This window comes from Penicillium griseofulvum (genome assembly GCF_001561935.1).
Source record: "Penicillium griseofulvum strain PG3 chromosome Unknown contig_79, whole genome shotgun sequence".
In the NCBI taxonomy this organism is placed as follows: Eukaryota; Fungi; Ascomycota; class Eurotiomycetes; order Eurotiales; family Aspergillaceae; genus Penicillium; species Penicillium griseofulvum.
Genome location: NW_024467420.1, coordinates 1 through 50,908, shown reverse-complemented (window position 1 = coordinate 50,908; position 50,908 = coordinate 1). Strand labels below are relative to the sequence as shown.

Below are 50,908 nucleotides of genomic sequence, written 5' to 3'. Positions count from 1 at the left end.
CGACTCTTGACATAACGGTTGCATACGTTTGAAATTACTATATATACGACGATAGAACTCTCTGCGTCGTATGTAAAGTTCAGAGCTCTCTACATTGAAACATTCGGCTGACTGATTCACTACACTAGGCATGCTATTTATCTCACCTCAAAAAGTATCTCCAATGAGGAGAAAAGGGCAGTATTGGCTATGGAAAATGAGATACTGTTGGCAGTTGTTGAAACAAACAAGTGGCAACATATAATACAGAACAGGCGGCTGGCACTCCAGCGCATCACCCGAGAGGGAGCCGAAGGTCAGGCCATAGGAATACAACAATCTTGAGATGTTTTGGAAGGACTTTTGCCTGAGATCCGTTGGCTACATAATGGACAAGAATCGAACGCAGCTAGTTACCTCAGACCCAAGCGGTCCTCAGGACTAATTCAGACTGTTCATAGGTTACCAAACCGTCGGTATTCCAAGTTTGTCCCTACCCAACTACTCCCTTCGAACAAATCCTAGTGTGACATTATTATGCAGATTTTATCGATGTCGCAGAGGACAATGACAGCTTGCTTATAACCAAAAGCCCAAATGAAAGATTTGAGTGGGCTCCATTCTTGTATAAGGGGTATATTTATCGAAAACCTACGCAGGGGTCCTGTGGTTGACTGGATATAGTGACATGGACTTCCTTGGGATCTGTTACCTCTGATCCGTGCTTAAATCCCTCAGTTTGGCTCCACCTACTAAAATCCACTTATACTTGCATAAGCTCTGTCTTTTCTTCTTCCCAGATGCAGGGAGTATGCTTCAATCGACTGAGACATACCAACAATGGCCCCTCTCACACTATTTTTTCGCCTATAGGCCTCAATAGTATGGCCCCAGAGGATCATCAGCTTGGTCGATATTCCAATATGCACTGGGTATGCCAGGTTAGCATTGGTTGGAGTACATGACAGGCTCAGTAACGGATATTTCTGAACCAGCGGTCAATGTGTGCTGACGTGCCTTCAGCAATATTCACAATCGGAGACGATTCGAATGCTTCTATTATAGTTAAATAGCACCATGTCGGTAATCAGCTTGGCCATAGCTGTTTCAGTTCCGTATTAAATACGCAGACTCAATACTATCATCCGTACGGTAATTACGGCTCCTCTGAATATGCTGCATAGCCACCGTTTAAAGCAGATCAGCCACAGTACTTGTAAGCACAGTAGTTTTTGAGATACAAAAGACAAATACAGGTCCGTAACATACACCATCGTAAAGTTAGTGCTCCTTGCGGACCTTCAATCATACAATCTTGTCGATAACTCTTTTCTTCAGTTCATTATTTACTAATTTTAAGTATCTTATCAGCTCAGTCTTCCCGGCATAACGAGGTAATTTTAGTTGCTTTTTTGAGATTCACCTCTCATAGCTCTTTTTCAGCAACTGGATAGACATGAGATGAGCTTCCTCGCTTGGAGGTAGGTGTAATGACGACGATTGATCCGTAGTACACAGTAATTGTGCAAATACTTTAGAAATATGAGTAAGCTATTCCCAGGAGCTTTGGGGTTTCCTAGCGGTCAATTACTTAAGGGGTGACGGTAATCTCCAAGAGGTTGTTGATAAGGTAAGAAAAATAAGGGAGTAATGAGGAAGGCGGGTGCCTCCCAGGAACCAGTCAGTAAACACAGTCAATAAATCTGACAGCAAGTTTGTTTAGCTCAGGGACATTGAAGAATCTTGGCAGGGTTTGTCTACACTGCGAAGATGGCGTGACGTGGTCTTGTCGAGGCTATACTATTGGCAGTAAGACTGGGAGCTGTATGGTTACGTGTTTTGGGGCGCTCCGCATCGGATTACCCGATATGATGGGAATACCTTCCGCGGTATGAGAGTTATATCCTCTCGCGAGGCTGATTTCATGGGTATAAAGGACACTGGCTGTTCCACCCGAATAGCACTTCGGCACTTCAAACCTGTTCCAACTTCTCCGCTCCCCTTTCCCCCCGATTCCATATCAATTGCAGCTCCATTCCCCCTTCCAGTGTCCCTCTGGCGAATTCGTAATATCTCCACACCCCAACGCCTTCCAAGTTACCCCTAGCACACGATATGTTAAGCGCCAGTTATCGCTTGGAATCTTTCCGGCCTTGGAACCTCCCCCAAGAGAAAGTACAACCTTTACGGGATCGCGGTACTCGGTACCCAAGCCCGGTCTCCATAACTGCGACGCCTTCCCCCTCCAATATTAGCAACCCTATTTCAGGGACTCAGGAGACATGTGCTTCAAGACTTGAGCGGCATCCCCTACCTGTTCGCCCACCGGCAGAGGTTTGCTTCAATGGCAATCCACAACCGAACGCTCAAATCACTCGACACGAGCCAGAGATATTGGAGCCAACATCTCCGACTTATCTGGCCCTAACGCCTTCGATTTTGAAGACACCCTATACCTTAACGATCCTCCAAATGTTGGAGATGGTGTACAATGACAAGCGAACAGATCGTCCCGGATCCTGAGCACCAATCCCTCGGCTTCGACTCAAGTGGCTGGGAGCTCGCTTTCATTCCTGATCAGCACTCTCAATTTGAGGTTCTTGAAAGCCCTCTTGGAAGTTCTATGCAGACCGGACAATTTGCGGAGGATCTGACAATCGATCCGGCAATCCTGGACGATAATCGTTCCCGCGATGTTGAGCAGGCTCAAACAACATCAACTACCACTATCGCCGCAGCCATTCCACGCAGACTCCCAGTTGAACATTCTCGCTCCCCGGTTCGAGACGCCTATCACCACAGCAGGCAACACGATCCTAAAAGGCCGGTGAAAGTCGGTCGGCTGTCTGCCAAAACCAGCAGAGTTTCAGTTGTCGTCGACAATCGCCCCAAAAAAAGGGCCACCCGGTCCACTCCGGAACTCGGCCGCAAGAACGTATCGCTTCCGACTTTTCGTGCTCAATTCTCCGCCCTTCCGGTTGAGGAAAGATTACAGTTCTTGTCCTGGCTGTTCGAGGGTGCCTTGTCTCATTGCCTCCATACGCCTCCGAGAAGGAATACAGTCCCGACGTCTACATCCCAACATACAAGCACAAATGCTCAAGCAATCGATGCGGGACTTACTCCTTCCTCGAGAAAAGGGCTACCATGGTGCGAGGAAGAGGTTCGCTTACTCGTGAAACTCAGAGAGGAAGAAAACCTTGCGTGGTCGGAGGTGACTGAGCGGTTCGGTCAGAAATTTACAGGAAGGAGTCAAGGCTCTATGCAGGTGTACTGGAGCACAAAGCTTAGGAAATGACAGCCAGCCGTCCCCAGCGAAAAATGTATAGAGGTAATAACATCGATTGATTTTATGATGTAATATAGGGACCTGTGAATTACTGTATCCGGTTAGCTTTGCCTCTTTGGGTTTAGCGCCCTAATACGCCGTCACGTAACCTCCCTTCAATGCCCTCTGACATAAAAGACCCGTCCTCGCTGCTCCTCCTCCCTTTCTGTCACTTTTTCATTCTTCTTACCTCTCTATCTTGCACTCATCGCCGCCCCCTTTCTTTTACTCTGGCCCCTACCGACTACTGTACTGCACATTTGCTTTCAGCCCGACGCACTGCCCCTTTCCCTTTAATTTTTACCGGAGATGCCGCTTGATCCGACACCCAGCTTGCAATGCCTGTCACCCAGAAGCGTACTGGGATGATACAGCATCCTGTTCTTTCGTGTCGATGATCCTACTCCTTCCCTAGGGTAGTGACTGAGCACCATGCTACGAAGATATCTAGGTCTCCCTCCGCCAGTGCGCCTTTTCGTCTCTGATTCCGCGGGCCACCCCTCAAATCTGCAAAGTGCCAATATACCCTTGATGCTGCATATGTGCTGCATATCCCCCCCCCCCCCCGGGCGCCCCACCTGAGGTTGCATTGCACAGCCCCGGCTTCATAGAATGGTTCCCGGTTGCCTGGCCAAACGCCCAGTTTTCGTCATCGTCGGTCTCTTCGGTCCCTATCCACCCAGTCTGTGAAAACCCGAAATCACAGCTCGGTCATGTGGGCCAATAGCGAAAATGCCGCACACGCCCTGGACCTTGGTCGATGCTGCATCTTGTGGTCAATGCGAGACTGCAATTGCGGGAATTTTCGACAGTGAACCATACCTTGTTGTGGACTGTGAAACTGGCGTGATCTAGCGTCCTCGACTGCAATGGGTTGGATTGCAGGATCTGGTTGAGATTGTCAACTCTTGGTAGAAGCAGGATTCCATCTTCCGGGCCTCCGTCGTCGTCTATAAAAGAGACTACAATTCCACCAATATGGCAAAACTGGAATTCAAAACACCTTCAAATTCTCCTCTTCGGCTGTTCCCTGTTCTCTGCCAGTTTCTTTGTTTTATGAGTGCCCGCAGTCACCACATTCCAAAGTGTCTTTAGCCGTTCCGGCATACTATCTTCGATGCCGTATGCCCCATCTGAGGTCTGAGGTTACATTTGCACAGCCCCTGATGTCTCCGTTGCCTCGTCGCGAATCCCGTAGCGTCTAGTTGTCGTCATCGTCGGTCTCTCCGCACCCAATCGGGTCGAGATCTTCTACGCTGGGTAGAAGGCGGATTCCGCCTCACGGGCGACCGTCGTCGATCATGACTGCCCTGACCCTGAGCATATCCAAGCAACGGAGAATATCATTAATATCGTAACACATCTGGACGAATGTCCCTCGAATTGCTTTCGCTTCCCGAATCAAGACCAATCTGTCCAACGCAGACGACAAAATGCAAAGGAGACGGCGGATCATGATCGCCAGTCCTCCGAAGTAAAGAAATGTTCACGTACAGGGAAGAGACATGCAAACAATTGTTCCTGTCGGTCCACTAGAGGGCCTGGTCGTGGAAAGAGCGTTTCATTTCCTGCCGTTCGTGCCCAATTCTCGGCCCTTTCAGTTGAAGACCAGCTACAGTTCCTTTCTTGGCTGTGTGAGGGTGCTCTATCACACTGCGTTTCTACGCGTGCCAACACAGATGCCGCCTCTATATCAAGATCCATTCCAAGTCAAGACGTGGACATCTCCTACGACTATCCAAGCTCAAACACCGAATTAGATGATACGCAATCTACCCCTACGAGGTATGGCTTACCGTGGTCCGCGGAAAAAAGTTATTTATAGGTGAAGCTCAGGGAAGAACAGAATCTCGCGTAGGTGACGAAACTTTTTGCACAGAAATTCCCTGGAAGAAGCAAAGGGTCCATACAGGTGTACTGGAGCACGACGCTCAAGAAACAGCGGCGATCTTTGGCGGACGCCACGTAGAAAATGCCATCCTAATCGATACTTAGACTACCCCTTCGTTTTCTCTTGCAACTAAAACCACAACGTATGTAAGCGGCGGACTTGTGAATTGTTGGGACTATCTGGCCGCTACGCAGGTGGCGCCCTCGGGAGAATGGCCGGGCTCTGGATGGAGTCTTATGGACCATGTCAGGTATAGCTAATCGACAGGTTGGTCTGTGCATATAGTGGATATAGTATAGTGGGTTATTATTGGTCAATGACCATGCTTGCGTTGTTTGAGAAGTTTGCAAGACGCCTCGACCTTGGCTCGAGAGACACCGACCTCCTTTGTCTCTAGTTCCTCGTCGCAAAACTCCCTTCGGGCACATCTCCAACATGTTGACGAGCATTTGGAATCACGGTTTCGCCTTTTTCTCTGTTCTGCGATATCATCTGTATCATCTCGTTCTCTTCAAAGTACCTTCGCTCTTTAAACTTCGTCTCCCAAATCATGAGAAGCCAGATGATGTTGAGTGCTGTAGAAGCCCCGTCAATGGAAAACAACCTCCAGATATGGCGGACGATACATACGCAGCATCAGTCACGGAAGAACCAGATGCCATAAACATTGAAAAAGATGACCCGGTCCCGTACGAGCCTCTCGTCGGCGAAATCTTGGGCGAAGGCTCAACTTCCCGTATTGCACGCGTGGCGCCGGGTATCATCATCAAATATCCACGATTCTCTTGGTGGAATTCTAAGACAGTGGCAGATAAATGGTTCGTTCGAGACATGAAGCGGAGTTTTGAGGTGGAAGAACGACTTCTGCAAATCCTAGGACTACATCCAAGAATATTAGAGTCCGTTAGCCCCTAACTTCTTGTGGACAGTGATTGACTTCTTCCTAGGTTCAAGGGCGTCTCAGATGACCCATTTGGATTGTTATTTGTCGAAGCAAGCGATGGAAATCTACAGAACTACATCGACCAGCACTATGCTAGCATCGATATGTCTCTACGAATCAAATGGCGCATACAAGCCGCGGAGGCGATCCAATACATTCATCAGAAAGGTGTGATTCACTCTGATCTTCGGCCTGAGAACTTTTTATTACACACTGTCGCCGGAAACGAACTCGATCTTCTACTCTGTGACTTTGGGGGGTCAACAAATGGAGAAATAGATGGCCGGCATCTCCCCGACGCCGGATTTTTTAATCCTTGCCATCCGCCGGAATCGACGAAAAGCACGGACATTTTCAGTCTCGGGTCCATCTACTATACGATAATGACTGGCCATTGGCCCTACAGGTCCCCAGGCCCATTCAAGTCTCTGGAGGAGATGGAGAAATACCAAGAACTGGTTGACGATCTGTTTGCCTCCAAAAGGTACCCGCCGGTTGACGGACTGGCAGCTGGACCTGTGATACAACGATGCTGGACAGGAGAATACTCTGATCTGGGGGCACTCATTGAAGACCAGCGTTGGCAGTTTGAGAATGACACAATTTCAATGCACTCGTAAAGCATGCGGTTATACTGAGCCAAATACAATGCTATCTGAACTAGCGTGTCATAATCAATGCCCTTTCAATGCCGCTTCGAGATGAGCCCTTGACCCTCCACATATGGCCACTGCGCACAAACTCCTTCTCGTAAACCTCTCTGTCAACTCAAGCTCGAATTCCGATGCTGGTCGTGGGGCTGATCGACTATGGGTTCGGGCAGTCATATCTCTCGCATTTTCCCCTCTGTCTATGTGATGCCAGTGGGTTGGGAATGCGACCTGGGCACTTAGGGGTGCCAATATCCTTGCAAGGTATGAAGTTCATGTCTTCTTTGACCCTGCAACCGCATGTATAAATCTTGGTCGCGACGTTGACTTGGCACATACTTGGAAGCGTGAGCGATTGGCCGATGAATTACCGCTTGAATAACCCACCTTGGTAATTTCAAATAGTGAATTTGTGGGCACCCGAAAGATAGACAAATGGCATGGAGTATAGCAGAAGATGTTGGTTGTCGTACAGGCTCGAGATCAAAGATGTGATAATTGTTGAATGGATGGACAGAAAGACCTACACAAGCGACACAGAGGGAAATAGATCATTATTTGTAGACCCACGGATAGGCCCGACCGTCGACAGCACACACATTTATCTTCTCCTAGAAAGCACCATGCATTTGCTGTAGATGTTACTCAATTCCAATAGCTGGCCATACATAGTAGGCATAAGCCACGCCCCCCACCCGCTCTTGGACATTTCTGGGGGCTTGAACGCTCTTGGGACCCCTTTTCAAAACACTTGTACGCGTGTCCCATAGTAGATTGAATATCACTGCTCAGTCCCCCTGCATTGCATTTCCCGACTTTTAGGCGATGGATATTCGAGCTTGGTGAACGCGCATTGGTTGCAAAGTTTGGCCAGCAAATGCTACGCGCCCGGCCCATGCGCGTGACGAGGGGCAACTGCAGTCAGCCTGCATCGAAGCCTGTCGTTGGGTGCTATGATTTGGGTGGACTTTTGAAAAGTCCCAAGAAACAACCTATTTATAGTTCTCATCACTTACAAAAGCCAATAAATCCCGATGAAAAAGCGGATTTCTTTGCGGTTCTGCTTTGCCTACCTAATCAACAAAATGGGACCCCACCACACCAACGAGCAACCAACATCAGACCTCCAAACTGTCATCACCGGTCGCTTTAATAATTTCGCTTGTGAACTTACCGCAATGATTGAAAGCATTCAATTTGGAAGGCTTCAATTCACAGGTGATGAATACAAGGCTATGGAGACTGCGAGTCGAGATCTTGCGAAAATTGCAAACAACATCGCGGATGAAGTAAAAGCTTTGGGAAAGAGACGGAAAGCTGCTGTTGTTGCAGAAGGGCAAAAGCTGCTTTCTCAAGCAGAGTCTGCCAAGTTGGGAATGATGGCCAGCCAGAAACCGAAAAGTCTGGTCCTCTTCGTCAGAAACATGCAGCTGTTCTTCAACCCACCGGGGGAGTCAAAGCTGGATTCTCCGACAGTTCAAAAAAGAAAGCAATTGACCCGGGAACGCTGTGAAAGACTACGAGGTCTTGCCCCGGACAAAATAATTTTGTGGGCAGCAGCATTTGCTCCCAGCATTTGGGATTCAAATGTACTTCAGAAAAGTACATTTGACTTCGTCGTTGAATTTTTGGAGCCTGGCAATTCACTCTCCTGGCCCCCTCACATATACGGAATTTTGAATACACTAGTTACAGAGCAACCTCTTTGCCAATCGTCTGGTTTCAAAGAGTTTTTGACAGGTCAGTATATCAATCAACCCTTGCAGAGACGGCTGGCAGCTGACATAACCTAGCTGTACAAGAGAGTGTTGAAACAGGCCAAAAAGTCACGGGTTCATGTTCTCAAAAGGCACAGACACAGCAAACTGAGGTTCCCGACGTCGATGGTAACTGATCCTGCAATTTCCTTGATAAAGGGATGCTCATACTCAAACAGAAGGTGCCCAGGAAGTCATTGAAAGAGCATTTCTTGTTCCACCTACCAAATTAGACAAACTCTTGAAGCTCCATCCCCAATCAACAGCCCGCCACAGCATTATCCTCACTATCCCCATTGTCGACCGCGTGGCAACAGTTCTCATTTCTATACCGCGAGAAGATGCTATTCGATTTGGTTGGGAATCGTCGTTACCCGTTATTTTCAACGCAAGCCCCCAACCTACTTTCGTCCAATCAACCTCAGCTCGACTAACATTGCCTCAATTTGATGATTGACGGGTACAAGTCCCATCCACATCCCGGTTTTCCGAAGTGCTTCCCATTCGACTGCGCCTGTCAACCCGTCCTTGACCCTTATACAATCGAAGAATTTGGAGGCCGCCGGTGGGCGGAATAAAATCAAACGCTCTGTTGGCCAGCCGTCGAAGAGGCGTAGGGTATAAGGCGTCCAGCTGCTGTCAAGCTCCATTTTCGATTCATCGAAATCGTTTCCGAACTACGAGAGGAAAAAGGTCAGCTCGCTTTCTAAAGTAATAAAGTTTCAGTGAGAACGGACATGCTTAACAGCTTCCACAGAGAGTTTCATCTTATCGTTCGCGATATCTTCAGATATCGGCACATACGTGGCCGCCATAGCCAGTTGAAGTTGACCTCCTGGTTAAGCAAATGGTGAGTTGATGCCCCTTCACAAAATCGAGATCCAAGTCATTAATTCCAGAGCGAACTCACTTATGCACAGTATTAAAATCGTTTTGGCGTGCCTTTTTCTATCTTTGAGACACGTTTCGTGCTGACACGGTGGTTCCTGATGGCGAGTTTGATCGCTGAGTCGAAAGGGTATCGTAGTGGGTGGGCTGCACTCTTCTGAAATGTCACTGGCACTGACCTAAATGTTTCCTCTTATTCTGAGAGTGCTTCCTTCCATGTCGGGTCTAAGGGCGTAAATTAAAACGCAGCGTAGAGAAACAGGTATAAAAGTGAGGGGTGTCTCTTTAAAACCTCATCATGTGACTATGTGGGGTTTGCTGCGCCCAACGTTGCAGCGCCCAATTCCTGAGTCATGTATAGAACGCCAAAGTCACAGACCCAAAACTCGCCAAGAGATTTGAATAGAAGCGATATGAATTGACACGATATTATATGTGTTATGGCCTATAATACATGGTGGCATTATACATCCGTAATTCTGTCTTAGCATCGTGGGCTCTTGGCCATGGCGAGATCTAGTCATGTGTTTGCTTGTTAGCTTGTCCAAGCATTGCGTATCCATAATAGCACGAGGTTTTGGCAATCACTTCTCAATAAGGGGAAAGGGGAAGAAAAACGGGAAAAAAACCACTTGTTCAAACCACGCAAGTTAGGCGAATTTTCAAATGTACTTGAATTTAATTGTATTAAGCCAAATACTAGAGCCGATCCCAGATTCAATTGTCATGTTCCAGTGGCAGCGATTACGGCTGTATAAATACTAGCCATAAATTAGGTGAATTCACAATATCACCTAACTTTACCAAGCCAATCATAAGCTAATATCCCTTGAGTACAATACCCATTCGGATCTGCCATTTTTTCTTTATGAAATCGACTACAACATGGCAATACACACGTACAATAACAAATATGCGAAGTTGTGATGGGCATTGGAAGGCACGGACATCATATACTAGGTGTTGCTTTGCAAAGTGGCGTGGGGAAAACGCGGTTGTATGGTCACTCAAATCAGTATAGGATCTTCATGAAGTTATTACATGGGTAGATCTAGCCATGCTGGATGAGAGATAATTGGGGAGCTAATGTGGCAATCGCGTCCAGGCTCATGCACAGTACTGCATGAACTAATTTGCATGGAGATGAAGACGGGATGTAATGCCCGAAATGGAGTGAGACAGACATGGATTACCACAATTTAAACATATAAGAAGGCGCAACTCTCAGGCTCTCGTTGACCTTTTGTTTCATCATAGTCATTCCAGTCTTTTGCAATACTTCAAGCATACTACTCTTCATCGTTAAATCGCACAACATGGCATCTAGAAAGGCTTCTCCTCCCTGTCATTGGGGCTTGACGCCGCCCAATAGCCCCACGAATGGTTTGGCTAGGCCTCAAGCTACCGTGGAGGACCTGAAACAGCTCTATGAAGTCCTTGAAAAGGTATTGCACAACCTTGCCAACACGCAAACTGCAAACACTCCTGTCTTCCAGGATCATTCCCAACAAGGCCCGGACGTGGTTCACCTGAAGCAGTTGCTGGTGAAGCTCATCGATGATGAGTGTTGTTCAGCTGAGCCCTTGGCGGCGGCTATGCCTATTCAGTCCTGTTTTGCCAGCAATGAGCAGAAAGAGAACGCTGAGAATGATCTCGAAAGTCCGATCTGTACCACACCGGATGATTTCAAGTCGTTTGAGAAATGGGCATCAAAATCCCAATTCAAAACAGTTATGGAAACGTATGAGCCACCAGCCAACCACCCCTTCCACTTTTTCAGATAGCTGACACTGGTCTAGCTGGGACAAAGAAGCATGTAGATACACGATTGCCGAGCCAACGGAGACTAGCAATGACCTGGACGACTATACTAAGTATGCATTTGTTGTCCGTGAACGTGTCGGTACGTAACACCTTTGCATACCGGACCGAAAACCTACTAATAGTATGATCAGACCGGACGTCCAAGGAGAGAGTGTCATTCATAGACATCAAGTCGGAAGGCCTACGCGACATCCTGCGAGACGTGCTGCACGACATCAAGGCCGTTAGCCTGATGGAGATCAAGCCATCGGTAAATAAGACAGTATTATCATCAAGAAGCACGCTGACGTGGATTTAGATCGAGCAAAATTTCCTTTTCCATTTCCTCCCAGAGCTCGACAGATGTGCGGAGAACATGGATAGCAGTTCGGACCATGAGTCGGCACATGCGGAGCATCTCCTATTGCTCATCGACCACCTCAAGCACGCATATGCTTCTACTTTGCAGCGTCTTGAATCAATGTTGCAGCACGGTCATATTACATATGACCTTCTTTGGGCGCTTTTCAAGCCTGGTTGCCATGTTTATACCACATGCATTGGCACAAAAGAGCCGCGATGTGTCGTATTCGACGGGGGCGAAGAGATGACACAAAACGACGAGACGTGGTTGAATCTCGAGTGCCGATTCCTTGATTATGACGGAGTCAGGTTCGGCGAGGCCGGAATCTTTCTGCGAGTGGCCAAGTTCCGAGGATCAAAGCCGATCGAAACCCTTGAGGCCTTCCCTCTCCACCACCATTCAAATCACGAGCAAGTCCGGAAAGACCTAGTCGAAAGGGGTCAGAAATTTCGGGATTTGGCCGGCTTACACGATCGGCACTGTAAAGGCAGCGCATTCTTTATGAACAAGGGGAAGGCTATCAAAGTCAACATCAACAGTAGAGTGGCAGTGGACGCCGCATTCTTCCATGAAATGCAGCCAAACTACTCTCGACCATCACTCCGCGATATTGGGGTCAAGGATAAGGATGGAATTGCAGTCATTAACATTGGTGCAATGCTCATGGAGGACCGTGAGCGAGAAAAGGAGAAAATGCGAGGAAACGGTGTGGATGCACAAAAGCTGAGCGAGGCCGATTTACTGGTCGCCTGCCCAACAGTTTGCTGTTTCAGTTTCAAGGAGAAGATGTTCTGTATGTGACACGACTGACAATGGTTCGGTGTCCGGCTAACGTGATTCTAGTGGAGTGCGCAGTTAGTGCTCTTAGGGACGTGGATTGGTCACCTGAGTCGTTCGACTGCCTGAAGATCCCTTCAGAGACCAAGACCATCCTCTTGTCATTGGCGAAAACCCGCCTAGGAATGATACCAACGGTACCGTTCGACGACGTAATTGATGGAAAGGGCCAAGGATTCAACATTCTTCTGAAGTATGTCGGCAAAGCGTCTATGCTATCAAGTCTTCCCAACCTAACTTGTGCTAGTGGCCCACCGGGAGTCGGAAAGACTTTCACGGTCGAGGCAACCTCGGAGTATTTCAAGCTCCCCCTCTATTCGGTATGAACCATCCAGCTCGGCTGATTTTGGCGTCACTGATTTTTCCAGATATCTGCAGGCGAACTTGTTGTCAACCACGGAGATTCCAATGCGCTTGAGCAACAACTTGAAACAGTATTCAAAATCGCCAAACACTTTAATGCCGTGCTTCTCTTGGATGAGGCAGACGCGTTCATGGAGCAGCGTACATCATACCACGATACCCACAATCGCCTTGTGACCATTTTCCTCCGAAAGCTGGAATATTATCAAGGAATTCTTTTCTTGACTTCAAATCGGGGTATCCAGTTTGATGACGCGATTCTCAGCCGGATCCATTTGATAATTGAGTATGAGAATTTAACGAGAGAGTTTCGCAGAGATCTCTGGTCAACTTTTCTGTCCAAGGCATGTACGATGCAAGGACCTGCCATTGTTGAGGAGCACGACCTCCGACGATTGGAGTCTTTAGCTCTGAATGGACGAGAGGTGGGTGTCCGAGTGGTACTGAACATCTCACTTGCTGACCAATCATGAACCAGATCAAAAACGTCGCAGCAATTGCACACGCTCTCGCTGAGGCTGACGTCAAACAGGTGAACTACAAATACTTGAAGTTAGCCGCCGAATCAAATAAGAAATTTTCAAAGGAGTTTGGCAGAGAGAAGCCTGCTGATGGAATGTATGTCTAACAGCATACCTGGGAAAGTCATGTGGATAATCTCGTTCCTCGAGGTTGCCGAGCGGTTGGGCGCTTATCGCAATATTTTCGGTTAGTACAATACAGTCCATAATATCGGTCCTGAAGCTTCATAGTTGAATCATTTTCATGTGATTCATGGCATCACACAAAAGTCAAGTCCGAGAGCCAGAATTGGATGATCAATTCGTGATTGTCAACGCATATAGAATCATACATCACCAGAGACCATGGAGAGAACAGGCTTACCTTCTCTCGTTGTCCGGCTGTTCTGCCTAACACGCTACTGTATGCTCTAGGCCTTGAGGGTTAGACATCATGCAGTCATTATCCAACGGACCTCATCAACAAGTAAAGACGTACCTGCCCTATCCCTTGTCAGGAACAGGCTTGCTTGCTTAATGCTGATGGTCCCTGATTGAGTCATCAAGTCCTGAATACACATCGGCCATTTCGGGGATGATTAGCTCTTAAATATTGCATAAGATGCCTAGAGGAGGCGAGGTCTTACTATCCAGAACTGCGAACTCCAAACCGCGAACTCCAAACCGTGAAACTTCAAACCGCCGACACTCCCATTCTTGCTTAACTCTCTAGGCTAGCCGGCGACCCAATACCGTAGTTGGCAGTGCTATGGAGGTTGCGTATGGCTGGCGACTCCAGCCCACGAACCCGGCCTGCTTCTGTCGCTCTTCGGCCTGTCTTTGTTGCTCTTCGGCCTCTTTGCGTCTCTTTTCCGCCTGCAGAAAGAGAGCCTTGTAATCTGGGGAGTTGTTGTCGGCCATCGATCTGTCGGAGGGGGAGATAGCTTGAGACAGTCGCGACAGGTCTCGATTGGTGGATGCTTGATCCGGGAGGCTGGTGTCAGCCGATCACGGTTTCCGGTAGAAGTATTTCCCGGCAAATGACGCAAGGTTTCTATTGGTTAAATAACTAACTAACTAAATCTGTTTATAAGGCCAAAGGAGTGGGGACGAGAGACGTTGTGACTGAATTATTATTGTACCTCAATTAATACTCCGCCTCAGTCTGTGGCTCCATAAGCTTCACATCTCTGCATTAATGTAAATTACCACAGGTACATGCACCATCCTTTCTTTCTCCTCGATTTCGAGGAACGGCCGATGGAATTTTCAGCAGCCCACAATTCTTCGCTCTCCGCATCCATACATAACTTTGGGAAATCATTGTAAACGACTTTTTCAAAGCGGCCATAGTCTAGCTTGATTCTGCTTCCATTCGCTCTCTATAAAGCACAGCCCGACGTAGATGCTCTCTGAAGCTCTAGGCGTCCAGAAACTTAAATGGAACGGGGTTTACGCTCAACGGCTTGCAGCCAAGGCCAGTCTGATCTGCGTGGATGAAACTGGCGACTTGCTCACTATCTAAACATCCGTTTGACCGTAGAAGACAAGCTCCCCGCCCTTCTCCAATGCCAAGAGTTGAAGCCCGGCACCGCCGTTGCCCAATCCGTTGTAGCAATCCTCAGAATCACCAGAGTATGAGATAGATCCCCCGTTACACTTGGCGTTTTGGTAGACCTCAATGTGGTACTTATTTTCGGAACTAGAGTTCAGCATACATACCGGCAGTAGTAGCTGGTTTCGATCCATGCTGTACTGTAGGAATTGCAAATGAGAAGTTAATCAAGGTAAGGCTACTACATGAGTACACCGCTCATCCATCCATTTATTTCCATGTTCGCCAGGTGCTTTGGTCGCCTATTCCCAGAATAATCCTCTCCTCCATGTCCCCTTTTGCGTTTACCTGGTCCATGATCACCATTCCCCGACTGGCTAGTCGCGATAGATGACAATTCATCACTTTGACCAGACTACGGAAAGTTGACTGGACCACAAGATGCCGCGTGTGTCTCTGTTTCCTGGTGGCACCTTCCATCTTTGGTTTGTGGGGCCCCTGTTAGCAAAACGAATTTTGGAGCAGTCCTCGTCAATTATTCGTATAAGCATACTTTCTTCGATTTCAGGAGACTTGGCGGCCCGGGCTTTCCCCTTGCCCTTGCCTGGCGGTGAAGCAGGTACAGGCTCAGGGGACAAAATAAAGTTGGAACTTCGGCCATATTCCAATTGAGATGGCGTAAGGTCACAAGCCGAGTTTGTCAGTGCAGATTTGAAATTGTACTGTGGAACGTGAGAGCCTCCGTCACCAAAATTTCGGTGTACTCAAAGGCTCAGTGTCCCCATTAGAATCATCCTGCTCTGGTGTGTGGTGCTTCCCACGGTCGTGGTTGACATCTTCGTTTATAACGATAGGGCTGGCTTCCGAGCCCAATTTATCACCCGATACTCCTGTATTGATCATGGTGCCTGTTTTTTAGACAAAATAGGAGGAATCTAGCCCTAGCCGGTTAGCAAGTAATCTTCCCAGACAGAGTAATCCTTTCATACCATGAGCTTCTATCATAAATTTATCAAAGCCTTGTTAAATGAGCCGGTCGTGGTATTAGAGATTATATCGATGTATTTATATGCAAGAATTAGGGAACTGAGGCGGTCTGCGAGCAAGAGCCTTGAAGGGTTTAAGCTCCCAGGAGGTATGATCCGTTCCTGGGATTTGCGCGAGGTGTACAGACGCGCTCGAAATCACGTTGTTTTTTTACTCTGTCCAATTCTATCTTGAATATTACATAGCTCCATACCTTTTACGGTTGGTTTACCCCTGACCCATATTCTTGGCAGTATCCCAGTACGGTAATAGAAAGTGCCATGAAAATAGACATCGTATCATGGCTGTATGGACTGTTCTGAGAGACAAAATACTGGAAATTGATATGCGTATATACGTACCTGTATGTACTGGATTTTAGGCCGCAGCCGCGACTTGCCTAATTGGGGTCCGCTTTCTGAGAGCGCTCAGGGTCCTACTCACTGAGTATTGTACAGTATAGATCCTATGACCTCTTTGTTCCTTTCTCTTCTTTTCCTCCGAGGGTTACTACACACATCCCCCCCCCCAAATTATTAGCTACACGCCCATTTAAAGGATAAATACCGCATTTTCGATCTTCGAAGTCAGAGCGTATTGCACAGCCGTTAAATGGTTTTAATCTGTAGGCTATGGATACTACTGAAAGGATTCCGATTGTTGCTTCCCTAGGTTCTAGTCAGGCTTGGCTCTTTTTTAAAAACAGAGAAGTGAGTAGGGTTTTATAACTTGACGATTCTAGTAGACAGTAGGAATCATAAGTGAACGCTTAAAATGGAAAAAGAAAATACTAATGATTGCAGAACCATGATATCCGTGCAATTGTGAGGGCTTCTACAAGACAAGAGGTATTCGGTCTCCGATTGGGGGATAATTGACACGTGCGGTTTGGTCTACGCAGCAGTCAACAGGGCGGTGTTAGACCATGCACTTTGTTACTACTCTGTTTATACCTTACATTCGATCTATATTCTGTTATTACCCTGGATTCACCGACTGAACCGCCAACTATCTACAACCTGTTCTATTTACCAATGCTTCGGGATGATCTGGATCTACCTCAACGCCGCACTTGTCACCCGCCGAAAAGATACTTCTTGATCGTACCTCAATGTTTTATTGGGGTAGATGTATCAGCTATTCAAAGTTTCTAGTGCATAGAATCGAGTCAGTAGACTGCCCAGCTACGGTTCAACGGGATTTCCAGCAAACATGGCGGCAAGACAAGAGTAAAACTTAAACTGTGGATTCTAGCCGTTGGGCAGTGGTCAATTTGAAGCCAGTTTGACATTGCAAATTGCGAAGGCATGGCCACCCTTGGAATAGATACTATTAGATGCACCTCAGTAACTACACTTCGATCAGTTTGGGCCATGAAAAATTTAGCCATGCACCCAGCCGGGAAAGGAGACGCCGAGTGCGCTTCCTGCGGAGCCTTCGTTCTGGCTCTTGCCATGATTGTTTAATTGATGGCCGGCCGAAAAGCCCAAACGCTTGACCATCAGACACCTAACACCTTGTCTAGTGATTCTATATGAAGCTACACGCTGTGATTGTGCGAAGGTCGCTCTAGACAGGCTGGGAGAATAGAGAACGAGCCTAAGTTAACTTGTTCCTCACCCTCCATTCCAAGCTAGTGGCTTGATCTTTTTCGAAGATTTCTCCGCTCGTGATGAGGGCCAAAGCTCCCCAAACTATTCTCAGATCCAAGGTTCATTTCGCAGTCGGTGAGTGTACATGCAAGCCTGAACTGAAGTCGAAGGCTCGGGGTTTTGGTCCCAAATTCTGGACTTTGGGACCTTGCGCGTTTTCATCAGAGTTATATCCAGCAAACCGTGCAGGAGGAATATGGGTATTGCTCCCCGCTCTTTCCTCATGCTAATGAACACAGGTTATCAGATACAAACCAGTCCAAATCCCCAACGTCAGGGGATGGATTGAGTTACAAACTGATAATACTCCGTCGTCATCCCTGACACTGTGTTCCGGTTCCCCGAAAGCCTAGACCGTTGGACTGTGAGCTGGAGTGTATGGTTACTCTAGAGGTCCAAAAGATGACAGCAGGCAGAACCCGAACTAGAACTAAAACTACTAGCCTATTCAAGGGATCATCCTAAACGACTCACCTGTGATGACGAAGACTTATCCCTCAAAGTTGTTGTCACCTGTTCAAGTAAAGCCTCCATCTACGTGAAGTGGCGCAGAAGAATTAATCGAGGACCCTCCAATGTGTCAGAATCAGATCTGGATGCCCGATGAAAAGGAAGGTGGGATGTTGCCCTATACGTCATGTGAGAGTGTGACCGATCGGATTAGGGACCTCTAGGAATAACCTTTATCCGGGTTTCGGCAATCCCTCACCAATTTGACCGTTTTGCCACATGTCTCGATTTCCATCAAATTTTGGTTTCTGTCCTGAACCGGACTGTTTTGGTCACGTGATGATAACCGCATCTTCTAGACAATCTACCCCGCCGACATCCATTTCGAAAATATTTTCGTCGACAGGTGGTTATTCTCGGATATTTGCTCCTTTCGATTGTAAGCCGAATCAAAAATTTGCGGACATATACTCATATCATAAGCTGACTCTGACGATCGTTGTCACAGAATATCTCTTTGAGTGCGCGTAAGATTGAAAATTTTCGCGATCCAAATATCTTTCGCCACGCAATAACGCCCCACTCTTCTACCCAAGTCGGGCACTCTGATCCCTGAATGATATTGATTGCTTTCTTCCCTGTCCGACAAGCAATTCTTGATGTCTCATTTCTCAGATCCTTTATCAAAATTTGAATCAGGTATGAAGTTCCTCCCATGCTTCTGACATTGTTGTGGGCTATGTCAAACTTATCGCTCTGAGTTCGGTTAACAGGCATATCTATCTAAACGACATATTGTGCTTCCCTGTGTTGGGGCGGTACCGATGACGGAAATCGAAGACTTCGGCATACCCGTCAATGACATCTCTGACGACCCTATTAAGCTCGAAGCGAAAGCAAAACAGGAGGTAGATCATCAACGCTCATAGCCACTTGCAGCGGTCTTGACTGAGTATAATTCTAGACAGGACAAGATGTGGAGTTAGACTCGCAGTGGACCGACGTCGATAAGATACAGTTTTCGGAAAATGTGCGCGCCGTATTACTACGAAAGCAAAATAAACAAAACCAACCGGGTGGCGTTGCCAGAGTGGAAGGAGAGACCCCCAGATACATATTGACGGACAAAGTGAAAGGGATAGTACTTGTTGCTGCAAAACCAGGCGAAACGATCATATTATTAGGCCAACCCTCCGTTCGCTGTTTCCGTCGTCGGAGCTAATGAACCACAAACGAACTGACTCAAATCATATGCTAGTGTGAGGGAAAGCTGGATTTTCGCACTCCATCCCATATTAGAATCAATGTTGATGTCAATATATGGTAGTAATGGCCCGTACCACGGGATGATAAGCTGAACATATAGCAAACTCGGGCATCTCGATTGATAGTCTTGGAGGATGTCAACAAGGTTTGCGAATTGAAGAGGATTGGAAGAAGTTGATTGGTATTGCTGGACCCAAGTGACAAGCTGATCAATGCGAAGATCGAATATGGACCGGGGCAAGTGATTTTTGAGGATGTATATTTGCAAGCCTGGCATGTCATCTACACCAAATGCGACATTATCGTGTATCTGGCCAAGAGGTAAGATCTCTTCACTGTCTTCTATATCGTTAGCGCAACCTCGTAATAGTAGCACAAGAGCACGTACGTGATGGATCGCTTGGAATTGCTGAAGACGAACTACTTGGAGCGTGTCCCTCTGGATCTACCCGTTCAATCTGAGAAGAGACATTGGACGCACTCCCACAACGCAGCCGCTCTACAGAACGCTTGCGTTTCTTTTTTGGGGGATCTGTGATTATCAGCCGGGCTCCAAAGACAAAATGAACGATGGGAGTTATACTTGTAAGACAAGCAGGGCTGTCCAATAGGTTCTTCATTCCATGCTGCTCGTACACCTCCTGTGCTAAAAGCTTTAGGTCTTGGTTCCCCGGGTTCTGCTTGGTCCATAGCTGAAGTTCCGGGAAGACAATCTCCAGATCAAGCCGACATAGCTTGGTATAAGCATAGGATAACATGCAAAGTACGAGCATTGTTGGGCCAAGCTGAATGTTCACTTTTCGAAGAAACTTTCGCACTTTTATTATCCTATAATAGGATGCACTTGAAATGGACACAAGCGCAGTGTCGAGAAACAGCTTGCAATATGTCGCCACATTTTCACTTTGGTCATCATCCAGGCTACGGATACCTGACTCTAGAAGTTGATGCGTGGCTTGTATTCGCTTTAGAAAATTGTCTTCTAAAGACATCCCGGGAGAAGGGATGAGTGGAAAGACAGAGAGAAAGTGGGAGAGCAGATGAGAAACTGAGAGAACGGATGAAAAATTCAGAGGGCAAGATGAGAAATTGGGAGGGCAGATGAGAAATTGAGAGGCAGATGAACCCCTGGAGAGACACAGCATGTGACTAATGATGTGGTTCGAAGAAACTTGCTGCCACGTCAGTGTAAGACTGATTGGTTGGGGCTGTTAGGCTAGGCGGCGCTCAGACCCTTGGCAGTTGGGTTTTGTATATGGATGCAATACCAGTTTAACGGCCTTAGACCTGTGCGCGCATCTGATTTGTTAAGCTTAAGCGCTGTACTAAATTACTCAGCCCCAGTGGCCAATCCTGGTATAGCGACTCATTGGTGAGGGCTGATTGGAAAGCTACTGATCAAATTTTGAAGAGCAAAATAAACTGTACTTTTCCTCGAGGACGAACATATAAATATGGACGGTAACCAAGTCAAAGTATCAAGCACCACTAAAGCCAGGATAGCCATTATCGCAGAATAGCTATCCCCGGATCAAGTGAGTATTCAGGAGTATCATCTTCATTTTGCAATCGCTCACAAAAGTTCTCTCCGACCAGGGACCACCTAAACAATATGGGAAATCCCAAACTATACGTTGTGTTTTATCGCCCTCGCTACGGCAATTACCATCATTGGGCTTTGTACGTCGATGATGAAGACGTGCCAATGATCTTTGAAGTCATTGGACAACATCCGAATTTCATGCGCAATGTTGTGAAGGCCAAGGCTGAAAAGTCTAAGAGCTTTCTAGGCAAGGAATACGTTGGGGTCATCAGCAAAGCCGACATAGAGAATCAAAAACGTTGCGTCAACGGTTCCTGTGGACAACGAGACGGTGGAATGGGACTGCCAGGACTACGTGCTTGAGATCCTTGATAAGCTGGAGGATGAGTTTGTTCTGGAGGAGGACGATGAAGATTATCGTGAAGCGCGAAGAGTTTTGAAGGAGAAAAAGGGTGCAATTATCTGAGTCTCATTGTACGGATAGCTACTTTCAACGATGCGCCTGCTCATACAACTCTAGTTTCTCTGACTCGATCAAGAAGCCACCATTGAGCGTAAAGATTTGGAGAGACACATTCTGGCAGATATAAAAACCAGTCATCATCCTCGTACGGGCCGAGGCAGTTTGTACACCGGACAGATTCATAATAGTCAGGGTAGAAGCCGCTATATTCCCAGTCAAGTATTCCAGAAATCATGTACTTGTTGCCGACCAATTCAACCATGATATTGTCCGGCCTTATGTCTCCGTGTGTGAAAACGATGCGAGGGCCCGAACAGTTTGTGAACGATGGTGATAATTGACGAAGAAATTTGACGAACACATTGCCGCCTGGATGCGAGCTCGAGAACAAGAATGTTTCGAAATCTTCAAGGCTAAGTATAGGGGTCTCGCTCATTCGAACATGCCTCCTGAGATCTCTACAGCCTTCGCCCGCGACTCCTCCTAGAGGAGTCCCTTCTGTAAAAGGAAGCGTTCTCAAATCTGCCAGTATCGTGCTGAGTTGGTTGCTGAGAGAGGATTTTTGACAAGAGTCAAGTGTGTGCCAGACTTCCCCGAGCGGCGCAGATCGCATGTGAGTCATGAATATCAAAGAAATTCCACTCATACGCACTAAACCAAGAGGCTTTGGTGCTGGAATATCTGGCTTATGACGGTCAAGATATTGTAAAGTGGTGTATTCAGTATAGTGCTCCATGTTGCGAACCGCTTTGACAACAATTTCTGCGGAGCATTTGAACACTCCTTTCTGGCGAGCGAAGGGAGCTTTCCAAAGGATTTCACTGCTCTGTAGGACTTCAATCAGCCTTTGAGAGAGTCCGACCGGCAAATCCTCCCATGTTAGTGACACCGACTCGAGTAATTTTGCAACCCTATCCGAAAGAGGAAAGATAATTTCAACCGGGTCTGATGGGCAAAGGGATCGTCGGATGTCTTCATCGGCTTTGGAAAGACCTTGAGGATTATACTTGGTTTTCTCTGGCACATAATGATGTTAGCTATGCAAACGAGGAGCGACTGGATTCTGGTATTGTGGTGCTTACTCGGTGGGTTTTCGATAGGTTTTCTCATTTCCATGAGACGTTGCGGATATTCTGCGGGAAATTGCTCGGCCAAGTTGGTCTCTGGATCTTTCGTGACAGCGGCCTGTAACTTTTTCAATACATGGGTATTGAACCTCGCAGCTTTGGACTTGCTGGCAAGTTGAGCGCCCTCTGAGTCGAATCCCCTCTTTTCTGTCATCTTGTAAGACGGCAATTGAGATCTCACGATCAAAAAAATAGAATATAAGCCAGAACGGACAATAAAGGCAACAATCAAGGACTTGTGGCGAAATTAAATTCGAGGACGCGTGAGAAAAATGAAGGACACATGAGAAAAAGAGAGGACACGTGAGAAAGATGAAGGACACGTGAGAAAAAGAGAGGACACGTGAGAAAAATGAAGGACACGTGAGAAAAAGAGAGGACGCGTGAGAAAAATGAAGGACACGTGAGAAAGTAGGAGGATACTTTGAGAATTATCGCTCTGGCATACAATTGTTGCTACGTTTCAGACTTGATTTGTCAAAACTAACGACCCCATACCCCTGTCACACCCAATGAATTGCGCGGCAGCATCGCCAATTGGTTCTCTGGCCACTAGATACCCATATCGATTAAGCCCGCATATGCAAGGCCAGGGAAGCGAAATGGACTCAAAATACGTAGATGGAGTATGAAACTAGTGCTTTCGTAAGGTCGATTCATGACCGCATGTTCGTGCTTGAAATATGGTGCTTGGCTGCTGCAAGTAGCTTGAGCTCTACAATTAATGGCAGATAAAGTCGAGAGGTTTTGATATCTCACAATGACGAGACTATGATCTGTTTGTGCATACTAAACGTTCTTTACCTGGTCATGATGGAAAATTCAACCTACTATGCAATGAACGGCGGATTGGGTCAGCTTTTTCGGAAATTGTTGTATGATCATCTTCAAGATGAGCGGCCTAAGGCAACTGATATGGGTCGTCTCTTCCACAGTACTCACAGGAAGGCCTTCAAGGTTTGGATGCATCTTTGATAAAGACTGCAACATAATAACCGTTGATCCAGAAGTGGTGTATCAGTGTTCGGCACCGCATCGTGGAACTTCCGTCAAATTGATATCTGCAGAAGAACTGGACGAGCTTGCAGTGTCCCGGAACTGTTGCATTCAGTCATCTTCCAATCCATGGCTCTAACGTATAATAAATAGAAACAACCATCTAGTTCGGACTTCAATGTCGGTAATCTGCGCATACGCATACTTGGACAACTGGTAGATAGCAGAAGTACCAATGTTTACCATATGCAGCGCGAAATCAGGAAAACGGAGAAGATCCCGGGCAGAGAGGATCTGATACAGGTGTTGTGGTTTGAGCACTACTGGGCCTCGCAGACAGAGCTGATTAAATCTTCGATTGGACGTGATCTCCTGCAAGCCGGGGCCTCCAAAGGAGTTAGCGAGCCCTTGCTTGTAGAGATTATTCCTGATTCGCCCAGCTTCTCCATAACCTAGATAGTGCCATCATGCAGACAATTTGAATCATATGGCCGATGAATCAGAGCGGCTCTAGAACCTGTGTTGGAAGGATAATTAAGCCAAGGGCCACGTCGGTCGAGGCTGAAGGCCTTAGTATTATGATCTTGATTAAATTCTGCTTGCGTCCCCACCGCTAGTTCTATCCAGCAATTGCATCTAGTAGACTTTGGGTCTGTGATGCGTTGGCGAGCCGGTTCTCACCTATAAAGACTAAGACTTCGTCAAACTGACAACCTTCTGTTTCCTGTTCGGAACAAACTAGCTTCATTTATTAGCTTCTATTCACTTTGCTTCAAGATGCCTGACGTGGAAAGCCGGCTCGCAATCTTGATGCAGGCTCTTGTAAAAACGGGCTTGAGCTATATCTGTCCGCGATGTTTTAAGCTCTTTTCAGATCCAAATGCTTGCTACAGTCATTGTCGAAAGGAAGGGGATGAAGGGGATGATATCCACAAAGGTCTTGGTCTGATCACGAAGAAAGATTTTCCGGAATTCCTTCGATGCTATCGGGTTGCTATTGGATTCCAGATAAAAGAAAGAGCTCTTCCCTTGGGAGAGGGCCCAGGACGCCGCCCATACGCCGAATGTTTCTCTGTTGAGTTTGTACTTGACAATTGTGGTCAGTCTTTCCACCCAAACGCAAGCCCTATGTGTCGAGACTGACGATAAAACAGTCGCAAAAAGAGAAATAATCGACGCAATGCGGTTGGCCGTGATTAAGATCTAAATCAACATCCCATTGGGTTAGATAAATTCATGGTAGTGCGTTGCAGAGGAAACTCGTCGACCGACGGCAAACTAACATCGCAATTTAGATACCGACAGAAAGCTTTCAATTTGACCCCCTCATCCAACGGCAGTTTTTGACAGCTGGGGGGAGGAGAAGAGCAAAGGAAATGGGAGTGGCGAAAAACCAGTTGAAAGCGTGGTATAAGATTCAGTGATTTGAAGTTGGATTGGACAGGCAATTGTATATATACCCGTCTTTATTAATTCCCATTGACTAGTATGATGCGGATAGGCCAAGAGATGGTCAAACCTAGGTATACAAGAACCCGTCGCCTATGATCACGTGTCGTTCTAATAGCCGTAATAGTCCCCTCAATCTTTCCTTGAAGTTTGCCAATGTGTCCGGTTCACACATTTTCGTGTAGCTGAGGTGGATGGATCGGCACACTGTGTCAAATTGCTCGTCAAAGTTGGCGAAGAATTGAAGAAGCCCCTGGGGTAGAGGCACCATTTTCGAGCTAAAATGCCAGGCGAGAAGGGAAAGCATAGCCAAATCACAATCAGCGAGTTCACCTGCCATACGGTGGGCATAGTTCCTCAGCCGTCTGTTCTTGGCCAAGGCTCTGCGTTTTCCCCAGGGCAAGTAGCGATACTTTCTGAGTGCCTGGCAGGAGGATATCAAGAATGTGGTCCTGTCATTGAGCTTGTGCTGTCGTTTGATTGCGCGCTTGAGGTATTTCGAGCCCAGAAACCACACTTGTTGAACAATTAAAGTCGTTTCGGCGGCTCGGAAACTGGTTCTTGGGAAAGGAAACTTCATAGTTTAGCATATCACTGCATATAATCCAGAATTGATTGTCTTACATAAAATTTTTCCACTAGCGACATGACAGCAGGTGCTTGGGATTCTGTTGGAATACTGGAGCATGGTTCCGGTGTAAGATGGGCTGGTCCAGTATTTGTGTTATGCTCGAGATGCTCCCGGGTCCCTTGATCCAGATTCCGGACGAATAAGAAGAGGTTATTTCCTGGATGCGACATTGGCCTTCTAATAGTAGTATCACCATACCACAGACGCTAACAGGAGGCTTTCCCGGCCTATTAAAAGCAAGTATTTTGGCCCACTCCCAAATACAAAACCTTTCTAAAAGTTGGAATTTCCGTTTTACTGAAAAATAATGTAAACTTAGCGCCATTGGGCAGCCGGAATACTTCTAGCCCTTCATAACATGTGTTATCTGCGTCCGCCTGAAGAGGATCGATGCTAGTTCAGGGCCACTGTGGAGATCAATTATATGCAGCTCTCATTGGATAACTGACTGAGTGCCCGAGAACTCTCAATGGCTGCATGCCGATCTCACTTATAGGGATAATTTTCTCCATTGCATTTTTTTTTGCCCCATTTCGAATTACCAAGAAATGACCTTTCGTACTTGGTCCCTGCACATGGGGGTTCTCGGAGTGCCCGAGTGCATTGCTTAGAAAGGATGTTTTATTTGTGCCAGGGCGTTTCCCAAACTCCAGCTCTTCAACTCCCTCGTACAGTACCATCCATTGCATACATTGCATCCCTTTCAGTCACCCGCAATGGACTTTCGACCACTCTTCCAACATTTTTCTCATAGTGAGTAAACTTATCATCCTGTCAACTTCGATACTGATAGGCCTGAAGCCATAGTCTTGAATGACCCAAGAGGGTATTCTATGACACCTTGCCTCAGTATTCTGGCAGCATGTAGAGAGAGATATGGTCAGCTTGGAACCGACGCACTCTCACCTGCCTACATTTACCTGGTCATGATCGAAAATTCGACCTACTATACAATGAACGGAGAATTGGGTCAGCTTTTTCGGCGATTATTGTATGATCATCTTCAAGAAGAGTGGCTCAAAGAAACTGATATGGGTCGTTTCATTCATGTTACTCTAGCGGTCAAAAGAGAAGTGCTTATTCGGTGTGATATATTTTATGACATGCGCGGCTATACCTCAGTAGCCGGGAATGTGGAGGGGACTGTCCTCGCCGAAAGAGCCATTCTGGAGACGTTTCAGCCTATCTTCGACTCTGATCTGGCTATCGGAGCGTGGGTGATTGAGTTCTCTTTTTCCGACTTCCGGCCGAGGGTCTCTCGGATAGGTTCACTTGAGGATTTGTGTTCGATATTTCGCCCTCTATGTTAAATTTTGTCCTCGATTGACAGGACATTTAAGAGTTGATATACATGGATTTGAGCGTGATCACAGCATAGATGCGAGCTTTTGTATAGAGGCATGATCTTTATTAGCTGCATGCTTGAAGTTCTGGAGACAGCTAATATAGCACACCTACACCACCCATGTGTACTTGCTTTCTCCAGTTGTTAGTGTCAGTATACGAGTTAACTTTCTAATGTCTTTATAATCAGAGTTAGGTATGAAGCAAGCCTTGGTTATGTATTAGCAGTGATCCTAATGCATGTGTTTGTTCGGATCGGGCAAGGTCAAGCAATGGAGAAGGAGAATGGAGAATGACATTATTGAGGTAATAGGGTGAGATTTGCTATGGTGGCTAACGTAGAGCAGCATTAGGTGTATTTTCATACTGGTAAGAACGAAAGGAATACTCCATTGAGCAGCTATTGACAGATTGCTGCAACGATGATAACATAATCCGACGATTTAAATATACAAGACCATTTCCCCTCAAACACATAATGTTCCACAAGCCCTAGGAGCCTGATAACCCTTCTCTTGAAGCTCTTTGCAGACTCCGATTCGGCCATTGTCGTGTATCGGCGATGAATGTCAGTGCAAACATCTTCGAAGATTTTCGAAGGCTCGTCGAAGAATAGAAGAAGCTGACGGGGAAGAGGCACACTAAAATCTGCGTTGAAATGCCAGGTGAGAAGTGCGAATATTTTCAGAGAGTCGTCGGTGAGGTCTTCCACCATGGCTTGCACAAGCCGATTCAAAATGCTGTTCTGGGCTAAACGTTTCCGTCCCTTCCTGTATCCATTCTTCCTGAGATGCTGGCAGGCTACCACTAGCGATGCAATCTCAGGATCGAGATCGTGTTGCCATTCAACTGCATTTGCCAGGTCTGGGGTCCCCAGCGACCAGATTTGCAACGCTTTTAATGATGTTTGGGCTGATATCTTGAGGTCGGCTTCGGAAATCTGTACAATCAATCTTAATAATCAATCTTAGTACGGGAACAGAACAAAGCCATTTGCCCTTACCATGGTTTCCGTGATAAAGGCAGACGGTGGAGGACTGGGCAGGTGTATGCACAATCGAAGGGACAAACCACTTGCATGGGGATCTCCCATGTATATTAGGGTTTTGGAGTGGGTGTGATATACCTCGGCGCACGGACGCGAATATTACAATACCTTTCAATTAAATGGTAATTTTCATTTTTTGACTGCGCTTGTAATAAGACGAACGTGCCCTACTTAGTTTTAGTAGTTCATGAATGCTCCATACTCGACGTAGCGAAGTGTCCTAGCAGCCAATCCCACCTATTCCTTGTGTAAACATCCTTGTAATAACGCCCCTTGCCTTCTTTGCGAATTTTTACCAGCTACTCTCATGGGATTTACAAATTAATAAGTGACCCAGAACGAGCTAGCCCTCAGTAGGCAAGCATCACAAGTTTCCCCGCCCAACACCGCGGAGCATGAAAGGCTCTCATAAGCAAGGGAGCGGGGGTTCCCCTTTACATCGTATATAACCCCCATCGCCGCTTGATCTTCGGCCAGATAAGACCGACTCGCTTTATTCCTAGTTGCCCCCGAATCATCCCAACTTCAATTCTTTGGACCATGGCGATTAACAATGGCCACTGGCTTCCCTGCCTGGATCCACAACCTTTCAACTCCCTTGCCCCTGGACCAAGTCCCCCGTCATATCCGCTTAGTAGGAGTATCATTAAACATCCCTTCGGGACAGGTATGTCCAGCACTGTCTGGGTCCAAGTTCCTCAAACCCAAGTTACAATGATATAAATGATGCTAATTTGCAATAAGAAAGGGGTATGGTTGAACAATCTTATGTTCAGGCCAACTGCTTTGAACCACAGCCAGCCTCGCCCCAGGCGGAAGCACATGTCGGTTTTCATTCTCATGGCAAAGCAATAATTTCCCAGAACATAGACGAATACGCCCTCATCAACCATACCTTTGGGTTCCATGGCCAGGAAGCAAATATGCAGAAGTCATACAAGAAGGTGGCCATACCAAGCCAAGCTGTGCACCAGAGCTTGAAGTGAGGAAATATTATTATTTTCCGTGATGAATATTTATGCTGATATATGAGTTTGTGTAGGACACAAAAGCATAATGGTCCCAACAGTTATGTGCCCCTTCAATTCAGCAGCCTCCCCGCGAACGACAATACGGCGCGAGGGCTTTTATCAACTAAGAGCCCGCTGCCTTCTACTCATTGCCAAAGAATCTTTCCCGTTGAGTCTGACTTCTCATTGATTGACCAATTTGTGTCTAGAAACAATCCAGCCCTGGAAAACATACTGTCAAATCTCAAGCGTTGCGACGCAGCTCTCCTGGAGAGCTTCTATCGATCTGCCTTCGAAGGGTTGGGCCCGGACACATGTGAAGCTATTTTGCATCTATGAATGAGAGCTTTGAGCCCAAAGGCCTTGGTTGGGATCCAAAACACATATTCGAGGGAACTGACGTATCCTGGTTTGTGCTTCCAAAAACCCATTACCCTTACCCGGACTGACCATTGAAGATACACGAGAGGTTCTCTGTCATATATTGCGCGTATGCCCTGGAGAGGAAATCCCTTTTAAACGGCTTCTGGAGACACTACGCTTGGTTAGTATCGAAGGCAAGAAAAGAGTGGAGGTTGAAACGCGTTTACTCCTGCGTGAGATTGAAGTTTGGAGAGAGTTATACCAGTAACCATTTACGGCGCTCGCTTGATAGTTACATTTTACTGAGAGCTCCTGTATATTTGTATCTCACCATGTATAGCTGAATGGGTGCTACCTATCAGTGACGGTTTTGACAAAATGAATCGTGGCCGTATACATTAAGATCATATTCAGAAATATGTAGTTTCAAATGTTGACGAGGATATTGGCGCAATTCCACCATTCTGTTATATGATTGGGGATCTTATAAAGTAGACCAAAGCAAGACAAAAACAGCTACGTGTATTTTTGTTATCCATTAACCATACTCTCTCCTTCCACAGAAATCTCTCAAGAACGTAGCTTCATCCATATCACCATTGACCAAAAATGGTCGACGACTTCCGTAATTACGGTAGACCACGGTTTCGGTCGTAGGACCTGCACTTCCGACGAGAAACATGCTTGTTTTTGAAGGTATACGTCGTCTGGGGCTTGCGATCGACAGCCTTTCTCTTTTCGCGACAGCCGATGGTGTCTGGTGCAAGTCAATATCCAAGCCACATATATAGAATGCGCGTCATGGGTACCTGGGTGTCTCAATTCGTCGGAACCGGAAAGCAGATGGGGTTTCGTGCTGTGCGAGCTGCGGGTCACGCGTAATGAATCAGCCACAGGTTATTTGGAGATGGAAGGGCTCACGCTGGGACCTTATGGCCAGACGTACCTGGCTCCCAATTCCCCTTGATGTCGAAATTGGCTTAGGGTTGACCTGAAATGGACCTTGTATATTGATTAGCAAAAGAATGCATCAGTAGACTTCAGGGATCAGTTCTAAGCACGAGGGTATCATACCGTAGCAATCTTCTCTGGATGTGACTGGATACTTCACCATCGAGGCGTTGCCTGGATGGAGGTTGACTTGTAATTTCGCATTCTGAGGCCCGCCTTCTAGCCATTTAATGGTCATCCTGAAAGTAGGTGAGACTGAATAGAGAAAAGTCAGAAGCGCTTAGGAAACAGGGCTCCTTGAACTGATCACTAGGCAAATGGGATGATGAAGAGAGGACAGAATGTGAGGGGGAATGTATCGGCTCACGGCCATGGGCAAATTTCCTCTAGTAATAATGCCTAGGTATGGCTTCGTAATCTATGTGCTTAAAATTCGATAATAACGCTCCGTGGGTCCCTGTATGAAAGTGTCTACCATTCACAAACGTGCCATGCAGCTAGACTAGAAACAAATGCGGAACGACCTGTAAACCTGCTACGTGGGCCCTGGTAACGAGGTTCAACCATTGGGAAGACCTGCTCAACCGACAACTAGGTCAAGGTTCAGTCCAAGGCACTTAGACCAGTCGCGTCTACCTCGGGCATCACTTGAAGCTGCCTTGTCACCGATATTCTTGAAGCTCGAGCGTCCATCAAAAGAAGCCTCACTCCTTATCAACATGAGCACACGAGATCTGTTCTCTTCTGAGCAAATGAGTCACACAAAATTACCGCAATATTCTTCGAGATATCCTATGGGAGCGGTCGACAGATGTGTTGAGACTGGCTCTCAAAACAACGACTTCGTCTACGAACAACCTCCCCCAACACCACTTGCGCTCTCTTCATCTCCGACAACCATACCCCCCAAATATCGCGAGATCCAACCTCGTCTCAGCGGATGTGGCGTCAATCCCAAAACGCCCGATGACACACTGCTATTGAAGCCTCCGAGGTGTCGAGGAGGTAAAACGCGCCAGAACCGCCAACGGCGGCTACAAGGGAGAAATAGGAGCCAAAGCCAGTCCAACTCGAGGCGGATGCCAACGTGGTCTCTTTTGCTAGAACCAGGAGCGAGAGGTTCGAATTGCCAAATCGTTTGATACCTCCACAAATTCTAAGGCTGACTCAAGGACCATAAATTTCAGTTCCGTACCCGTCAGCCAATATACGGATTCCAGCCAGTTCTCGAGCAGCCGGGAGCCTTCCGTCGTACCTTATCCATTCTCACCGTCGAACAACATTGCGGGCCCGGAAGTCCGATTGCCTTTTTCGCCTAACGGTGCTTCCGATGCTCTTTTCGCCGACCGACCAGCCTATCACCATAATGTGCACTGCTCTCTTGATCCGTCAGATATCCAGGTTTCATGGCCGAATCGTTTCTTTGAGCTAAGCCAGGATCGTGATCCCATGAGAGCAGCTTCCGTTCGATTCGCGGAGAATCTTGAAAGGATGCAAGTTCTGCAATCGTTGAGCATTGTGCAGGATTATATGGCGAAGCATCCTTCGGTCTTTGAAAGCCAAGCCCCTGAGATGGTCCAGAGATGGATGTTGGACATTGAAGGCGTTAAACTACCAGGGTCTTTGTCCGAATGAACAAAAAACGCGAATACATGCGTGTTCTTGATCTAGAGTTTTTATGTTCAGCCAGCAGGTGACAGGAATATACATAAGATACCACCTTCGTGCGTTCAAGAGTATGATAGATATTGATTTGTTGACTATATATCCTTGGTTCTTGGCATGCCTCCTCACATAGCAAACCACATGATCCAATATACTATCAGTTCTTTCGGAGATGATTTTGAGCTTTGAATTGGGAACCGGGTGTCTTCGAAGCTTCCCACATCCACGGGTACCGCAGATTATCCCCAGCCTTTTCCCCGTAAGCCCGGTCCTGACATTTCTTCGGGCGAGCTGGCGACTTTTTCTGTTGGATAAATCTTTGGAGCTTGCATTGAAGCCCTTGATAGCCGCGGCGTGGGCGACTTGTAAATTGACGATTGAAGCTCTCAAGGACATCCGGCCATTTATGTCTGAGAATGACGCGGTAGTACCAGATGAAGCACACTTCTTCTTCGTTGTATACTTTCCGAGAAGGACGGCGGTGGGAAGGGCTTTGGCTCTTGGTTGTTCCACGTTTGATAGGATTGGAAGAATGAGCATGTATATCTGAGAATGGCACCTGCTCTTGATATTGCAAATTCAAACTCTCGGTATGGGCGTCGCTTTCATGAACTGATGATGCCAATGGGTTGAATGCCATAAACAGAGCACTTCCAGGGTCCTGGGCCCCTTTATGTGAGCTAGGTGGTGGATGGTGGTGCCAGGACAGCGTCTGATGGTTCAAGAGCGAACTAATCTTCATCGGGTCACCTAGTGTTGATGGCTGTTGGGAGAACGACCCTTCGGTGTTCATGGCGATCTCCATGAGCAAGAACAACAGAAGGATTATAGAGTGAAAAGAACTGACGTCCTGTATTTAAATCTCATACTGCTGCAGCATCACCACAGTAAAGCTAGCGCTTATCTTTTATAGAAGCGTTTGGACCTAACCCCTGGAGCAAAGCTGGAAGCTTACGGCCGACCAATGGGGTCCAGCCGCATGACACGTCTGAAATTTATAGCTCATGAATTATTCTTTTTGTAGCTTACCTGTTATTAAATACCAGAAGCTTGAAATACCGGTATGGAAGACAAAATGGTTTAGAACCAGACCCTGGACTAGCTGTAATGTTCGATTCAAACCAAGGAAGGTATAGAGGTCTTTGAGCAGACATGTGTCAACAACTTCCCCACTGCTAAGCATGTCTGGTTGCAGAAGAACTCATTCTGGAGCCGCCATGGAGAGAAATTTCTGGGGCACATCGTGATATGTAACAGAGTCGGGGGAAGCATTATTATTGATGTAAATGAATAATGTAAGTTTAGTTTGCGAATTCCCCTGGCTTTACTAGGACTTCTTCCCGCTAATAGAGGGATCAGCGGGGACTCCCACAGCTTGCCGTCCAATTATGCAATCCTACGTAGGAAATTGCAATCGTAGGAAATTGCAATCGCACCAGCTTCTGCCGGGGCTAAGTAGGTCGTCACTATTGGTCTTAGGTACATAAAGGGCGTCTTTCCCCCAGCCGATTGCATGCTCTGATATTTTCCTGCCCTGAGCGTGGTCACTGTAATGACGAGAGGAAATTGTTTGTCGATAGAGCATGGCTTTGGGGCTCTTGGGCTGGTCGCCCTCATGTGCTGGGATGCTCTCAAGGCCCTCATCATATCACACACAAGCAAAAGGTTGCTTGACCAATCAGAAACACTAGTTCCGTCCCCACTTCTACTAACATACACTGTCTTTCGGAAAGTCGGTATTTCCATCTTTTTGATTTTTTGATTTAAAAAAATTGGAAAATTGGAAAAAAAATTTTTTTTTTGCGCCAATACGTAGCGGCGTCATACTCCATGAATCGGGGATAGAATGGCAGTCATTTTTATCTTATTTGCTGAGCGCCTAAGGTCAAAACACCGCGCATCTCTATTGGATCATCATTCAGACGGACTGTCGCAGTGAGATATTCGACCATGTTAATAAGCATGATTAGAAATAGTTGCACTCTGTGGCATGTATATACGGAGCCATATTACCTGGCATAAAGTAAATTCATCTGGACAGAAAAAGCGCCACCAGAGATAAACCAAAATTTCAATTCTAATCAACTATTGATTGCACCAGGGAGGAAATACTTCTACCTTGGGTAGTAGAGCAGAGCAAGCCAAAAGAAGAGCAGCCACTCCAAACGACGACCGTTTGTGGCGCCCAATTTGTGGGAGCACCGCCTGTGCGTCAAGGGTTAATCTCAGGCAGATTAGGGGTCAAAACCAGGTTCAACCAAACTCGAGAATTTGCATAAACATTGTCAACCCACTCCCAGTCGTGTGCTCTGCCCTTTTTCAAACTCGATTTTCTATTCCCAGTCTGCCATCCCTGATTTTCGGAGCAGTTTCTATTATTTCTTATTTTTCACCCAACAGTGAGTTCTTCTCCCATATTCTGGCTGATGCTACAGAGTCTGACCTTCAAAGTAACGGATAGTGTTTGACTCGCTGCTTCTCGCTTTGTTTACTATATCGACTAGTATTAGTCAATTCTCGGTAGAAGCTACACTCTTTGTCTTGGGGTTCTTCATGCTAAAACAAACAGCAATTGCGGGAGTCGGTTGCGTTGCATGTCTACTCCGACAGACATCCATCATACGAGCAGGCCTGGACCAACCGTCTCGTCATCTTTCACTTCACCTTCCGAATCCCTCTCGATGTCTAGCAGTGGAAACTCTAAGCGGTCTACTCGAAAACGGCGGGCTTTTTCGTGGGGTGATATGCCCCAAGGCGCACCCTGGGACCTGACGGACCAGCCGAGCAAGTGGACTCCAGACATGACGAACACTCCAATCCTGGATATAGACACATGGGTGCGACGGCCAGTTGAAGAGCGCCGGAAGGAGACAGAGCAGAAAGGAAGGGTTCCACGGCCCATGAACTGCTTCATGCTGTACCGGTGGGCCAATACAGAAAGTATCAGAAGACTATCGCAACGGCACAACCCTCGAGACATCTCCTCTATTGCGGGAAAAAGATGGAGGGAAGAACCACAGAGAGTCCGCGACAAATTCCAACAATTAGCCGAGATTGAGCACGACGGTCATGCCGAAGCGCATCCAGGCTACAAATTCAAAAGGAAGGCGCGAAAAAGGCAATCCATTGCCAATTCCGTGGCGCATCTTGGGAGTTCTGAACCTTCCGAGCATAACAGTTGTGACTGGTCTTCCGTACAGGAGTTTGAAACTGGCATCCAAACCCCTAACAATTATCCCTGCTCGGGCACTCATCCCGAAGATATTCCGGAAACCCTCGTCGCTCCCATTGAAGGTGTTCTCCAAGGAGGCTGCTTCAAGGGCTTGATTATGCTTCCTAGAGAACCGCACTATGACTTGCTGTGTCCCCAGCCAATCCACCCCCTTACTAACCCTCTCATCGATGGGAGCTATGTGGACCCTCGATGGCAAGGAAGCCTGTGGCATCTATAGATCTTGCGGGAGAGTTGTTCTTATAAGTCATCTGTAGCCAGATCACTGCGATGCTTTGGCTTTTGTCGAAGCAATCTGGCAAAGACTGGCCAGCATCTATTCTTTTGAGCTGGTGTGTGTGCTATGAAAGTATTTACTAGCGGCCAGGTCAATGTATAGAATGATCTAAATTCAGCCAATGTTGAGTATTTCATGTGAAATTTTGTTTATTCCTTGATAGCCTATATTTCCTCAAAGCCTATATGAGCAGCACAGTTATATCTGATTCTCAGTCGCTAATCTCCGATTCTTGCTTTCCAAGGACTCAAAGTTTGTCGTGCCATAAACTTGTACGACACTCAGTGACTGAGAGTTGAAATCTGACATCACCCAAACCAGGCCATGTGTAACTTAATTGGGGGCTTGCTACCAAATTGGATTTGATAGACGAGGAAGTATAAGGGGTAGACAGCACAGGCGGCTATCAATGAGGAGGCTCACCCGCACGATACATTTGCTGCGCCAAGGATGGGAGCGGAGGGCCCTGGTACCGCTCAGCACCGCGTCCCTGCAACTCGTGAAGGGGATAGTGAGGAAGACCGGTTGGGCTGCTCAGGTAGGATGCTGAGACAGATATTGGAACAACTGCTTCCGACCTCATGTCAGAATACGTGGGACCACTAGTATAGGGTGTGAACAAACCGCCTGTGTGAGTGCTTCCTGGCACACCGCTAGTTTGAGAAGCCCCGGACCGGGAATTGGGCCTGCAAAATTGGGAGTTTGCAATTCGGGAGTTGGGCTGGCAAGTGGGGTGGGGGTCGTTTGGGGTTGGGATATCGACGTCTCGTTCTTGAGACTGCGATGTGTTCTGCAGATCTGTGCGCGTTCCCAGTTGTGCAATATTGGCGTCTGAAGTACCAATTGGGAGTGACCGCTGGTACCCAGCTCCTTCCAATGTTCGGCTGGACAGCCCCGAATTATTTGAACTTGCCAGTTCATGCTCAGGGGTAAGCTGATTGGGGCGTCCTCTTCCACCTGCAAATGCTAATGAAAACAGTCAGTGTGAGAAGCACAGACGGATAGATGAAGAAAAGTGAAGTATAAGGTCAGGTGACACCTAGATCTGATACTCTTTAAAGAGCCAAGTGACTATGACGGACACTGCATTAGAGGAGAGCTTACTCTGGGGCCCGTCTTTCTGTGGCTCATTTTGGCCATCTCTTCTCTGCCCGACGCACTTGGATGCTCGCTGGCTTCCTTGCCCATCAGGCGGAGTGTCTCGCTCGTTGGTCTCCAGCTGGGCAATTACATTTGGATCAGTTGGATGAACGGTACCGCCATTGATTGCTGTGAATCTGGATGGAGGTTTTGGCGTTTTTACAACTCGGTGGCGCCGATTGCCCAACGTGGAGGTATCTTCGGCGTTCTCAGGTGTGGAACACACCATCTGTTCGGAAGCGGATTCAAGGGCAACAGCAGCCGGCGAACTTTGACCTACTGCTTCTTCGCCCTCATGCAATGGTGGAGGCATGTTGCGAGAAAATCTGTCTGCGTTGTCTAGGACCTGCGACCGATTGAGTTGTGGCGATCGAGGTCGCTCCGACGGTGGATACGTGAGTACGGCATTCTCATTGCTTGGTTCTGCTATGGTATGAGATGGATGCAAGCTGGGAATGTCGGGCCCAATGATGGCATTGAGTGATTGTGATACCCGCGTAGTATCGAGAACGACAGGAACAACCGGAGGAAGTGGACCTGGGATGGGGGCTGAGGTTACATCCTTACGGCGAGAATCTGCCTTTCTCTTTTTGCGACAAGCTGTATCGATAGCAGAAGACGTTCGATAGTGGTCAAAGTCTCTCAGAAACGCAACTTCAAGTCTCTCCTTTGATAGGTTTTGCCGTTTCATTTTCATGTGCCACTCTGGTAAACGGTCCAGGTCCTTATCGTTCCAATTGCGATGAGAACGCGCCGCTTTAGACTTCTCATGGAGACATCTTATAATCAATTCTTCGTCAACCAAAGCTCTTTCAGTTTTGTCGGTGGTTGGCCCATCTATTCCGCAGTTTTGAGGGTGATGCTCAGTCGAGTCACCCGCGGAGCTTGGTTGAGGGACTTGGAAGGGCATTGATTCCCTGAGAACAGTCAACGCACCGAGTCCGCTTTCTGTGTGGCTTTCATCATTGGAACCCTCATTTTCTGAACCTCTAGTCAATGTATTTTTGCGTGATGAAGATTGCGGAGAAAGCCTCTCTGATGATTGGTTGCCATGTGCCGTGTCTGCCTCCTCCATGTGCATTGTACTGGACTCAGCACAACAGGAAAGCGTTTGGCCTAGCACTTCGAGTGTGGCATCGTCTTCAGAGGGATGTCGGATTGGAGATTGGATAGGTTCTGATATCCGAGGGGGTTCTAAGGGAGAGCTTCGTGGCAAGCAAGTATCACCCATCTCTGATGTTGCGGCGAAGACATTGATTGGATTACCATTCCTTGGCTGTCTTTCGCCCACCATATCTGAGAAACCTGGATGGGCTTTAGGCGATTCTTCCGCCTGGTGGCTTCCTCGAACTGGCGACTCATTTTGACTTGTACCTGCTTGAGATTCACGCTCCTGAGGTGCGCGCTGGCACCTTGACATTTGATTCACAGTATCCTGTTCAGGTGCTGCATGTAGATCGCTGGTTTCTGATTCTGGGTCAACCGGTTGAACACCATGAAGGGCGTAAAGGTTTCCATCCTCGCAGTTTTCAGAACTCAGATAAGGAAGCAGATTCCGGGCTAGACGTAAAGCGTGAACCTCAATGCTCGATCTCGAGATCAATTGTTGGGTGGAATCCACTGATCCAGAGGATTGAGACGGCGGTGGAGAGGAGCGAGGTGTCAAAGACACAGGTCTTTTGCGCGAAGTCTTTTTATTGCGCTTCCTAAAAGGACTTTTTCCTGTTAAGAAATACACTTTTGCCTCAATAGCATGAAAAGTCCTTTTTTGTGTGAATGTTCCGTGAAAATTTTGTGCAATCTCTTCCTGCGACTGATTCTTCCGTACTTGGTCTTCAAACCATAGAGGAAGTTGCTTCAATACTTCTGCAGGCCAAGCCTTGTTTTTGAGAACTGGTAAATCCAAATTATTAAAACGTTTCTTCAACCTCTTCAGTGTCAATGCCACGTTTCTTATGCGTATTACGTACAGTTCCGTGTTCCAGCACCACGTTTTGAAGCACTGGCTTGCGCGTCTGTCCTTTGAGTCTCGATAGCCATTCCATCCGGCGGATCAACGTCAATCTGCACTTGCATAAAGTTTGCTGGCTCTTCGGCTGATTCCAGAGGAAAGGGCGAGCCCGCCGATCTTCGACTTGGCTGCGGATTGCGGCGGAGGATTCGATCTCTCCTTAGTACCTCTTCAAGCACAGTGTTATTGGCTTTGATGACTGCGATGCGATGTAAGCGAGTGAATAGGATAAATATAATGTTTGAGTGGGCTTACTTTCTGATGCAAGTTGATTCATCTGTGATGTCATTTCGGCTGTCAGCGCCAAGGTGTTTAATTCTGTCTGTACGTCCTTTTCGTAGGACCATGGTTGAATCAGCTTCCGGGGTAATCCTGAAAGCACCATATTATGTTGGAAAGCAGACAACTGGACAATCACGCCCCGGTCCCGCATATGGAAATGGTAAGTTCCATTCCCTTTGTATTCAGCCTCATAATTTCTTTCCTTGACAACGTCCAGCCAATTGATATTGGGACTGGCTTCGTCGTTGTGGAGCTGGAGCACACAAGGCTTCGATGCTTCAAACATCACTTCTATTGTCTTCCCTAGGGCGTCGCTTATGAGGGGAACGTTCAAGAACCCAGCAAAGCTCTCTCGCCCCGCTAGGGCCCTGAAATGTGACCGAGAATGCTCAAGGACCAAAGACAGCTTGTCTTGAAAAGGCTTGAAATGCTCAGAATACACGTTTTTCATTTCTGGCAGACAGTTCAGTATGCAGTCATCTTCTCTAATGTTGCGGCCAGAGCCTTCAACAGTGACAGCGTTGGTAACCATGAAGAATGTGACCTGGCCTGAGTAAATCAGTTAGAAACCTGTGGGCACATAGAATAAGAACAAATTACCTAAGACAAACTGCCGTTTAATCGAGGACAAACGTGGCAGTGACAACGTTTCATGAAAAGGAGACTGTGATGTCCGGATGCTACGCAGAGGCCCCGACAGCGCTAGTTATAAATCCATTCGTTGACATCACGTGTGTGGGCACCTAGATAATTTATCGTTTGCCCGCTAGAGTATATATTACCGCTATATTAATTGGGTGGGTTTTTTTTTTTTTTTTTTTTCCCTGCGCTCCGTGGATCGTGTTCAAACAACAATAATGGGTTGTAGGTCATATTCCTGCGTGTCTAAAATGATGCCTTGGCCGGAGTGAAATACACTTTTAGTGGGAAGCTCGAGTCCCGAACCTGACCCGTTTGAAGCGGAGTCCACTACTCGTACCTGCGTCCAAATTGTTATCAAGTATAATTTTAGTGCGGGCGGTTTTCTTCCATAATCTCGCTTCCAACTCAGAGAAAGGAGGGGATGGGAATTACTGATTGGGCGGGGATTCGAGAATACGTCGGCCCCACCTCCCGTTGTGCTTTCTGTTCAGACTAGAACGGAATAAAATACAGAGTCTAGCCAATGAGACTATACCGCCGCCAAGTGCGGTTGGGAAATCTGGGTTTTTACACGGATGCGGCTAGTGATAGGCGCGTTAGGTACGGACGTCGTAGATCAAAGCACGTCATTACTCCCACCGTTCATGCTCGTGAGACTTAAAAGGCCGTGCATTGATCACCAGAGCCGGATAATCCCGCAATCCTCTCAGTGTTGACTCCGCTTTAAAATCGTAAATCAAGCCCGCCTGAGACAGAAGATCAGTAATAACTCGAATATATCCATGATATAACAGCCATATTGTGCGAAACCTCATAGCTTGTACTCACATGAGCCTCTGAATAATTTGTTGCGTTCAATACACGAGAATCATATTCTGCTAATAGCCATATTTGGGATTTGGTTGACTGAAGACGTTAGCAAATGTTGCCGTTTTATCACCTCGTATATTTTCGTTATGAATTTTGAAGTATAAAGAATAGTTGCGTACCGCAGATTCAGGGGTGATGTTAATGAAAGCTGTTCACAATTGATAGTAATTCTACACGTACCAGGCAAAGGCCCATCTTTTTCTTTGCTGGCAGGTGGTCCGTCTAGTGCGCGGAATGTCCTGGATCGGGGTTTGTTTGTCAACGTGTTTAGGGAAAGAGTGCTTGCGTTGAACAAATGGTGGGGATGACCAAGCCTGATGACCAACACGAACCGACCAACACGAACCGATTAACTGATCGCTAGTTCAGACCTTAACCGCTCTGCTCAACCACTCTTCTTAACCGCTCTGCTCAACCACTCTTCTTAACCACTCTTCTTGACCACTCTTCTTGACCACTCTTGACCACTCTTCTTGACCACTCTTGACCACTCTTGACCACTCTTGACCACTCTTGACCACTCTTGACCACTCTTGAACACTCTTTACCACTCTTGACCACTCATGACCACTCTTGAACACTCTTAACCACTACTAAACACTCCTCATTGACTATTCTTGACCACTCTTGACCACTCTTGTCCCCTCTTGACCGCTCTTGACTCTTCTTGACCACTCTTGACCACTCTTGACCACTCTTGACCACTCTTGACCACTCTTGACCACTCTTGACCACTCTTGACCACTCTTGACCACTCTTGACCACTCTTGACCACTCTTCTTGACCACTCTTCTTAACCACTCTTCTTAACCACTCTTCTTAACCACTCTTCTCAACCACTCTTCTTAACCACTCTTCTCAACCACTAGCACCCCCCACCCTCCACTTGCCACTAGATATCTCATCTGAATATTATTTGCGACGATGCTTAGTAGGTTGTTTGTCGACGCACGCAGATGTGCTGACCTCCAGAACTCATTTATCGGGTATGTTCGACTCATACGGTATCAGGTTGTGCATCTGGTCCTGAAAATCTGCCCACTTTACGAGTACACTGACTTGGCCTGGAGCTCCATTCAGCCTCACATAGATAGTCTTTGCTCTTGAGCAAGAGTCATAGAGGTTCATTTAGCCGACCTTCAATCTACTGACTGTCGAGGGCTTCTGTACGAAAATCGCTTTTACATTGAACATGCTAATTTTCTGGGCTCGGACGAATGTTATTAGTCGATACGGACACGTGATGAATAGTAATTGGGAATCGGAAAACTGAACAAGAAGTAATGTTGTGCGACATGAAGGAGAGAAGTATCGGGAAGTACCCAATGATCTACGTACACATTCAGACTCTTTGTTAGATTTCACGCCTAAACTCTACAGGCAAAGGCTTGCACAGGGGTAGAATCATGTGGAAGAACAAGATGAGAAATACCAATCTCAATGCAACATTGATGCTTCAGATCACACGCCCTTCTCCGGTCTAAAAACTCTTGGATCACGTATCAGGAGCTATGCAGGGTCGAGAACGCCGAATATCCTCATCTTCTTTTCTGATCCGCTCCAGCTTGAAAAAATTGTAAAGCGCAAGAAGTGCTGAACAGATTAGAAGAGTTGCTCCAGTAACAACAGTTGTTATAATAGCCATTACCGACCAATCCCCACCTTGAGACGTACAGACATTGATGACAGTGGTCAGCAGCCCGGCAGCAGCATGTAGGCATAGGGGTCTAGTTCAGGGTTAGATTTGCTTCTAGCTTCTTACTTAGTTAGGATTTGCTCACTTACACAAACACTTTGTTGATCAGCCAGGGGTAGTTTCCCCTGAGCTTTGGGAAATGCATCAGCCACATGAGAGCCGCAGTTCCACTAACAAAAAGCAAGCACGCAATAGCGAGTAATGGGGGGTTCTGGATCATATGTAGAACTGCACGGCCGGCGCTGTTGGTTTGTAACGTCTTTTCAACCTGGTTTGAGGTCTGCAATGAAGTGAACGTGCCGGGAATGACTAGATAGCCGGCCAGCAGTGCCCAGTTAGCCGCACCAACCGTGATACTGAAACGAATGTCCATTTGTGCTTCTTCCCTAAGCATTCTGGCATAGGTAGTTTCATTGGCAAGGTGTACCTGGTTGGCTCTACACACCCCCGGTGTCACATCCGCAGCTGAGCAAGGCGGAACAAGCACAGGGTTTATTCCAGGAAGTGGAGACTTTTCCGCTCCTATCTTCACTGGTATACTTGTATGATTGTCCACAACGAAGGCCATAACCAAGAAAATTTCAGGGTTACCATAAGGAGCCAAATAAACAAGGAACTTTGTCGGTTCATTAAATAGTCCGTAGGGAAGGCCGCTACAGTACTTGGTCAAACTAGGTCCAGCTTCTACTATAGGGGAAGCCTCATTTTTGCCTTGCGGTGAGCCTTGCATGGTCTGGTTTCCGAAGTCAGAAATGAATGGCTTCTGATAAAACGCGAAAGTTGCTGCATACTTGATTTAAGCGACCGTCATGTGCGAATGCACTGGCGGAAGGAATCTGGTGTGTGCGGCGGTTGCTGATACTAGTGGTAACATCATTATATTACCTTCAGTGGCAATTCTAGGTTCAGGTATTTGTGACAGCATGAGAATCACGCTACAGTACGTCCCGAAACTGGTGTCACCATCTACACTCTTCGATTGATTCTCGAAACCTCATGCTAAGATATACCATACCATATTTGGAATAGACCCGGGGTATTAAAATTCCCGTAAGATATCTATACAGTATTTTACGCTTAAGGATGCATCGTTACCGTACAGTGTAGCCGTCATAGCTGGAAGTTTCTATAGAAATGTAAACTAGTCAAACATGAGCTGGAGTGGGCCTTGAGGATTTAGCAACGTGTCACTTTATCTCCTATCCCGTGCCTCAATGACAGTCTAGGGGCTTACTATGCACACGAAAGCATCAACAGTGACTTACAATATATTGCTTACTTATAGATAACACTTATGACCCTGTTTATCACTATACTCAACCTGTCAGCCACAGCTTTCTCTTACAACAAGATTCGAAAACAGATCCCCCCTTGGTGGATACGCGTTGTTTCTCGGCCCGTACTCGAAACTATGCTAATCCAACGTTGCTAATATGGAAATATTTGTTTACTTATCTTGGATATTAACTTCCTTTCATTTCTAGAACAGTCGCGTCAGGTTCTAGCTAGGTAATACTATTGATACCTTACAAGGAACTCGAATATAACCGCACCTCTATGCCTCTCTACACTACCAATCAGAACTGATAAATAACCGCTTGTCTTACTATTACTACCCCGCACTGAGTTGGACGTCAAATATATATATATATATATAGGCCTTGAATACTTTCCCAGAAACAGACTCTTACCTCGCACGATGGCTGGGCCGCATAGAACGCCAAACTACCCGCACGAAGAATGCACTGCACGCGTCGTCTGGGCAGCTCATATCCTCTTTTATCTCAAAGACAACCAAAACCACGAGAAGCTACACGAAGCCGAGAAGAACGTGGAATGCGGCAGCAATACAGATGAGTCGAGCGATTGTGAGACAGACTACGAGACAGAGAAGAATGTGATTCTGTCAGGGCCTCGACATTCCGTTCGCCAGAAATTCCTGGACTGTATTGCGCAGCTGCTGTCGCCGTGCAAGGGATGGGATGGGGTTACCGCAACGGCGATACGCGAAGGGGAAGACGGAGTCGAGGTAGATATTGCAAGGAACGATGGCTTTCTTTCTGATGAAGATTGCTTGGACGGTGAAATCATGGGTTACTGCGAGATGTTGGAGGGATATCTGGCTGGTAGTGCTGGAGGTATGTAACAACTCTGAATCCTCGTTACGGGATTTTGAATATCTGATGACTGGAAGTGACAGCTGGGACAGGGAGGAACACAACTGCAACTTCGTTAACGGAATTCGAGCTCAAGATGATAGACTATACGTCCCGTCGGATCGATCATTGGATTGAAATTCTCCGTCAAACCCTAGAAATTGCCCATAATTGTCCTGACTGGAACTCTCAGCAATGGCTTGGGCAGGAGGCTGCCTTTAAGACTTGGACGACCATGACGGATCTTATACTACAATTTGATGCCGATGACGAAATCGTCAAATCCAGGCCCCTGATAGTTCAACAGCTTATAGATGTCTCGGCCTAACACAGGTTCGACAGTTGTTTTCGAACATCTTTGGGACCAAGGCTGGCTTGAAGCTCTGGGGCGAGTTGAACTTCGTCGCCAGGCCGCTGGTCGACTGCCGGTTATTGGGATCAATAGCTGCCCGAGAGCCACAGTTGCGAAATTCCAAGATTTCATTAGTTCTTTCCAAATCGAAGACAACATTGGAAGCCAAAGACGTGGTTGGAATATTCGAGGCGTGGGAACGACTAGGGCTGGGCTCCACTCCTGAACCCGTGATCCGAATGCTCCATCCCTTTAGCCAAAGGTTTGGAATGGCCTGTGCAGAGAAAATTTCTCTACATGCTGAGATGCAGCTAGTGATGCACTACGAGAAGAGCTGTGCACCTCGGCCTACTCTAGACTACTTTGGATGCAGCAAAAGGACTTGCTTGCTCTGTGAAACCTTTCTTGGCGCGTTGCCAAGCTCAATTGCCACACGTGGAAGGCATGGTGTTTGTTATCCTGCCTGGGGCGTACCAAGCTCGAATTCAGGTGCCATAAAGGTTGCCGTCGAACGGTTAGAGAAGAGCCTTTTAGCTCGCATCCGAGGGATTCTCAACGATTTGATGCACCCTAGGCAGAAAAGCCTCGCTGCGAATGTCATGCAATCCGGCATGGTGTCGGATTTTTCGCATCTTACCATTGAAGAATGGCAGCAGAGAGAACAGGATGTGCAGCGGTTTAAGAATAAACAGACAATCCAGCATAATGATCTGCTGATTATGTGAGGTTATATTTTGCTACGTTGGCATATACTGAATGACTAACTGACTATGACACCAAAAAAAGGGAAGGAATTACCCCTACTACAAAACCAAAATATCGCCCCCTCGACAATTTCGAACCGAAAGATTGTTGCGTGATGTGTAATACAAGCCCGGGAATTCAATGTGCACAGTGTCGAAGCACATACTATTGCACCAGAGCCTGCGACAAAAGTGACTCCCCTTCACATAGCCTTCTCTGCGAACAGTTCGCTATTCAGCCCGATAGACCCTCTCCGGAACACAAGCGGGCCGTATTCTTCCCAGTTGAGAGAGACAAGCCATGTTTGATATGGATTCCATGCAGACGCCAATACGATGAGGAGGACGGCATCGGATGGACACAGATTGATCCTTATCCCTACCTTGGAACCGATAAACCGTTCAAAGGGACCATGCGCATTGAACATAACCCAGTTCGATGTCGAAACCTGGGCTCTGGGTTTGCGAGCTTTGCTCCGTACCAGGAAGGATACTGTGTCTCTTTGATACATCGCGACACCTATATGAAGGACGGGTCAGCCACAAATAGAAGTATATTAGCTTCTGTGAGGGCATCCTGCACCTCTACCATCCCACATGAATATCGCGGGCCCATGATTGCCCTGCGAGAAATTCGCCACGAAGACTATGCCGATATAACACTAGCTGACTTCCGACATCTAATGGATTACTTGATAAGCTACCGAAACACGCATGTCAGAGAAAGTGTCCCAGATCTGCTACACCGCGCCCCAACAACCTTCCGCGGCGTGAAGATTTGCTGTCACGGCGAAGTAAAGTTTCATGGGTCAGAGCTCTTCGTTTCCGTCGACGTCACTCGAGCAAACCAGATCTCCCTGGGCAGTGGATCTATCTCACCGATATCTGTCTGCCTCGGTATGCCTATACGGTTCTGGAAGGACCTAGATGCTGAGTTTCGCCATAACCCGCCAGGATGGGAGGGGGGCATGACGGCAGACAGCAATCCTAATGTTGCGTTCTTGATGATGGAAACTGATTCTTCCAAAGACGAGTGGGGCTGGGCGCCTATGTACTGGAATAGCCAGATAGGGAATGTCTGGGCTGTTCGTGAAGACGGGCGGGATCTGGCTGTGAAAGATGTCGCAATGATGTGCCATTTTGCGAGGCGCAAACTACAGCGTATGTTTGAAGACGTGATGGAATCGGGTTCGGGCTTAGTGAGTAGGCAGAGGGTTTTGGATTTCATTACTTGGGATAATATGATTACTCATTGGGATGAGACTGGTGGGTATTAGCAATGTAGCTCGCAGAACAAGACTGGACCCTACTGGAAGATTCATAATCAGAATCAATGATAGTTCAAATGCTGGTTGCAACATGATATGGAATATACTTTGCTTTAGGGGTAATGTATCGGGCAGCCAATGTGAACTAGCGTGGTTGCGAGGAAACCAAGGGGTGACAATTTTCGAAATGGGATATCGAAGTATCAACTATGTTGAAAGTACATGTGAATACACCCAGCTATGTACCCTGGTTATTCTGTACCCTGGTTATTCTGTGTACGATCCAATACAGGCCCCACTGACAAGGATACTCCGAAAAAACTGTGAATATGGACTAGCGTGTCTTGGCAATTAGGGTTCGGGAAAGAATCGAAGAGTGTAGGTGGTGACACCAGTTACGGGACGTACTGTACGTGTTCTTGACTGTAGTAATTTTGGGAAATTCGATCACTGTATCTGATCGCAAAGAGCGTACTATACCGCTGATAGAACTCGACTAATCGAAAACTTTAAGAGGCCGACTTTGGAGTTTTGCGGAGTGCCACGTGGCGACAGTACCGACTCCCTGTACTGATCGAGGGTAATGGCGGGACGGGCCGCGATGCGAACCCCTGAACCGCCCGACCGCGACGAACGCGGAGACTCACCACCGCGACTGTCGAGACCGAAACGCACCACCAGACCACCAAGAAACTACGCTCAAGAACAAGAGATCGACAATGAACAGAGGAAGACGCGACCCCAGCAAAAGAAGAGAATTGAATCCGAATCTCAGCCTGACGTGGCAACTTCGGACGACTCCGCGACCGAGAGCGACGACCTCGATGTCAGCAATTTGGTAAAGGAGCTGGTTAAACTCAGGGAAGAGATCCGACGGCGAGATGAGCTGCATAGAGAAGAACTCCAGAAGGTCCAAGAAGAGTTTCGGAAAGCTAAGGAGGAATTTAGCGTCGCCCTTGCAGGAGTTCGATACGAGCTACAGACCCTGATAGATAGCCCCACGACACCGCAATCCTACCCCGAGGCATGCTCTCCGAACCACTATGATGAGATTCTTCGTGAAATACAATCCTTGCGCGAGGAGATCAGCGTTCCCGCTCCCACGGGATCTCCGTCGTATGCAGATATCGCCCGTACACCCCCGCTTAGCCACCCAAGCAATATACGGAGTCTCTCGACATCGAACACAACACTAACTACGTTTACCGACACATTGTACTGCACAATCGACACCTCGGAGATGGCAGCAAATGAAAACGAGAGGATGTCCGCAGGCCCAATTCGGGTGGCGGTTAAGACAGAGATTCGGGCGATGGAAGGCCACACGCACTAGCGCTGTCGCGCTGTTACCGTGGACCCGAAGACCACCAACTGAATCAGAATAGCGTGCCGCGACGAAGTTGAACACCAGCTAGTTAAGAAAGTGGCGGAAGGTAAGATCGGCGCGGGAGCGCGGGTACTTCGGGATGAGCTGTACCCAATCAAAGTCGATAGTGTTAACAAAACCATTGTGCTAGATAAGAAAGGTGAACTCCGAGCCGGAGTGGCAGCAGCCTTTAGCGAGGAAAATGAAGCTACTGTTGCCAAGATTGTATGGCTCAGCAAAAAGGATAGTACAAAGGCCTATGGGTTAATGGTTGTCTACCTCACCAAAGGCAGTGATGCTCGAAGGCTCCTAGCTGAGGGGTTCTTTCACGCTAGGGGAGAATCTGGGGTGACTAGCGTCTTCGAACACCGACCACGACCGACGCAATACTACAACTGCCAAGAGATTGGCTATAAGGCATTCCAGTGCAAGAACGCACAGAGATGTGCAAAATGCGCTATGGAAGGGCATCGCCACAGTGACTGCGACTAAACCGTTCCTAAGTGCGTTCTATGCGGGGGTCCTCATGAATCGTTTAGTAGAAATTGTCGGAAGCTCTACCCGTCACGTAATAAGTAGAACACTCCGAGTGATACAACTGAATGTGAGAAAATAGGGAGCAGTGCAAGAAAGTCTCATGAACGATGAAGATACTTAAAATACAATGGCACTAGCGATCCAAGAACCCTAGGCGAGGATGATTTAAGGCCGGCTCTTAACCACCCCGATGGGATACCACAAATAGACAAAGATGGTTCCCTCTACGTGGAGGGAAGGGAGATAGGTGATCCGAAGCATGCTGTGGGTTAACAGAGATGTGGAAACGGAGCAAGTGCAGATCGAGTTGCCGGACCTAACGGCGGCCGTCATTCGGCTTCCCGAACGACGGATTTTTATCGTATCAGTTTATATAGAGGGAGGGGATGCCTCTGCATTGAACAACGTATGCGATCACCTCCGGAAAGCAATTGTAAAGGTATGGCGAGATTCGGGGACGGTAGTGGAGATTATAATCATAGGAGACTTTAACCGCTATAATTAACTGTGGGGAGGAGACGATGTATCGTTGACTAGGTAAGGCGAGGCAGACCTAATTATCGACCTTATGAATGAATTTGGACTTAGCAGCCTACTTAAACGGGGCACCAAGATATGGCACAGCGTAGGATATTCGGGGGACTGCGAGTCGACGATCGACCTCGCTCTCGCCTCAGAAAACTTAACAGACTCGATGATCAAATGTGCGGTCTATGGAACGGAGCATGGTTCGGACCACTGCACCATTGAAGCCGTCTTCGATACTCTGTGGGCTGCTCTAAAACAGCTAGAGCGACTACTGCTGAAGAATGCGCTGTAGAAGGAGATCAATACTAGAATTGCAGGAACACTAGCTGCTACTCCAGTAGAAGGCTCGGTACAGCAAAAGACCGACCGGCTGATGTCCATGGTATCTAAAGCGGTGCATGCCCTAACACCGCGGGCCAAACCGTTACCACACGTAAAGCGATAGTAGACGGCGGACCTAACGTAACTCCATCAAATATACACATACTGGAGAAACCACGCCTGCTCGGAAAGACGGGCAGGGCGAAAGGTGCCACAGCTAGAGGATATAGCCGCAAGCGCCGCGAAGTAATACTATGACGCAATTCGGAAATAAAAGAAGAAGTACTGGAATGAGTTTCTGGCCGACAACGATAATATTTGGAAAGCCGCGAAATACCTGAAGTTAGGAGAAGATGCAACCTTCGGCAAAGTTCCGTAGCTTCTCCGAGTAGATGGAACGGTTACTACTGACCATGAGGAATAAGCCGAAGAACTTCTGACCAAATTCTTCCCGCCCCTGCTGGAGAACATTTAATGTAAAGGAACAAGACCACAAAGAACGCTGGTAGAGATGCTGGTCATCACTATAGAAGCGGTAGAGAGGCAGTTGCTCGCAACGAAGTCTTAGAAGGCGCCAAGCGAGGACGGCCTACCAGTCATAGTGAGGAAAATGACCTAGCCCACGGTCAAGCATCGCGTTCTCGATCTTTTCTAGGCGTCACTGGAAGAAGGTACGCTACCGAAACAGTAGAGATACGTAAAGATCATCCCGCTAAGAAAACCGAACAAGGAAGACTACACTATTACTAAGGCGTGGAGACCGATCTTACTCCTCGCGACGCTAGGCAAGATCCTAGAGTCAGTGGTAGCAGAAAGGATCTCGTATACAGTGGAGACCCACGGCCTACTCCCGACCAGTCACTTCGGGGCCCGAAAGCAGCGGTCCGCGGAGCAGGCACTCCTGCTCTTACAGGAGCAAATCTACACGGCGTGGCGCGGCCGACAGGTACTGAGCCTAGATTAGCTTCGATATAAAAGGGGCATACAATAGAGTCTACAAAGAACGACTGCTCCAAAGGATGAGGGCACGAGGCATACCGGAGGGCCTTCTCCGCTAGGTTGAGGCGTTCTGCTCTAGACGGACAGCGACCATCCAGATCAATAGGCAACCATCGGAGGTTCAGGACCTGCCACAGCCTGGACTGCCTCAGGGCTCGCCCCTGTCTCCGATTCTATTCCTCTTCTTCAACGCCGACCTCGTGCAAAGACAGATCGACTGCTAGGGAGGAGCAATTGCCTTTATGGATGATTTCACCGCATGGGTGACCGGGCCAACCGCGCAGAGTAACAGGGGAGGAATTGACGCAATTATCAATGAGGCGCTCGACTGGGAAAGGAGAAGCGGAGCGACTTTTGAAGCTGAAAAGACGGCTATCATACACTTTACCCCCAAGACGCATAAATCGGACCATGAGCCGTTCACCATCAAGGGACAGACGGTTGTGCCCAAAGACCATGTGAAGATCCTGGGCGTCTTAATGGACACTAGGCTCAAGTACAAGGAGCAGATCGCGAGGGCAGCGTCCAAGGGCCTGGAGGCCGCGATGGAGCTGCGCCGACTTCGGGGTCTGTCCCCAGCGACAGCGCGGCAGCTGTTCACATCGACGGTAGCGCCGGTCGTGGACTACGCCTCCAATGTCTGGAT

At 47.4% G+C, this 50,908-nt stretch overlaps 12 protein-coding genes across 12 annotated transcripts; 8 read left to right on the top strand and 4 right to left on the bottom strand.

The window, feature by feature from the left end:
- Positions 1 to 2,470: 2,470 nt before the first annotated feature.
- PGRI_000120 (uncharacterized protein) lies at positions 2,471 to 3,277 on the top strand (the record flags this gene model as incomplete). Its single annotated transcript, XM_040787725.1, has 1 exon — positions 2,471 to 3,277. One exon carries the CDS (start codon positions 2,471 to 2,473, stop codon positions 3,275 to 3,277), a length of 807 nt encoding a protein of 268 aa, XP_040651497.1.
- Positions 3,278 to 5,633: 2,356 nt separating this feature from the next.
- PGRI_000110 (protein kinase family protein) lies at positions 5,634 to 6,761 on the top strand (the record flags this gene model as incomplete). The annotated part of the gene is made up of 2 exons (XM_040787724.1): positions 5,634 to 6,097; positions 6,146 to 6,761. 2 exons carry the CDS (start codon positions 5,634 to 5,636, stop codon positions 6,759 to 6,761), a joined length of 1,080 nt encoding a protein of 359 aa, XP_040651496.1.
- Positions 6,762 to 7,876: 1,115 nt separating this feature from the next.
- Positions 7,877 to 9,005, top strand: PGRI_000100 (uncharacterized protein; the record flags this gene model as incomplete). The annotated part of the gene is made up of 3 exons (XM_040787723.1): positions 7,877 to 8,531; positions 8,585 to 8,677; positions 8,728 to 9,005. 3 exons carry the CDS (start codon positions 7,877 to 7,879, stop codon positions 9,003 to 9,005), a joined length of 1,026 nt encoding a protein of 341 aa, XP_040651495.1.
- Positions 9,006 to 10,752: 1,747 nt separating this feature from the next.
- PGRI_000090 (ATP-binding protein) lies at positions 10,753 to 13,431 on the top strand (the record flags this gene model as incomplete). Its single annotated transcript, XM_040787722.1, has 8 exons — positions 10,753 to 11,177; positions 11,236 to 11,339; positions 11,392 to 11,510; positions 11,559 to 12,396; positions 12,447 to 12,633; positions 12,688 to 12,760; positions 12,809 to 13,228; positions 13,282 to 13,431. The coding sequence occupies 8 exons, from the start codon at positions 10,753 to 10,755 to the stop codon at positions 13,429 to 13,431; spliced, it is 2,316 nt and encodes a 771-aa protein (XP_040651494.1).
- A 7,433-nt stretch (positions 13,432 to 20,864) lies between these two features.
- On the top strand, positions 20,865 to 21,261 carry PGRI_000080 (uncharacterized protein; the record flags this gene model as incomplete). The annotated part of the gene is made up of 2 exons (XM_040787721.1): positions 20,865 to 21,059; positions 21,124 to 21,261. The coding sequence occupies 2 exons, from the start codon at positions 20,865 to 20,867 to the stop codon at positions 21,259 to 21,261; spliced, it is 333 nt and encodes a 110-aa protein (XP_040651493.1).
- A 480-nt stretch (positions 21,262 to 21,741) lies between these two features.
- Positions 21,742 to 22,539, bottom strand: PGRI_000070 (uncharacterized protein; the record flags this gene model as incomplete). Its single annotated transcript, XM_040787720.1, has 3 exons — positions 21,742 to 21,756; positions 21,911 to 22,275; positions 22,341 to 22,539. The coding sequence occupies 3 exons, from the start codon at positions 22,537 to 22,539 to the stop codon at positions 21,742 to 21,744; spliced, it is 579 nt and encodes a 192-aa protein (XP_040651492.1).
- A 4,666-nt stretch (positions 22,540 to 27,205) lies between these two features.
- Positions 27,206 to 27,811, bottom strand: PGRI_000060 (uncharacterized protein; the record flags this gene model as incomplete). The annotated part of the gene is made up of 2 exons (XM_040787719.1): positions 27,206 to 27,745; positions 27,809 to 27,811. 2 exons carry the CDS (start codon positions 27,809 to 27,811, stop codon positions 27,206 to 27,208), a joined length of 543 nt encoding a protein of 180 aa, XP_040651491.1.
- Positions 27,812 to 34,523: 6,712 nt separating this feature from the next.
- Positions 34,524 to 35,294, top strand: PGRI_000050 (HMG-box domain-containing protein; the record flags this gene model as incomplete). The annotated part of the gene is made up of 1 exon (XM_040787718.1): positions 34,524 to 35,294. The coding sequence occupies one exon, from the start codon at positions 34,524 to 34,526 to the stop codon at positions 35,292 to 35,294; it is 771 nt and encodes a 256-aa protein (XP_040651490.1).
- Positions 35,295 to 35,757: 463 nt separating this feature from the next.
- On the bottom strand, positions 35,758 to 39,235 carry PGRI_000040 (uncharacterized protein; the record flags this gene model as incomplete). The annotated part of the gene is made up of 4 exons (XM_040787717.1): positions 35,758 to 36,317; positions 36,456 to 38,384; positions 38,462 to 38,701; positions 38,758 to 39,235. The coding sequence occupies 4 exons, from the start codon at positions 39,233 to 39,235 to the stop codon at positions 35,758 to 35,760; spliced, it is 3,207 nt and encodes a 1,068-aa protein (XP_040651489.1).
- A 2,556-nt stretch (positions 39,236 to 41,791) lies between these two features.
- Positions 41,792 to 42,386, bottom strand: PGRI_000030 (uncharacterized protein; the record flags this gene model as incomplete). Its single annotated transcript, XM_040787716.1, has 3 exons — positions 41,792 to 41,889; positions 41,971 to 42,023; positions 42,082 to 42,386. The coding sequence occupies 3 exons, from the start codon at positions 42,384 to 42,386 to the stop codon at positions 41,792 to 41,794; spliced, it is 456 nt and encodes a 151-aa protein (XP_040651488.1).
- A 1,305-nt stretch (positions 42,387 to 43,691) lies between these two features.
- On the top strand, positions 43,692 to 46,520 carry PGRI_000020 (nucleic acid/nucleotide deaminase domain-containing protein; the record flags this gene model as incomplete). Its single annotated transcript, XM_040787715.1, has 4 exons — positions 43,692 to 44,130; positions 44,193 to 44,446; positions 44,491 to 45,221; positions 45,455 to 46,520. The coding sequence occupies 4 exons, from the start codon at positions 43,692 to 43,694 to the stop codon at positions 46,518 to 46,520; spliced, it is 2,490 nt and encodes an 829-aa protein (XP_040651487.1).
- Positions 46,521 to 47,094: 574 nt separating this feature from the next.
- On the top strand, positions 47,095 to 47,844 carry PGRI_000010 (uncharacterized protein; the record flags this gene model as incomplete). The annotated part of the gene is made up of 1 exon (XM_040787714.1): positions 47,095 to 47,844. The coding sequence occupies one exon, from the start codon at positions 47,095 to 47,097 to the stop codon at positions 47,842 to 47,844; it is 750 nt and encodes a 249-aa protein (XP_040651486.1).
- Between the last annotated feature and the right edge of the window lie 3,064 nt (positions 47,845 to 50,908).